Consider the following 72,089-nt stretch of genomic DNA (forward strand, 5'->3'; position numbering starts at 1 on the left):
CTCATTCAATTTGTACTAAATGCTTTAGCTAGATTCTTTACATCGACTGGGTCACAAGATGACAGCCTGGTTTGCTGGTTTATTGAAGTGCCTTACTGTAATAGATGTCCATTTAAAATGGGCAGAAAGAACATATTTCTCAGGCAATCATTTGCTAAGACTGTCTGGGAGTGATCTGGGTGAGGAGGGGAAAACAGAAAACTAGCTGTGATTGGCAGAGAGGTTTGGAACTCTTTTTGTTATTGGTCTATTAACCAATTTACTGCATAATTGAAAGCCGAAACTCCCGCCCATGCAAACCTGCTGATTTTAGAAGGTCCTGTGTATATTGTATTTTCAACCAGCAACTATCAGGAAATAACCCTGATTCAAATGTTTTCACTCTTTTACAGTGTTAGTTTCATCAGCTGTTGTACATTATGATATAAAATACATCTGTTGTAGACTATGATATAAAATACATCTGTTGTAGACTATGATATAAAATACATCTGTTGTACAATATGATATAAAATACATCTGTTGTACATTATGATATAAAACACTGAATTTTGACTGCACTGGGCCTTTAAACAACACGAATTTCAATTCATACAAATGTCAAACCTCCATATAGCAATCTAAATGTATAGTTAGCTAGTCAGCTTGTTAAATAGCGATTTTCGTAAATTAACTCTCACAAAAGAAGGGAGGGGGAGGGCTGGGGAGGGCAGGGGAGGGCTGGGGAGGGGGCTGGGGGGGGTAATTGAGAAAGAGGGAGGAAGAGCGATGGAGAGAAAGATGGCCCAGTCTAGACAGAGACTAAGTTCCATAGGCTTTTTCTTGATCGAGATATACTGAATTCATTTCCCAGACTTTTTTTTTTTTTTTATCTCTTAGGGGATAATAGTCATATTTAAGTGGCCCTATCTTAGACTTTCAGAGTGAAATAGAGGTCTTTCAGTGCTGGATGGGTTGAACATGGTTCAGGCTGGTTGGACGTGATCAGGCATTTGACTAGGACATAATGGGGTCATCCCAAATCATTCCGTTCCTCTAAACCATGAATAGGCATACTCATCCACAGATAAAAGCCCATTACGATCAGCTTTCATTTGTAATTAACCTTTTCCCAAATATCAATTAGGACTGTTTCAATGTCACTGAATTGGCACCAAGAGTCTGGAGGAGTTACAGAATGAACCTCTGTTGTTCTTCACTTTGTAATCCTCCACCAGCCTGTCTCTTCCCTCATTGGCTCTTCTGCCCGGAGTGGGAATAGGCCACCCTTATACAGTCACAGGCTCCGTCCCAAATGGCATCCTGTTCCCTATGAAGTGCACCACTTTCAAAAGTACTTTATAGGGAATGGGGTGTTATTTGGGACGGAGCCACACGCTCTCCTCTGCTTAAAAATGAGCCAAACTGAGCACAGTTGAGTTTATTTGAAATATACTCTGTGGTTTTTAATATTCATAGCTATTACAGCTGGCAGAGGTTTTTAATGAGTTGCAGGCCGGTAACAACTGCTTTGTTGGTTTTCTGGGGCTGCATGACTATTCAAACAGGCTAATTAACTTTGTATCACGCCGCTGTCCCAAATGGCACCCTATTCCCTACATAGTGCACTTCTTTTGAAGTAGTGCACTATAAATGGAATAGGCTACCATTTGAAGGGCCCTATGAAATCCTACGTTTTTTTTAGCCAGATGGCGTTTATTTTTATTAGTAAAAAAAAAAAAAGTGCCTTCTATTTCCTATTTACATTTTTACATTTTAGTCATTTAGCAGACGCTCTTATCCAGAGCCACTTACAGGATCAATTAGGGTTAAGTGCCTTGCTCAAGGGCACATCGGCAGATTCTTCACCTAGTCGGCTCGGGGGTTAGAACCAGCGACCTTTCGGTTAGTGGCACAACGCTCTTACCCACTAAGCTACCTGCCGCCCTAAGTGCACTACTTTTGACCAGATCCCTGTGGACCCTATGGGTCAAAAGTAGTGCACTATAATGGGAATAGGATCCCATTTGGGACACAGACACTGGCTGTGGGGGTGTTATACACTAGAGGTAGCCTGCTCCACACGTCAGCCAGCCACTAACGACACACAGTTAAGCTCTGTGACCTGGAGTGGTGTACAGGGTGGATCTGAGCACAGCTCAGTGAAGTGCTGTTAAGTGGTTGTCACAATGTTGTGCTTCTATAGTGGCACGGCAGATATGGAGAACAGTTATAACCAACATTCTACTTGATGATCCAATCCCATCAAAATTTGAACTGGAAGTTGAAATTGTCAAGGTATTTAAAAAAATATATAGTTTTACAACGGATCTCATTGGTTTGTTTCCCCACTCGCAAGCTTGTTCCCTGAGACCACTGACTCCAGACAAACTTGTTCCCTGAAACCAGGGTCGTAACTATCGCTGGGGATGGGGGGGGACATGTCGGAAATTGCATTTTTGTCCCCCAGTTTTATCATTGGAATGTGATACAAAACGAGGCGACGGTGTGCTTTAGGACCATACGGACGCCTCCGAGCGGTTGGGTAGGCTGTTTGGAGTGATTATCTGACTGGATAACATTTTTTAATAATAATAATTAAGTCCCCCCCCCCCCCACTTCTAAAAGCAAAGTTGCGCCCCTGCCTGAAACCATTGACTCTTGGAGCTTCTCTTCCAGACTAGTCTCATGATGAGTCCCTGATACAGACACTCTGAGGCTTTAATGAACTTTCCTCCTCTGCTATTTCCTGTTATGCCTCTCTCGTCTCCCCCCAGGTCTACCGCTGATACCTCCCTCCTCCAGGTCAGCCCCCACAGCAGAGCTATGTCCCAGTCCTTTGAGAACCTGCTAGATGATGCCACCTTCGGACTTATTACGGTACAACCTGCACACCCTAGTCTACACCTGCCTCACACGGTAACTACACCTGTCTCACACGGTAACTACACCTGTCTCACACGGTAACTACACCTGTCTCACACGGTAACTACACCTGTCTCACACGGTAACTACACCTGTCTCACATGGTAACTACACCTGTCTCACACGGTAACTACACCTGTCTCACACGGTAACTACACCTGTCTCACACGGTAACTACACCTGCCTCACACGGTAACTACACCTGCCTCACACGGTAACTACACCTGTCTCACACGGTAACTACACCTGTCTCACACGGTAACTACACCTGTCTCACACGGTAACTACACCTGCCTCACACGGTAACTACACCTGCCTCACACGGTAACTACACCTGTCTCACACGGTAACTACACCTGTCTCACACGGTAACTACACCTGTCTCACACGGTAACTACACCTGTCTCACACACACCCACTGCTGCCCCTATCTCACTCAATACAGTCCATGCCTGCTTCACGCACTAGCAATGCTCTCTAATGTAGTCCATGCCTTCACCCCTCCACCTCCCAGCCTCTATATGGTCTCCTCCCAGCCTCTATACGTTCTCCTCCCAGCCTCTATACGGTCTCCTCCCAGCCTCTATACGGTCTCCTCCCAGCCTCTATACGTTCTCCTCCCAGACTCTATACGGTCTCCTCCCAGCCTCTATACGTTCTCCTCCCAGCCTCTATACGGTCTCCTCCCAGCCTCTATACGTTCTCCTCCCAGCCTCTATACGGTCTCCTCCCAGCCTCTATACGGTCTCCTCCCAGCCTCTATACGGGCTCCTCCCAGCCTCTATACGGTCTCCTCCCAGCCTCTATACGTTCTCCTCCCAGCCTCTATACCGTCTCCTCCCAGCCTCTATACGTTCTCCTCCCAGCCTCTATACCGTCTCCTCCCAGCCTCTATACGGTCTCCTCCCAGCCTCTATACCGTCTCCTCCCAGCCTCTATACGTTCTCCTCCCAGCCTCTATACGGTCTCCTCCCAGCCTCTATACGGTCTCCTCCCAGCCTCTATACCGTCTCCTCCCAGCCTCTATACGTTCTCCTCCCAGCCTCTATACCGTCTCCTCCCAGCCTCTAAACTGTCTCCTCCCAGCCTCTAGACTGCATCCTCCCAGTCTCTCTTCCCAGTCTCTAAACTGTCTCCTCCCAGCCTCTAGACTGCATTCTCCCAGCCTCTCCTCCCAGCCTCTATACCGTCTCCTCCCAGCCTCTATACCGTCTCCTCCCAGCCTCTATACCGTCTCCTCCCAGCCTCTAGACTTGCTCCTCCCAGCCTCTAGACTTGCTCCTCCCAGCCTCTAGACTTGCTCCTCCCAGCCTCTAGACTGCATCCTCCCAGCCTCTCTTCCCAGACTCTAAACTGTCTCCTCCCAGCCTCTAGACTGCATTCTCGCAGCCTCTCCTCCCAGCCTCTATACCGTCTCCTCCCAGCCTCTATACGTTCTCCTCCCAGCCTCTATAAGACTCCTCCCAGCCTCTATACGTTCTCCTCCCAGCCTCTATACGTTCTCCTCCCAGCCTCTATACGGTCTCCTCCCAGCCTCTATACCGTCTCCTCCCAGCCTCTATACGTTCTCCTCCCAGCCTCTATACTGTCTCCTCCCAGCCTCTATACCGTCTCCTCCCAGGCTGTCCTCCCAGCCTCTATACTTGCTCCTCCCAGTCTCTAGACTGCTTTCTCCCAGACTCTAGACTGCTTCCTCCCAGACTCTCCTCCAAGCCTCTAGACCATCTCCTCCCAGACTCTAAACTTCTCCTCCCAGCCTCTAGACTGCTTCCTCCCAGACTCTAAACTACTCCTCCCAGCCTCTAGACCGTCTCCTCCCAGGCTCTAAACTGTCTCCTCCCAGCCTCTAGACCGACTCCTCCCAGGCTCTAGACTGCATCCTCCCAGCCTCTAGACTGCTTCCTCCCAGACTCTCCTCCCAGCCTCTAGACCGTCTCCTCCCAGGCTCTAAACTGTCTCCTCCCAGCCTCTAGACCGTCTCCTCCCAGGCTCTAAACTGTCTCCTCCCAGCCTCTAGACTGCATCCTCCCAGACTCTACTCCCAGCCTCTAGACTGCTTCCTCCCAGACTCTCCTCCCAGACTCTAAACTGTCTCCTCCCAGGCTCTAAACTGTCTCCTCCCAGCCTCTAGACTGCTTCCTCCCAGACTCTCCTCCCAGCCTCTAGACCGTCTCCTCCCAGGCTCTAAACTGTCTCCTCCCAGCCTCTAGACTGCATCCTCCCAGACTCTCCTCCCAGCCTCTAGACTGCATCCTCCCAGACTCTCCTCCCAGCCTCTAGACTGCTTCCTCCCAGACTCTCCTCCCAGCATCTAGACCGTCTCCTCCCAGGCTCTAAACTGTCTCCTCCCAGCCTCTAGACCGTCTCCTCCCAGGCTCTAAACTGTCTCCTCCCAGCCTCTAGACTGCATCCTCCCAGACTCTACTCCCAGCCTCTAGACTGCTTCCTCCCAGACTCTCCTCCCAGACTCTAAACTGTCTCCTCCCAGGCTCTAAACTGTCTCCTCCCAGCCTCTAGACTGCTTCCTCCCAGCCTCTAAACTGTCTCCTCCCAGCCTCTAGACTGCATCCTCCCAGACTCTACTCCCAGCCTCTAGACTGCTTCCTCCCAGACTCTCCTCCCAGACTCTAAACTGTCTCCTCCCAGACTCTAAACTGTCTCCTCCCAGACTCTAAACTGTCTCCTCCCAGGCTCTAAACTGTCTCCTCCCAGCCTCTAGACTGCTTCCTCCCAGCCTCTAGACTGCATCCTCCCAGACTCTCCTCCCAGCCTCTAGACTGCTTCCTCCCAGACTCTCCTCCCAGCCTCTAGACTGCTTCCTCCCAGACTCTCCTCCCAGGCTCTAGACCGTCTCCTCCCAGGCTCTAAACTGTCTCCTCCCAGCCTCTAGACTGCTTCCTCCCAGCCTCTAGACTGCATCCTCCCAGACTCTCCTCCCAGCCTCTAGACCGTCTCCTCCCAGACTCTAAACTTCTCCACCCAGCCTCTAGACCGTCTCCTCCCAGCCTCTAGACTGCTTCCTCCCAGACTCTCCTCCCAGGCTCTATACTCTGTCTCTTCCCAGACTCTCCTCCCAGCCTCTAGACTGCTTCCTCCCAGACTCTCCTCCCAGCCTCTAGACTGCTTCCTCCCAGACTCTCCTCCCAGGCTCTATACTCTGTCTCTTCCCAGTCTCTCCTCCCAGGCTCTATACTGTCCTCTCATCCTCTATACTGTCTCAGGGTTCACAGAACAACTCAATGGTGTTATTTTAATGAGTTTATTCTGAACGGGGCAGTGACTTAATAAGAGCAGCACATTTTGTTAGTTTGTTTTATGAGGCCTCTCTGAAGGCCTTGGTAGGAGAAATGGCCTGTCCCCCAAATGGCACCCTATTCCCTTTATAGTCCATAGGGCTCTGGTCAAAAGTAGTGCACTATGTAGGGAATAGGGTGCCATTTGGGACTCTTGGATAGGGGAGCGCTGGATAATACAGGATGGAGGTATGGGGGTTACAGGGGGGAGGGTACATGCTCTGGGTAGGGGATCACTGGATAATACAGGATGGGGGTTACAGGGGGGAGGGTACATGCTCTGGGTAGGGGAGCATGAGCTAATAAACTTTGTACGCCATCAGCACCAGGCTACATTGGCTAGCTGGCAGAGGGAATAGTTCGCGGGAGTTTTTTAGGTCGGCTCAGGGACTTTTAATTGCATATCATTTATCTATTGTCCATCTCGTTGACATTTTGTAATAAAAGGCTTTTTTTGCTTCAAATAGAACCTCCGTCAGCGCAGGTCTTAGTGTTATGCTTTATAGTTAAAAGGGGTCCGTCCCTCTGCTCTCTCCAAACCAATGGGCACGTTTTTTAACGGCGTCTGGTAATGCATTGTGGGTGGATAATAGGTCTAACTGTATTGTCACTTTGTTTTAGATCCCGGCTGCATTATGGAATAGCAACGATATCTCATAGACATTAGCCTGGCTGCGAGGCTGCCTGGCTGCGTGAGAGTGCTGTCTCATTATCGTTAAGCTTCAGGGTGCCTTCCTCCCGCCCTCCCGCCCCAGCTCTCCTCTCCTACCGTATTACAGTATTACAGGAGCCATTTAGTAAAGCAGGGATTGTGGAGGGGAGGCTAATGAGCCTTGACTTGCTAATAACATTGGGTGGCCTCTCTTCACAAAGGGGTTAACGCTGCTGGAATATTGTTTTCTAATGTGACTCAAAAAAAAATCCAATTGCAAAGATGAATGACCAGCGTCTCAGCCTGCCGGTAACCAACGCCAGGAGAAATAGATTGGCCCCTTTTTGTAACGGCTTTGATTCTCATGGTTCTTCTGTAGAGAGTAAAACAGGAGGCCTTGAAAAGCATTAGCTTTCTGGGTGATGTGATATTGTAGGCTTTTACTTCTTCATAGTGAGAGTACTCAGTCTGGAGAGTTGAAGGTGTTTCAGGCGGGGGCCGGGGGATGGGACTTGGTTGTGAATCTGAGACGATGACCGAAGCTGTTGTGCTCTTGAGATACTTTCCCCATTTGCTTCTGATGAAAATCTAAAGTAAAAACGTGTTGTAGACTATATAAAGTTGAGACATGTTTGGTGCAGTAAGTCATCTTGCTGTGGGCACTTCCAAAGGTAACATTTCACACCTACGATTAGGTGAAAATAGCAGAGCGAAAATAAGCTCATCACTTCCTGGGCTTGCCATCTTTAAAGTCTTAATAGTGAGACTACAGTTAAACTAAATTTCTGGTGCCACACCGTTACCAATGACTTCTTTCATGACCCGTATCTTTCCTGTCTTCCCAACCCTCTCTGCCTTTTCCCTCTCCTCTCCACCCTCTCTCCCCATCTCCCCCCCCTCTCTCCCCCACCTCCCCAACAGAGGTTTACTCAGGACCCAGTCACCGCTACGCTGGGTGGTTTCTCCAAGGTGACCAACTACCTGTTTGATGCGTTCCGGGGTCCAGACACGGAGCTACTGCAGCAGAGGCCTGTCGGGGAGGTGGCTGACCCCCTGAATGAGGTCATACCTGGGCTGGACATCAACCAGCAGGAGGAACCTGGCTTTGAGGTCATCACCAGGGTGAGTCAGAGTGGACACACACACACACACACACACACCTGTCTTGGCGATAAAGACCAGGGTAAGTCAGGCAGGCCTAGGAAACACACACAGGTGAACAGATCTAACACTGTTTAAGGTCTCCAGAACCACATCAATGTGATCTACTGTAGCAATCTTCTGAGATGTGAAGCATGGCTGCTTACTGCCTAGTGCCGACCTGTCTCACTGGCTAGATCAGACTCTCAGCCAGGACCGGTGCAGACTGGCTAGATGGGACTCTCAGCCAGGACCAATGCAGACTGGCTAGATGGGACTCTCAGCCAGGACCAGTGCGGACTGGCTAGATGGGACTCTCAGCCAGGACCAGTGCGGACTGGCTAGATGGGACTCTCAGCCAGGACCAGTACAGACTGTCTAGATGGGACTCTCAGCCAGGACCCGTGCAGACTGTCTAGATGGGACTCAGCCAGGACCAATGCAGACTGGCTAGATGGGACTCTCAGCCAGGACCGGTGCAGACTGGCTAGATGGGGCTCTCAGCCAGGACCGGTGCAGACTGGCTAGATGGGGCTCTCAGCCAGGACCGGTGCAGACTGGCTAGATGGGACTCTCAGCCAGGACCAGTGCAGACTGGCTAGATGGGGCTCTCAGCCAGGACCAGTGCAGACTGGTTAGATGGGACTCTCAGCCAGGACCAATGCAGACTGGCTAGATGGGACTCTCAGCCAGGACCGGTGCAGACTGGCTAGATGGGACTCTCAGCCAGGACCAGTGCAGACTGGCTAGATGGGGCTCTCAGCCAGGACCAGTGCAGACTGGTTAGATGGGACTCTCAGCCAGGACCAATGCAGACTGGCTAGATGGGACTCTCAGCCAGGACCGGTGCAGACTGGCTAGATGGGACTCTCAGCCAGGACCAGTGCAGACTGGCTAGATGGGGCTCTCAGCCAGGACCAGTGCAGACTGGTTAGATGGGGCTCTCAGCCAGGACCAGTGCAGACTGGTTAGATGGGGCTCTCAGCCAGGACCAGTGCAGACTGGTTAGATGGGGCTCTCAGCCAGGACCAATGCAGACTGGCTAGATGGGACTCTCAGCCAGGACCAGTGCATACTGGCTAGATGGGACTCTCAGCCAGGACCAGTACAGACTGTCTAGATGGGACTCTCAGCCAGGACCCGTGCAGACTGGCTAGATGGGACTCTCAGCCAGGACCAGTGCATACTGGCTAGATGGGACTCTCAGCCAGGACCAGTACAGACTGTCTAGATGGGACTCTCAGCCAGGACCCGTGCAGACTGGTTAGATGGGACTCTCAGCCAGGACCAATGCAGACTGGCTAGATGGGACTCTCAGCCAGGACCGGTGCAGACTGGCTAGATGGGACTCTCAGCCAGGACCAGTGCAGACTGGCTAGATGGGGCTCTCAGCCAGGACCAGTGCAGACTGGTTAGATGGGACTCTCAGCCAGGACCAATGCAGACTGGCTAGATGGGACTCTCAGCCAGGACCGGTGCAGACTGGCTAGATGGGGCTCTCAGCCAGGACCGGTGCAGACTGGCTAGATGGGGCTCTCAGCCAGGACCGGTGCAGACTGGCTAGATGGGACTCTCAGCCAGGACCAGTGCAGACTGGCTAGATGGGGCTCTCAGCCAGGACCAGTGCAGACTGGTTAGATGGGACTCTCAGCCAGGACCAATGCAGACTGGCTAGATGAGACCGGTGCAGACTGGCTAGATGGGACTCTCAGCCAGGACCAGTGCAGACTGGCTAGATGGGGCTCTCAGCCAGGACCAGTGCAGACTGGTTAGATGGGACTCTCAGCCAGGACCAATGCAGACTGGCTAGATGGGACTCTCAGCCAGGACCGGTGCAGACTGGCTAGATGGGACTCTCAGCCAGGACCAGTGCAGACTGGCTAGATGGGGCTCTCAGCCAGGACCAGTGCAGACTGGTTAGATGGGGCTCTCAGCCAGGACCAGTGCAGACTGGTTAGATGGGACTCTCAGCCAGGACCAATGCAGACTGGCTAGATGGGACTCTCAGCCAGGACCAGTACAGACTGGTTAGATGGGACTCTCAGCCAGGACCAATGCAGACTGCCTAGATGGGACTCTCAGCCAGGACCAGTGCATACTGGCTAGATGGGACTCTCAGCCAGGACCGGTGCAGACTGGCTAGATGGGACTCTCAGCCAGGACCAGTGCAGACTGGTTAGATGGGACTCTCAGCCAGGACCAATGCAGACTGGCTAGATGGGACTCTCAGCCAGGACCAATGCAGACTGGCTAGATGGGACTCTCAGCCAGGACCAGTGCAGACCGGTTAGATGGGACTCTCAGCCAGGACCAGTGCAGACTGGTTAGATGGGACTCTCAGCCAGAAGTTCCCTTTTTCCCCACACACCCCTCTCCCGTCCCGCTCCAGTGCACCAGGAGGTTGTGGTAACAGCCACCCAGGTCCTCTCTAATTGCCTCTCTGTTTTAATTAGAAGTGACCCTCTGCTCTCAGCGTTGCCAAGGCAACCTGCGCTGCTAGCTAGCCTCCTCTCCTCTCCACAGGGGTGGTTGAGTGTGATGATGGATGACGTGTTTGGCTAAACATAGAAATCGTTACCACACACAACCCACACAGTGGAACAACCCACACAATGGAACAACCCACACAGTGTAATGGCACACAGAGTGGAACGGTAAAATGTCACACTTGCTGTGCTTCTCAGAAACTACTGGGAATGAGAAATCCACTTAAACATGTTGTTTGAACTCTATAGTCCAGAGTGGGGACATCAGTAGGTCTATAGTCCAGAGTGGGGACATCAGTGGGTCTATAGTCCAGAGTGGGGACATCAGTAGGTCTTTAGTCCAGAGTGGGGACATCAGTGGGTCTATAGTCCAGAGTGGGGACATCAGTGGGTCTATAGTCCAGAGTGGGGACATCAGTGGGTCTATAGTCCAGAGTGGGGACATCAGTAGGTCTTTAGTCCAGAGTGGGGACATCAGTGGGTCTATAGTCCAGAGTGGGGACATCAGTAGGTCTATAGTCCAGAGTGGGGACATCAGTGGGTCTATAGTCCAGAGTGGGGACATCAGTAGGTCTATAGTCCAGAGTGGGGACATCAGTAGGTCTATAGTCCAGAGTGGGGACATCAGTAGGTCTATAGTCCAGAGTGGGGACATCAGTGGGTCTATAGTCCAGAGTGGGGACATTGTTTCTAGACACCAGCCATATGCCTCCATTACCTCCTCCTGGTTCTAATAACTATCTTCACTACAGTGCACCATCACCTCCTCCTGGTTCTAATAACTATCTTCACTACAGTGCACCATCACCTCCTCCTGGTTCTAATAACTATCTTCACTACAGTACACCATCACCACCTCCTGGTTCTAATAACTATCTTCACTACAGTGCACCATCAACTCCTCCTGGTTCTAATAACTATCTTCACTACAGTGCACCATCACCTCCTCCTGGTTCTAATAACTATTTTCACTACAGCGCTCCATCACCTCCTCCTGGTTCTAATAACTATCTTCACTACAGTGCACCATCACCTCCTCCTGGTTCTAATAACTATCTTCACTACAGTGCTCCATCACCTCCTCCTGGTTCTAATAACTATCTTCACTACAGTGCACCATCACCTCCTCCTGGTTCTAATAACTATCTTCACTACAGTACACCATCACCACCTCCTGGTTCTAATAACTATCTTCACTACAGTGCTCCATCACCTCCTCCTGGTTCTAATAACTAGCTTCACTACAGTACACCATCACCACCTCCTGGTTCTAATAACTATCTTCACTACAGTGCACCATCACCTCCTCCTGGTTCTAATAACTATCTTCACTACAGTGCACCATCACCACCTCCTGGTTCTAATAACTATCTTCACTACAGTGCACCATCACCTCCTCCTGGTTCTAATAACTATCTTCACTACAGCGCTCCATCACCTCCTCCTGGTTCTAATAACTATCTTCACTACAGTGCACCATCACCTCCTCCTGGTTCTAATAACTATCTTCACTACAGTGCACCATCACCACCTCCTGGTTCTAATAACTATCTTCACTACAGTGCACCATCACCTCCTCCTGGTTCTAATCTTCCATCTAAATAAAGATAACAATTCACTGTCTTGGTCGGGCTGTTATAATATTTAATAAGAACAATAATAATATATGCCGTGAGGCGGCAGGTAGCCTAGCGGTTAAGAGCATTGGGCCAGTAACCGAAAGGTCGCTGGTTCGAATCCCAGAGCTGGCAAGATGGACATATCTGCTGTTCTGCCTTTGAGCAAGGCAGTTAACCCCCAACAACAACTGCTCCCAGGGCGCCGATGACGTGGACGTTGATTAAGGCAGCCCCCCGCACCTCTCTGATTCAGAGGGGTTGGGTTAAACGAGGAAGACACATTTTGGTTGAATGCATTCATTTGTGCTAGCTGACTAGGTCTCCCCTTTCAACACCAGGACTGTTTTCCTCAGCTGACTAGGTATGCCCTTTCCCATTTAGCAGATGCTTTTATCCAAACAGACTTAGTCATGTGTGCATACATTTTAACGTTTGGGAGGCTCCAGTGAAAATCGAACCCACGACCCTTGGCGTTGTAAGCACCATGTGTTCTCAATCTACCTGGTTAAATAAAGGTTGATCAATTATTTAAATATGTCTGTGGTGAGTAAATAAATTGGACCTCTCTCTCTCTCACACACACACACACACACACACACACAGTTCGATTGGCTGATGATGCAGAGTGTAACCTCTGAGTCGAGGAGGAATGCAACGCACGCCAGATTTTAATTAGATTTTGATTACATGAACCTCCTGTCTGGTCACTTTATTACCATGTGGAAATCATTAGAAAAGAGAGAGAAAAGATCAATAGTGTAAATATGCTACTTTACCTTTTAAAACAACCTCTGTATATAGAGCAACCCTATACAAAGTTGGTCAGATATTTGAGTCTTTTCAATGTGAGGTTAATCAATGTGTCTGTCTTTCTAGTGGATAGTACACCTTCGCTTTTTCCACATTTTGTTATGTTACAGCCTTATTCTAAAATGGATTAAATACAAAATGTTCCTCATCAATCTACACACAAAAGCCCATAATGACAAAGCGAAAACAGGTTTTTAGAAATTTTTGCAAATGTATTAAAAAAACAGAAATACTTTATTTACATAAGTATTCAGACCCTTTGCTATGAGACTCGAAATTGAGCTCAGGTGCATCCTGTTTCCATTGATCATCCTTGAGATGTTTCTACAACTTGATTGGAGTCCACCTGTGGTAAATTCAATTGATTGGACATGATTTGGAAAGGCACACACACCTGTCTATGTAAGGTCCCATAGTTGACAGTGCATGTCAGAGCAAAAACCAGCCCGCTTGGAGTTTGCCAAAAGGCACCTAAAGGACTCTCAGACCATGAGAAACAAGATTCTCTGGTCTGATGAAATCAAGCTTGAACTCTTTGGCCTGAATGCCAAGCGTCTGAAGGAAACCTGGCACCATCCCTACGGTGAAGCATGGTGGTGGCAGCATCATGTTGTGGGGATGTTTTTCAGCGGCAGGGACTGGGATGCTAGCCAAGATTGAGAGAAAGATGAACGGAGCAAAGTACAGAGAGATCCTTGATGGAAAACCTGCTCCAGATCGCTCAGGACCTCAGATTGGGGCAAAGATTCACCTTCCAACAGGACAAAGACACTATGCACACAGCCAAGACAATGCAGGAGTGGCTTCGGGACAAGTCTCTGAATGTCCTTGAGTGGCCCAGCCAGAGCCCGGACTTGAACCTGATCGAACATCTCTGGATAGACCTGAAAATAGCTTTGCAGTGATGCTCCCCATCCAACCAGACAGAGCTTAAGAGGAACTGCAGAGAAGAATGGGAGAATCTCCCCAAATACAGGTGTGCCAAGCTTGTAGCGTCATACCAAAGAAGACTCGAGGCTGTAATCGCTGCCAAAGGTGCTTCAACAAAGTACTGAGTAAAGGGTCTGAATACTTATGTAAATGTGATATTTCTAAAAACCTGTTTTTGCTTTGTCATTATGGGGTATTGTGTGTTGATTGATGAGGGACATTTTTTACAATTTTAAATCAATTTTATAATAAGGCTGTAACGTAACAAAATGTGGAAAAAGTCAATGGGTCTGAATACTTTCCAAAGGCACTGTGTATATAGAAGCTTTGTGGGCTCTTGTTCTGTTTATACAACCCACACCTTCAGCCAAATATTTTCACTGCCATGAGAAAAGTTATTCCTAAGTCTCTGCCTAGTTATTTACACAATGGAGGTGTAGCAAAAGAGGCCATCTTGTGTGTTGGCTGGCTGGATGTTGGCTAGTTATGGTGCTGGGAAGGCGCACACACACATGCACACACACACACACACACAAACTTCACTGCTTATCACAAAGCTCATGAATTATTGACTCCTATTCCTCCCCCCTTATCAGCCCGGTCCCCATGGAAACAGCCCCCCCCCCCCTTCTTAGCTTAGGATTTAGTTAGTCTTGTCTTTCTCCCTGGCTGAACCCACTTCTTCTATCTCTCTCTACCTCTCTGAGCAGAACTGTTCAATTGGCTAACCAAGTTGAAAAAAAAACCAGGTTGATGATGGCCTGGAGAACAGAACGTCACACAGCTGTCAACTGGATGTTTGTGTAGGCCTGGCTGCATACTGTACGGGACACATAGTTTATATATGAAACGCATATTCACATACACACATACATTTGAAATAGCGATTTTAAAATGATTTACATTTAAACGGCCACCACGTAATGAGCGTTCCAGCCAGAGCTTGGGGTTTTATTGGATTTCCACGGGGTCGTGACCCTCATGAGTTACACGATGGATTTGACCCCCCCTTACTCTAACCCTGACACCCATGACCCTAACCCTGCTTCTCCCCATGTCTCTGTCACTCTCTCTCTCTCTCTCTCTCTCTCAATTCAATAAATGCTTTATTGACATGAATGGGTGGTTGCCACTGTTGCCAAAGCAATGTATGTGAAGCATTACAAATGAACAATATGTTTGAGCAACAATAATAAATATAAACAAATACAATTATATGTGGAGAATAATTCACCACAAAGAAACAAACAACAATTAAGAAAGTAAATCTAGAAGGGCTCTAATATTATGACAGGTCAGGACATAATCTGCAGCTAGATCTATTGTCTCTAATATTATGACAGGTCAGGACATAATCTGTAACTAGATCTATTGTCTCTAATATTATGACAGGTCAGGACATAATCTGCAGCTAGATCTATTGTCTCTAATATTATGACAGGTCAGGACATAATCTGCAGCTAGATCTATTGTCTCTAATATTATGACAGGTCAGGACATAATCTGCAGCTAGATCTATTGTCTCTAATATTCTGACAGGTCAGGACATAATCTGCAGCTAGATCTATTGTCTCTAATATTATGACAGGTCAGGACATAATCTGTAACTAGATCTATTGTCTCTAATATTATGACAGGTCAGGACATAATCTGTAGCTAGATCTATTGTCTCTAATATTATGACAGGTCAGGACATAATCTGTAGCTAGATCTATTGTCTCTAATATTATGACAGGTCAGGACATAATCTGCAGCTAGATCTATTGTCTCTAATATTATGACAGGTCAGGACATAATCTGCAGCTAGATCTATTGTCTACGTTTTTATCCTAACAAAATTGAGATTTTCTCCTCAACAGGCAGTTCAAGAAATCCTGCAATTCATTCTTTACATTCCAGGAGGATAATACCTCTGAGTCATATATGCAGCAGTGGAGTAGGAAGGGCTGGTCCTCCTGTACGTCACCTGACTCACAGTGCTGACATAGTCTTTCTTCTCTGACCTTCCATGTTTTTCTATGGCGTCCTGTCTTTGTGGCCAGGCTATGGTCACAGAGTCTGTACATTGTTAATGTCTTCCTTTGTTTGAATTCTTTGATTTTGACAAGGTGTTGTGCTAATTTGATATCTCTTTTTAGAATTTGGTAACATATTTGTTAGAATTTCTCTCTCACTCCCCTCCCTCCCTGCCTCTCTCTATAGTGTGTTATTGACGTAGCAGTAGCATGCGTCGTTAATGCAGTATTTCCATACTCTCCCTATCTGTCCTCTCCTGGTAGATTGATCTTGGCGTGCGGCCAGCGGTCCGGCGTAGGGAGCCTGTTGGGGCGGAGGAGTGGAACACCAACATGGACCCTGAGGGACGCATGAGGAACGTCTCACACCTCAAACAGACCATATTCAAAGGGGTAAGGAACCAACTAAATACAGCATGGTAACATACTGAAACACCAGGAACCAACTAAATACAGCATGGTAACATACTGAAACACCAGGAACCAACTAAATACAGCATGGTAACATACTGAAACACCAGGAACCAACTAAATATAGCATGGTAATATACTGAAACACCAGGAACCAACTAAATACAGCATGGTAACATACTGAAACACCAGGAACCAACTAAATACAGCATGGTAACATACTGAAACACCAGGAACCAACTAAATACAGAATGGTAACATACTGAAACACCAGGAACCAACTAAATACAGCATGGTAACATACTGAAACACCAGGAACCAACTAAATACAGCATGGTAACATACTGAAACACCAGGAACCAACTAAATACAGCATGGTAACATACTGAAACACCAGGAACCAACTAAATACAGCATGATAACATACTGAAACACCAGGAACCAACTAAATACAGCATGGTAACATACTGAAACACCAGGAACCAACTAAATACAGCATGGTAACATACTGAAACACCAGGAACCAACTAAATACAGCATCATAACATACTGAAACACCAGGAACCAACTAAATACAGCATGGTAACATACTGAAACACCAGGAACCAACTAAATACAGCATGGTAACATACTGAAACACCAGGAACCAACTAAATACAGCATGGTAACATACTGAAACACCAGGAACCAACTAAATACAGCATGGTAACATACTGAAACACCAGGAACCAACTAAATACAGCATGGTAACATACTGAAACACCAGGAACCAACTAAATACAGCATGATATAACATAATGAAACACCAGGAACCAACTAAATACAGCATGGTAACATACTGAAACACCAGGAACCAACTAAATACAGCATGGTAACATACTGAAACACCAGGAACCAACTAAATACAGCATGGTAACATAATGAAACACCAGGAACCAACTAAATACAGCATGGTAACATAATGAAACACCAGGAACCAACTAAATACAACATGATAACATACTGAAACACCAGGAACCAACTAAATACAACATGATATAACATACTGAAACACCAGGAACCAACTAAATACAACATGATATAACATACTGAAACACCAGGAACCAACTAAATACAGCATGGTAACATACTGAAACACCAGGAACCAACTAAATACAGCATGATATAACATACTGAAACACCAGGAACCAACTAAATATAGCATGATATAACATACTGAAACACTAGGAACCAACTAAATACAGCATGATAACACAATGAAACACCAGGAACCAACTAAATACAGCATGATATAACATAATGAAACACTAGGAACCAACTAAATACAGCATGATAACATACTGAAACACCAGGAACCAACTAAATACAGCATGGTAACATACTGAAACACCAGGAACCAACTAAATACAGCATGGTAACATACTGAAACACCAGGAACCAACTAAATACAGCATGGTAACATACTGAAACACCAGGAACCAACTAAATACAGCATGGTAACATACTGAAACACCAGGAACCAACTAAATACGGCATGGTAACATACTGAAACACCAGGAACCAACTAAATACAGCATGGTAACATACTGAAACACAAGGAACCAACTAAATACCGCATGGTAACATACTGAAACACCAGGAACCAACTAAATACAGCATGGTAACATACTGAAACACCAGGAACCAACTAAATACAGCATAGTAACATACTGAAACACCAGGAACCAACTAAATACCGCATGGTAACATACTGAAACACCAGGAACCAACTAAATACAGCATGGTAACATACTGAAACACCAGGAACCAACTAAATACAGCATGGTAACATACTGAAACACCAGGAACCAACTAAATACAGCATGGTAACATACTGAAACACCAGGAACCAACTAAATACAACATGATATAACATACTGAAACACCAGGAACCAACTAAATACAACATGATAACATACTGAAACACCAGGAACCAACTAAATACAGCATGGTAACATACTGAAACACCAGGAACCAACTAAATACAGCATGGTAACATAGTGAAACACCAGGAACCAACTAAATACAGGATGGTAACATACTGAAACACCAGGAACCAACTAAATACAACATGATATAACATACTGAAACACCAGGAACCAACTAAATACAGCATGATAACATACTGAAACACCAGGAACCAACTAAATACAGCATGGTAACATACTGAAACACCAGGAACCAACTAAATACAACATGATAACATTCTGAAACACCAGGAACCAACTAAATACAACATGATATAACATACTGAAACACCAGGAACCAACTAAATACAACATGGTAACATACTGAAACACCAGGAACCAACTAAATACAGCATGGTAACATACTGAAACACCAGGAACCAACTAAATACAACATGATATAACATACTGAAACACCAGGAACCAACTAAATACAACATGGTAACATACTGAAACACCAGGAACCAACTAAATACAACATGATAACATACTGAAACACCAGGAACCAACTAAATACAGCATGGTAACATACTGAAACACCAGGAACCAACTAAATACAGCATGGTAACATACTGAAACACCAGGAACCAACTAAATACAGCATGGTAACATACTGAAACACCAGGAACCAACTAAATACAACATGGTAACATACTGAAACACCAGGAACCAACTAAATACAGCATGGTAACATACTGAAACACCAGGAACCAACTAAATACAACATGGTAACATACTGAAACACCAGGAACCAACTAAATACAACATGGTAACATACTGAAACACCAGGAACCAACTAAATACAACATGGTAACATACTGAAACACCAGGAACCAACTAAATACAACATGGTAACATACTGAAACACCAGGAACCAACTAAATACAGCATGGTAACATACTGAAACACCAGGAACCAACTAAATACAACATGGTAACATACTGAAACACCAGGAACCAACTAAATACAACATGGTAACATACTGAAACACCAGGAACCAACTAAATACAACATGATATAACATACTGAAACACCAGGAACCAACTAAATACAACATGGTAACATACTGAAACACCAGGAACCAACTAAATACAGCATGGTAACATACTGAAACACCAGGAACCAACTAAATACAGCATTTTAACATACTGAAACACCAGGAACCAACTAAATACAACATGATAACATACTGAAACACCAGGAACCAACTAAATACAGCATGGTAACATACTGAAACACCAGGAACCAACTAAATACAGCATGGTAACATACTGAAACACCAGGAACCAACTAAATACAGCATGGTAACATACTGAAACACCAGGAACCAACTAAATACAGCATGATAACATACTGAAACACCAGGAACCAACTAAATACAGCATGGTAACATACTGAAACACCAGGAACCAACTAAATACAGCATGGTAACATACTGAAACACCAGGAACCAACTAAATACAGCATGGTAACATACTGAAACACCAGGAACCAACTAAATACAGCATGATATAACATACTGAAACACCAGGAACCAACTAAATACAGCATGGTAACATACTGAAACACCAGGAACCAACTAAATACAGCATGATATAACATACTGAAACACCAGGAATCAACTAAATACAGCATGGTAACATAATGAAACACCAGGAACCAACTAAATACAGCATGATATAACATACTGAAACACCAGGAACCAACTAAATACAGCATGGTAACATACTGAAACACCAGGAACCAACTAAATACAGCATGGTAACATACTGAAACACCAGGAACCAACTAAATACAGCATGATAACATACTGAAACACCAGGAACCAACTAAATACAGCATGGTAACATACTGAAACACCAGGAACCAACTAAATACAGCATGATAACATACTGAAACACCAGGAACCAACTAAATACCGCATGGTAACATACTGAAACACCAGGAACCAACTAAATACAGCATGGTAACATACTGAAACACCAGGAACCAACTAAATACAGCATGGTAACATACTGAAACACCAGGAACCAACTAAATACAGCATGGTAACATACTGAAACACCAGGAACCAACTAAATACAGCATGATATAACATACTGAAACACCAGGAACCAACTAAATACAGCATGGTAACATACTGAAACACCAGGAACCAACTAAATACAGCATGATATAACATACTGAAACACCAGGAATCAACTAAATACAGCATGGTAACATAATGAAACACCAGGAACCAACTAAATACAGCATGATATAACATACTGAAACACCAGGAACCAACTAAATACAGCATGGTAACATACTGAAACACCAGGAACCAACTAAATACAGCATGGTAACATACTGAAACACCAGGAACCAACTAAATACAGCATGATAACATACTGAAACACCAGGAACCAACTAAATACAACATGATATAACATACTGAAACACCAGGAACCAACTAAATACAGCATGGTAACATACTGAAACACCAGGAACCAACTAAATACAGCATGGTAACATACTGAAACACCAGGAACCAACTAAATACAGCATGGTAACATACTGAAACACCAGGAACCAACTAAATACAGCATTTTAACATACTGAAACACCAGGAACCAACTAAATACAGCATGGTAACATACTGAAACACCAGGAACCAACTAAATACAGCATGATAACGTACTGAAACACCAGGAACCAACTAAATACAGCATGGTAACATACTGAAACACCAGGAACCAACTAAATACAGCATGGTAACATACTGAAACACCAGGAACCAACTAAATACAACATGATAACATACTGAAACACCAGGAACCAACTAAATACAGCATGGTAACATACTGAAACACCAGGAACCAACTAAATACAGCATGGTAACATACTGAAACACCAGGAACCAACTAAATACAGCATTTTAACATACTGAAACACCAGGAACCAACTAAATACAGCATGGTAACATACTGAAACACCAGGAACCAACTAAATACAGCATGATAACGTACTGAAACACCAGGAACCAACTAAATACAGCATGGTAACATACTGAAACACCAGGAACCAACTAAATACAGCATGGTAACATACTGAAACACCAGGAACCAACTAAATACAGCATGATAACATACTGAAACACCAGGAACCAACTAAATACCGCATGGTAACATACTGAAACACCAGGAACCAACTAAATACAGCATGGTAACATACTGAAACACCAGGAACCAACTAAATACAGCATGGTAACATACTGAAACACCAGGAACCAACTAAATACAGCATGGTAACATACTGAAACACCAGGAACCAACTAAATACAGCATGATATAACATACTGAAACACCAGGAACCAACTAAATACAGCATGGTAACATACTGAAACACCAGGAACCAACTAAATACAGCATGATATAACATACTGAAACACCAGGAATCAACTAAATACAGCATGGTAACATACTGAAACACCAGGAACCAACTAAATACAGCATGGTAACATAATGAAACACCAGGAACCAACTAAATACAGCATGATATAACATACTGAAACACCAGGAACCAACTAAATACAGCATGGTAACATACTGAAACACCAGGAACCAACTAAATACAGCATGGTAACATACTGAAACACCAGGAACCAACTAAATACAGCATGATAACATACTGAAACACCAGGAACCAACTAAATACAACATGATATAACATACTGAAACACCAGGAACCAACTAAATACAGCATGGTAACATACTGAAACACCAGGAACCAACTAAATACAGCATGGTAACATACTGAAACACCAGGAACCAACTAAATACAGCATGGTAACATACTGAAACACCAGGAACCAACTAAATACAGCATTTTAACATACTGAAACACCAGGAACCAACTAAATACAGCATGGTAACATACTGAAACACCAGGAACCAACTAAATACAGCATGATAACGTACTGAAACACCAGGAACCAACTAAATACAGCATGGTAACATACTGAAACACCAGGAACCAACTAAATACAGCATGGTAACATACTGAAACACCAGGAACCAACTAAATACAGCATGGTAACATACTGAAACACCAGGAACCAACTAAATACAGCATGGTAACATACTGAAACACCAGGAACCAACTAAATACAGCATGGTAACATACTGAAACACCAGGAACCAACTAAATACAACATGATAACATACTGAAACACCAGGAACCAACTAAATACAGCATGGTAACATACTGAAACACCAGGAACCAACTAAATACAACATGATAACATACTGAAACACCAGGAACCAACTAAATACAACATGATAACATACTGAAACACCAGGAACCAACTAAAAACAGCATGGTAACATACTGAAACACCAGGAACCAACTAAATACAGCATGATAACATACTGAAACACCGGGAACCAACTAAATACAGCATGGTAACATACTGAAACACCAGGAATCAACTAAATACAGCATGATAACATTCTGAAACACCAGGAACCAACTAAATACAGCATGGTAACATACTGAAACACCAGGAACCAACTAAATACAGCATTTTAACATACTGAAACACCAGGAACCAACTAAATACAACATGATATAACATACTGAAACACCAGGAACCAACTAAATACAACATGATATAACATACTGAAACACCAGGAGCCAACTAAATACAGCATGATAACATACTGAAACACCAGGAACCAACTAACTACAGCATTTTAACATACTGAAACACCAGGAACCAACTAAATACAACATGATATAACATACTGAAATACATTATCAAACGGGTCAGTCTCTGTATCTCAACTGAAATATCCTGGCAACGGATTTTGCAATGTTTGCATATTGTGGAATTACACTTTTCCCCCAACAAATAGGAAACACATCCCTTTGAATAACACAGGTAAATGGTCACTCTCTCCGCCTGTCACTTTGTGTAATGCTGCCTGCTATAACAACACTGCCCTGAATAGATGAATAAGTTGAAAAACATCAAAACAAAAGAGTATATTTAGTAAATGGTGCTGCTATTGTAATTTATCTACTGTTCTGTAAGAATATGATTTTTATTGTAGTGTCTGTTTTAACCAGTAGGATCTGTATTGTAGAGTGTCTGTTTTAACCAATAGGATCTGTATTGTAGAGTGTCTGTTTTAACCAATAGGATCTGTATTGTAGAGTGTCTGTTTTAACCAGTAGGATCTGTATTGTAGAGTGTCTGTTTTAACCAATAGATCTGTATTGTAGAGTGTCTGTTTTAACCAATAGGATCTGTATTGTAGAGTGTCTGTTTTAACCAGTAGGATCTGTATTGTAGAGTGTCTGTTTTAACCAGACATGAATAGGATCTGTATTGTAGTGTCTGTTTTAACCAGTAGGATCTGTATTGTAGAGTGTCTGTTTTAACCAATAGGATCTGTATTGTAGAGTGTCTGTTTTAACCAGACATGAATAGGATCTGTATTGTAGAGTGTCTGTTTTAACCAATAGATCTGTATTGTAGAGTGTCTGTTTTAACCAGACATGAATAGGATCTGTATTGTAGAGTGTCTGTTTTAACCAATAGATCTGTATTGTAGAGTGTCTGTTTTAACCAATAGGATCTGTATTGTAGAGTGTCTGTTTTAACCAATAGATCTGTATTGTAGAGTGTCTGTTTTAACCAATAGGATCTGTATTGTAGAGTGTCTGTTTTAACCAATAGGATCTGTATTGTAGTGTCTGCTTTAACCAGTAGGATCTGTATTGTAGAGTGTCTGTTTTAACCAATAGGATCTGTATTGTAGTGTCTGTTTTAACCAATAGGATCTGTATTGTAGTGTCTGTTTTAACCAGTAGGATCTGTATTGTAGAGTGTCTGTTTTAACCAATAGGATCTGTATTGTAGTGTCTGTTTTAACCAATATGATCTGTATTGTAGAGTGTCTGTTTTAACCAATAGGATCTGTATTGTAGAGTGTCTGTTTTAACCAATAGGATCTGTATTGTAGAGTGTCTGTTTTAACCAGACATGAATAGGGTCTGTATTGTAGAGTGTCTGTTTTAACCAGACATGAATAGGATCTGTATTGTAGAGTGTCTGTTTTAACCAATAGATCTGTATTGTAGAGTGTCTGTTTTAACCAATAGGATCTGTATTGTAGAGTGTCTGTTTTAACCAATAGGATCTGTATTGTAGAGTGTCTGTTTTAGCCAGTAGGATCTGTATTGTAGTGTCTGTTTAACCAATAGGATCTGTATTGTAGAGTGTCTGTTTTAACCAATAGATCTGTATTGTAGAGTGTCTGTTTTAACGAGACATGCATAGGATCTGTATTGTAGTCTGTTTTAACCAGTAGGATCTGTATTGTAGAGTGTCTGTTTTAACCATTAGGATCTGTATTGTAGAGTGTCTGTTTTAACCAGACATGAATAGGATCTGTATTGTAGTCTGTTTTAACCAATATGATCTGTATTGTAGTCTGTTTTAACCAGTAGGATCTGTATTGTAGAGTGTCTGTTTTAACCAGTAGGATCTGTATTGTAGAGTGTCTATTTTAACCAATAGGATCTGTATTGTAGAGTGTCTGTTTTAACCAATAGGATCTGTATTGTAGAGTGTCTGTTTTAACCAATATATCTGTATTGTAGAGTGTCTGTTTTAGCCAGTAGGATCTGTATTGTAGAATGTCTGTTTAACCAATAGGATCTGTATTGTAGAGTGTCTGTTTTAACCAATAGGATCTGTATTGTAGAGTGTCTGTTTTAACCAATAGATCTGTATTGTAGAGTGTCTGTTTTAACCAGACATGAATAGGATCTGTATTGTAGTCTGTTTTAACCAGTAGGATCTGTATTGTAGAGTGTCTGTTTTAACCATTAGGATCTGTATTGTAGAGTGTCTGTTTTAACCAGACATGAATAGGATCTGTATTGTAGTCTGTTTTAACCAGTAGGATCTGTATTGTAGAGTGTCTGTTTTAACCAGTAGGATCTGTATTGTAGTGTCTGTTTTAACCAATAGGATCTGTATTGTAGAGTGTCTGTTTTAACCAGTAGGATCTGTATTGTAGAGTGTCTGTTTTAACCAATAGGATCTGTATTGTAGAGTGTCTGTTTTAACCAATAGGATCTGTATTGTAGAGTGTCTGTTTTAACCAGTAGGATCTGTATTGTAGAGTGTCTGTTTTAACCAATATATCTGTATTGTAGAGTGTCTGTTTTAACCAATAGGATCTGTATTGTAGAGTGTCTGTTTTAACCAGTAGGATCTGTATTGTAGAGTGTCTGTTTTAACCAGACATGAATAGGATCTGTATTGTAGAGTGTCTGTTTTAACCAATATATCTGTATTGTAGAGTGTCTGTTTTAACCAGACATGAATAGGATCTGTATTGTAGAGTGTCTGTTTTAACCAATAGATCTGTATTGTAGAGTGTCTGTTTTAACCAATAGGATCTGTATTGTAGAGTGTCTGTTTTAACCAATAGATCTGTATTGTAGAGTGTCTGTTTTAACCAATAGGATCTGTATTGTAGAGTGTCTGTTTTAACCAATAGGATCTGTATTGTAGTGTCTGTTTTAACCAGTAGGATCTGTATTGTAGAGTGTCTGTTTTAACCAATAGGATCTGTATTGTAGAGTGTCTGTTTTAACCAGACATGAATAGGATCTGTATTGTAGAGTGTCTGTTTTAACCAATAGATCTGTATTGTAGAGTGTCTGTTTTAACCAGACATGAATAGGATCTGTATTGTAGAGTGTCTGTTTTAACCAATAGATCTGTATTGTAGAGTGTCTGTTTTAACCAATAGGATCTGTATTGTAGAGTGTCTGTTTTAACCAATAGATCTGTATTGTAGAGTGTCTGTTTTAACCAATAGGATCTGTATTGTAGAGTGTCTGTTTTAACCAATAGGATCTGTATTGTAGTGTCTGCTTTAACCAGTAGGATCTGTATTGTAGAGTGTCTGTTTTAACCAATAGGATCTGTATTGTAGTGTCTGTTTTAACCAATATGATCTGTATTGTAGAGTGTCTGTTTTAACCAATAGGATCTGTATTGTAGAGTGTCTGTTTTAACCAGACATGAATAGGATCTGTATTGTAGAGTGTCTGTTTTAACCAGACATGAATAGGGTCTGTATTGTAGAGTGTCTGTTTTAACCAATAGGATCTGTATTGTAGAGTGTCTGTTTTAACCAATATATCTGTATTGTAGAGTGTCTGTTTTAACCAATAGGATCTGTATTGTAGAGTGTCTGTTTTAACCAATAGGATCTGTATTGTAGAGTGTCTGTTTTAACCAATAGATCTGTATTGTAGAGTGTCTGTTTTAACCAATAGGATCTGTATTGTAGAGTGTCTGTTTTAACCAGTAGGATCTGTATTGTAGAGTGTCTGTTTTAACCAGACATGAATAGGATCTGTATTGTAGAGTGTCTGTTTTAACCAATAGATCTGTATTGTAGAGTGTCTGTTTTAAACAATAGGATCTGTATTGTAGAGTGTCTGTTTTAACCAATAGGATCTGTATTGTAGAGTGTCTGTTTTAACCAATAGATCTGTATTGTAGAGTGTCTGTTTTAACCAATAGGATCTGTATTGTAGAGTGTCTGTTTTAACCAGTAGGATCTGTATTGTAGAGTGTCTGTTTTAACCAGACATGAATAGGATCTGTATTGTAGAGTGTCTGTTTTAACCAATAGATCTGTATTGTAGAGTGTCTGTTTTAACCAATAGGATCTGTATTGTAGAGTGTCTGTTTTAACCAATAGGATCTGTATTGTAGAGTGTCTGTTTTAACCAATATATCTGTATTGTAGAGTGTCTGTTTTAGCCAGTAGGATCTGTATTGTAGTGTATGTTTAACCAATAGGATCTGTATTGTAGAGTGTCTGTTTTAACCAATAGGATCTGTATTGTAGAGTGTCTGTTTTAACCAATAGATCTGTATTGTAGAGTGTCTGTTTTAACCAGACATGCATAGGATCTGTATTGTAGTCTGTTTTAACCAGTAGGATCTGTATTGTAGAGTGTCTGTTTTAACCATTAGGATCTGTATTGTAGAGTGTCTGTTTTAACCAGACATGAATAGGATCTGTATTGTAGTCTGTTTTAACCAATAGGATCTGTATTGTAGTCTGTTTTAACCAGTAGGATCTGTATTGTAGAGTGTCTGTTTTAACCAGTAGGATCTGTATTGTAGAGTGTCTATTTTAACCAATAGGATCTGTATTGTAGAGTGTCTGTTTTAACCAATAGGATCTGTATTGTAGAGTGTCTGTTTTAACCAATATATCTGTATTGTAGAGTGTCTGTTTTAGCCAGTAGGATCTGTATTGTAGAGTGTCTGTTTAACCAATAGGATCTGTATTGTAGAGTGTCTGTTTTAACCAATAGGATCTGTATTGTAGAGTGTCTGTTTTAACCAATAGATCTGTATTGTAGAGTGTCTGTTTTAACCAGACATGAATAGGATCTGTATTGTAGTCTGTTTTAACCAGTAGGATCTGTATTGTAGAGTGTCTGTTTTAACCATTAGGATCTGTATTGTAGAGTGTCTGTTTTAACCAGACATGAATAGGATCTGTATTGTAGTCTGTTTTAACCAGTAGGATCTGTATTGTAGAGTGTCTGTTTTAACCAGTAGGATCTGTATTGTAGTGTCTGTTTTAACCAATAGGATCTGTATTGTAGAGTGTCTGTTTTAACCAGACATGAATAGGATCTGTATTGTAGTCTGTTTTAACCAGTAGGATCTGTATTGTAGAGTGTCTGTTTTAACCAGACATGAATAGGATCTGTATTGTAGTCTGTTTTAACCAGTAGGATCTGTATTGTAGAGTGTCTGTTTTAACCAGTAGGATCTGTATTGTAGTGTCTGTTTTAACCAGTAGGATCTGTATTGTAGAGTGTCTGTTTTAACCAGACATGAATAGGATCTGTATTGTAGAGTGTTTGTTTTAACCAATAGGATCTGTATTGTAGAGTGTCTGTTTTAACCAGACATGAATAGGATCTGTATTGTAGTCTGTTTTAACCAGTAGGATCTGTATTGTAGAGTGTCTGTTTTAACCAGACATGAATAGGATCTGTATTGTAGTCTGTTTTAACCAGTAGGATCTGTATTGTAGAGTGTCTGTTTTAACCAGTAGGATCTGTATTGTAGTGTCTGTTTTAACCAGTAGGATCTGTATTGTAGAGTGTCTGTTTTAACCAGACATGAATAGGATCTGTATTGTAGAGTGTTTGTTTTAACCAATAGGATCTGTATTGTAGAGTGTCTGTTTTAACCAGACATGAATAGGATCTGTATTGTAGTCTGTTTTAACCAGTAGGATCTGTATTGTAGTGTCTGTTTCACACTTGAGTCACCACATCCTGAGATTTGTATCCCCTATAGCCACAGAGGTAGCCCTAGACACACACACACACACACACACACACGCACACACACGCACACACACACACACACACACACACACACACACACCCTCTGCTGTTAATTAAGAGAGCAGCAACAGCACAAATCCAGCACTGCTTTTAATGCTGTTCCTACATATACTGTTCATCCTTCACAGAGCTAGCTACAGTATCTCCTCAATACTGTTCATCCTTCACAGAGCTAGCTACAGTAGCTCCTCAACACTGTTCATCCTTCACAGAGCTAGCTACAGTATCTCCTCAATACTGTCCATCCTTCACAGAGCTAGCTAAAGTATCTCCTCAATACTGTCCATCCTTCACAGAGCTAGCTACAGTATCTCCTCAATACTGTCCATCCTTCACAGAGCTAGCTACAGTATCTCCTCAATACTGTTCATCCTTCACAGAGCTAGCTACAGTATCTCCTCAACACTGTTCATCCTTCACAGAGCTAGCTACAGTATCTCCTCAATACTGTCCATCCTTCACAGAGCTAGCTACAGTAACTCCTCAATACTGTTCATCCTTCACAGAGCTAGCTACAGTATCTCCTCAATACTGTCCATCCTTCACAGAGCTAGCTACAGTAACTCCTCAATACTGTTCATCCTTCACAGAGCTAGCTACAGTATCTCCTCAATACTGTCCATCCTTCACAGAGCTAGCTACAGTATCTCCTCAATACTGTTCATCCTTCACAGAGCTAGCTACAGTATCTCCTCAATACTGTCCATCCTTCACAGAGCTAGCTACAGTATCTCCTCAATACTGTTCATCCTTCACAGAGCTAATTACAGTATCTCCTCAATATTGTATTGTGAGTCGGTCTGCCTGTGGCCTTGAGCAGTGAGGCAGAACACTCATTAAAGGCAGTATCTGATGCCTCTCTCTAGTCTCTCTACGTGGTGGATATAAAAATAGGGGTCAGCCTCTTCTCAGAGATCGTTTTGTCTCCCGTCTTCTTTCTCTCTGAAGCAACAGCTGGAAGTAAATGTCTGAGTTTGAACTGGAGTAGCTCTGTTAGGCCTGTTTGTTAATGTTACTTACTGTAGGGCTGTGGGAATAAAAGCTGTCTGTCTCTCCTCTCTTATTTTCTCCGTCTCTCTCTGTCTCTCTCTCTCTCTGTCTCTCTCTCTCTCTGTCTCTCTCTGTCTCTCTCTCTCTCTCTCTGTCTCTCTCTGTCTCTCTCTCTCTCTGTCTCTCTCTCTGTCTCTCTCTGTCTCTCTCTCTCTCTCTGTCTCTCTCTCTGTCTCTGTCTCTCTCTCTCTCTCTCTCTGTCTCTCTCTCTCTCTCTCTCTCTCTGTCTCTCTCTCTCTCTCTCTCTGTCCCTCTCTCTCTCTCTGTCCCTCTCTCTCTCTCTCTCTCTCTCTCTCTCTCTCTCTCTCTCTCTCTCTCTCTCTCTCTCTCTCCCTCTCCCCCATCCCTCTTTCTGTCTCTCCTTCCCTCCTAGGGTCTGTGTCATGTGTTGAGGAAGGAGGGATGGAAGTTTCTGCTGGGCTACTTCCCCTGGGAGAGCACCTCGGAGGAGAGGAGGAGTCTGACCAGGAGGAAAACGTGAGAGAGCCACTCCTACTCATTAGGAGACTGGGAGCCCTGCCATGGTTGACACATTATCTCTGTCAGATCTGCATCATAACAGCACTGTTGATGAAATACTAGGATAGGAAACCCCACAACTCTCACGTCATGTTGTCTTTATGGTTGTAGAGAGATTTTCACAAAGTTTATGAATCGGTAAGCTTTACATTTACAAGTAAATATGACTTTGTATTTCAGAATGGCTAATAAGTTTGTGTGAAAACAAACGGTGCTGTTCAGATGGCGTTATGAGCACGGTGTATGAAGAGAATACTAGTTCTCATAGCACAGCACCAGGTTATGTTGTAAACCAGTTTAAGGAAAGTAAAGTGGCCCCTACTATCCTGTTTATTTTTTTATTTTTTATTTTATTTCACCTTTATTTAACCAGGTAAGCCAGTTGAGAACAAGTTCTCATTTACAACTGCGACCTGGCCAAGATAAAGCAAAGCAGTGCTATAAAAACAACAACACAGAGTTACATATGGGGTAAAACAAAACATAAAGTCAAAAATACAACAGAAATACATATATATACAGTGTGTGCAAATATAGTAAGTTATGGAGGTAAGGCAATAAATAGGCCATAGTGCAAAATAATTACAATTAGTATTAACACTGGAATGATAGATGTGCAAGAGATGATGTGCAAATAGAGATACTGGGGTACAAATGAACAAAATAAATAACAATATAGGGATGAGGTAGTTGGGTGGGCTAATTTCAGATGGGCTGTGTACAGGTGCAGTGATCGGTAAGGTGCTCTGACAACTGATGCTTAAAGTTAGTGAGGGAGATAAGAGTCTCCAGCTTCAGAGATTATTATACATCACACAGTAAACACACCCCTAAATGAGGTTAGGGCATTAGGGCTGGGAATTGTCAGGGACCTCACGATACGATATTATCACGATACGTATGTGCCGACTCTATATGTATTACGATACGATATTATCACGATACGTATGTGCCGACTCTATATGTATTACGATACGATATTATCACGATACGTATGTGCCGACTCTATATGTATTACGATTCGATATTGCGATTTGATGTTCCAAACATATTGCTCACTAACTGTCTGCTGCAGAGAGACCGTGAGAAAATAAGTTTTGATCAGTCATGGAAATAAGTGCTGATAACATGTTGGGTCACTATTAAAAGGTCCAATGCGGCCATTTTTTTATCTGAATATCAAATAATTTCTGGGAAACAATTAAGTACCTTCCTGTGATTTGTTTTTTAATTAAAAGGGTCAAAAAGAAACAAAAATAGTTTATTCTCAAGCAAGGATTTAGCAAGGGCTCTCTGGGAGTGGTCTGAGTGGGGAGGGGAACACTAGCTGTGATTGGCAGAGAGGTTTGGAACGCTCTTTCTTATTGGTCTGTTAACTAATTTACTGCCTGGTGATGTCACCAAGCAGGACAAAACTCCATCCCACCAAAACAGACAGAAATTTCAGGCGGTCTTTTCAAACAACTCTTACACTAAAATGGCATTATAATTTTCACAATATTATTTCAACCTTATAGTGTGGAAATGTATTTAAAAGACAGGAAAATCACGATTTTGACTGCACTGGGCCTTTAAAAATAAGATGCTATAGGACGGAAAATACTGGCGTTTTGCCGCAGATAGTCGACTAGCACTAGCTAACACTATCTAGCAAAATATGAAAATATACATTTTTTTAATATTTTTTTTTACTTTGAGTCAAAGTATCTATAATATAGTCCAAAATAATATTGTGATATGTAACTATCAATTTTTTCCCCGCGTCGTCTCTCTCCTTTACTTTTCTCATTCATTTACATTTTAGTCATTTAGCAGACGCTCTTATCCAGAGCCACTTACAGTTAGTGAGTGCATACATTATTATTATTTTTTTTAATCTTTCCTCAACGATGACTACTTATTGCCTCTTCTCATCCTCTCTTCCTCTCTTTCCTCAGGGATGAGTACTTCCGTATGAAGCTCCAGTGGAAGTCAGTGAGTGAGGAGCAAGAGAAACGCAACAGCAGGTTAAGAGACCACAGGAGTCTTATAGGTAATCACCACCATCATCATCATCATCACTTCTAACAGAATGTTAGTCAGGAGTCTTATAGGTAATCACCACCATCATCATCATCTTCTAACAGAATGTTAGTCAGGAGTCTTATAGGTAATCACCACCATCATCTTCTTCTAACAGAATGTTAGTCACCAGATAACGTGTATTGGCAGTATCCTAGAGGTTAGACCAGCAGCCGGAAGGCTTTCATCCCATGTAACATATCCTGCCATTGTGCCCTTGAGCAAGGCACTTAACCCCCACAATTGCTGCTGCTGACCCTGTGCCGCTCAACGTGTGTTTGTGTATCTGGGGGTGTTGGGGAAGCCAGAAGACAAACGTCCATTCAAACTGAAGGACAATAGTTGTATTCTATTTGATTCTGTTGGTCTGACAGTAGGATGGGGAAGTGGTTTGTACAATGGGCACTGTGGCCAACAGATAGGAGACCTTTCCAATATGCTAATGAGTCAGGCTCCTTGTTCCAGGATCCTGTCAGCAATTTAACTTCCCCAGCCAGTGAAGAACAAAACTTGGCCACATTCTGTCTGGGTTTCACCCCAAACTGCTCAGCAAAGCCATCGAAAACAAAGTGTGACACCACTCCTGGTTTAGCAGCTTGAAGACTGAGCTGGGCCTGGAACCAATCTGGCTCCCGTCGGATCAACCCCATGTTTTATTCAATATTCCATCAGCGTCGTCAGCCTGTAGAACAGAGCCCCGTGGTTGCGTCACAAATGGCACCCTATAGAGTGCACTACTTTTGACCAGAGCCCCTGTGTGCACTAAATAGGGAATAGGTGGCCATTTGGGACGTAGCCCGTGTCAGCCAGGTAATGGGGTCTCATCTCCTGATTGTAGAGGAATGATCCATACTGCATCTGGCTGGCACCTCAATGGACTTGGCATTTCTATTCTCTCTCTCTCTCTCTCTCTCTCTCTCTCTCTCTCTCTCTCTCTCTCTCTCTGTCTCTCTGTCTCTGTCTCTGTCTCTGTCTCTGTCTCTGTCTCTGTCTCTGTCTCTCTGTCTCTGTCTCTGTCTCTGTCTCTCTCTCTGTCTCTCTCTCTCTCTGTCTCGCTCTCTCTCTCGCTCTCTCTCTCTCTCTCTGTCTCTCTCTCTGAGTCTCGCCCCTCTCTATTCAAAGGAGAGAAATTAGGCTCCGGTTGTAACAGGGTTAGGGTTGTGTGCTCTCTGTAAATGTCAACCTGAAATGAATATGGAAATTAGCGGCGGCTGGCACGGAGCAATTCAACTCCTGGGAGTAAACTTTTGTCTAAGGACAATCAGGCGAGTTTGTGTGGTGAAGTCAGGGCCTGTATTCATAAAGCCTCTCAGAGTAGAAGTGCTGATCCAGGATCAGGTTCCTTCTGTCCATGTCATCTGATTCATTATGTTCTAATAGATCAGTACTCCTCCTACTCTGACTCTTTATGAATACTGGCCCTGGTGGCTGTTAGTTCCCTTTACAGAGAAAGACCCTCCTACTCTTTATGAATACTGGCCCTGGTGGCTGTTAGTTCCCTCTACAGAGAAAGACCCTCCTACTCTTTATGAATACTGGCCCTGGTGGCTGTTAGTTCCCTTTACAGAGAAAGACCCTCCTACTCTTTATGAATACTGGCCCTGGTGGCTGTTAGTTCCCTCTACAGAGAAAGACCCTCCTACTCTTTATGAATACTGGCCCTGGTGGCTGTTAGTTCCCTCTACAGAGAAAGACCCTCCTACTCTTTATGAATACTGGCCCTGGTGGCTGTTAGTTCCCTCTACAGAGAAAGAAGTAAACAGGACAGATAAACGGAGTCTAAAGACAGTCCGTCCGTCAGTCCGTCCGCACGTCCGTCAGTCCGTAAGGATGGATTGTGTAAATTCTGCATCTATATATTTTGTCTGTATTTTCTGTCTATTGTCTGTATGTAATTGTCTGTCTGTCTAACTCCATAGCAGCACCGTTTCACTGAGTCAAATCCTGGACACGCAAAAATGTATTTGGTGAATAAAGATGATTCTGATCCTAAGGTCCCTGACTGCGTTGATTTCCTCCACAGAGAAAGACGTGAACAGGACAGATAGGACCAACACGTTCTATGAAGGACCAGACAGCCCAGGACTGATTCTGCTGCGCGACGTCCTCATGACCTACTGCATGTATGACTTTGACCTGGGTAAGACTAAGCTTGTCATACTGCATGTATGACTTTGACCTGGGTAAGACAAAGCTTGACCTACTGCATGTATGACTTTGACCTGGGTAAGACTAAGCTTGACCTACTGCATGTATGACTTTGACCTGGGTAAGACTAAGCTTGACCTACTGCATGTATGACTTTGACCTGGGTAAGACTAAGCTTGTCATACTGTATGACTTTGACCTGGGTAAGACTAAGCTTGTCATACTGAATGACTTTGACCTGGGTAAGACTAAGCTTGTCATACTGCATGACTTTGACCTGGGTAAGACTAAGCTTGTCATACTGCATGTATGACTTTGACCTGGGTAAGACAAAGCCTGTCATACTGCATGTATGACTTTGACCTGGGTAAGACAAAGCCTGTCATACTGCATGTATGACTTTGACCTGGGTAAGACAAAGCCTGTCATACTGCATGTATGACTTTGACCTGGGTAAGACAAAGCTTGTCATACTGCATGTATGACTTTGACCTGGGTAAGACATAGCTTGTCATACTGCATGTATGACTTTGACCTGGGTAAGACAAAGCTTGTCATACTGCATGTATGACTTTGACCTGGGTAAGACAAAGCTTGTCATACTGCATGTATGACTTTGACCTGGGTAAGACAAAGCTTGTCATACTGAATGACTTTGACCTGGGTAAGACGAAGCTTGTCATACTGAATGACTTTGACCTGGGTAAGACGAAGCTTGTCATACTGAATGACTTTGACCTGGGTAAGACGAAGCTTGTCATACTGAATGACTTTGACCTGGGTAAGACGAAGCTTGTCATACTGAATGACTTTGACCTGGGTAAGACGAAGCTTGTCATACTGAATGACTTTGACCTGGGTAAGACGAAGCTTGTCATACTGAATGACTTTGACCTGGGTAAGACGAAGCTTGTCATACTGAATGACTTTGACCTGGGTAAGACGAAGCTTGACATACTGAATGACTTTGACCTGGGTAAGACGATAAGACGGTAAGATTCCGCTCCAGACATTACCACGAGCCTGTCCTCCCCAATTAAGGTGCCACCAACCTCCTGTGGTCAAGACTTTGTTGTATGAAAGCTCTCCAGAACTGTTTCAAATCCTCTCTCTCTCTGTCATCACCAGGCTTTGATTGATTGATTGACTGACTAAACCGGGTTGTTTTTGCTCCGTCACCAGGCTATGTCCAGGGTATGAGTGACCTGCTGTCTCCTATTCTCTATGTGATGGAGAACGAGGTGGACGCCTTCTGGTGCTTTGTCTGCTTCATGGACCAGATGGTGAGACTGACAACATAGAACTAGATATACTAGAACATACATAATATAGAAATATAATTACTAGAATGGACAAAGCCCCTCAGACCAAAGCAAATTAAATGAGGCTGTCCGTTCTAGTAATTCCATGTCTAAGAAGGCACAGTTCTCCCTGTTTATCAAGAGAGAGGCCAACTAGGTCAGTGTTGGTAGAGTGTGACCTGATTACCTGACCACGCTGGGTTCCCATGGTGCATTTCACAAATGATGCATCCATGACCACTCCCCCATAGCCTCCACCAGTGGCTGAGCAGAGCTTCATGGTTCCACCAATGGCTTACCAGTGTCTATCAGCTGAGAAGGTGTGGCTGTCTTCTGACCAATCATTTCCACTCCACTGAGGTTACCGATCACCCTCATGCTTTTTGATGTCACTCCCTGCCCTATGATTTGTGTTCTATTTTCCTTAGTAGTATTATCCAACCTTATGACACCTTTATGACATCACTACAGCTCTATGATTTGTGTTCTGAATTAGTTTATTTTTCTATCTTATTATCCAACCTGTTATAACACCATCCAGCTTCCTGTCTGTTCTGTTACAACACCATCCAGCTTCCTGTCTGTTCTGTTACAACACCATCCAGCTTCCTGTCTGTTCTGTTACAACACCATCCAGCTTCCTGTCTCTTCTCTGTTACAACACCATCCAGCTTCCTGTCTGTTCTGTTACGACACCATCCAGCTTCCTGTCTGTTCTGTTACAACACCATCCAGCTTCCTGTCTGTTCTGTTACAACACCATCCAGCTTCCTGTCTGTTCTGTTACAACACCATCCAGCTTCCTGTCTGTTCTGTTACAACACCATCCAGCTTCCTGTCTGTTCTGTTATAACACCATCCAGCTTCCTGTCTGTTCTGTTACAGCACCATCCAGCTTCCTGTCTGTTCTGTTACAACACCATCCAGCTTCCTGTCTGTTCTGTTACAACACCATCCAGCTTCCTGTCTGTTCTGTTACAACACCATCCAGCTTCCTGTCTGTTCTGTTACAACACCATCCAGCTTCCTGTCTGTTCTGTTACAACACCATACAGATTCCTGTTTGTTCTGTTACAACACCATACAGATTCCTGTTTGTTCTGTTACAACACCATCCAGCTTCCTGTCTGTTCTGTTACAACACCATCCAGCTTCCTGTCTGTTCTGTTACTACACCATCCAGCTTCCTGTCTACTTTCTGTTACAACACCATACAGATTCCTGTTTGTTCTGTTACAACACCATCCAGCTTCCTGTCTGTTCTGTTACAACACCATCCAGCTTCCTGTCTGCTTTCTGTTACAACACCTTCCAGCTTCCTGTCTGTTGTCTGTTACAGCACCATCCATCTTCCTGTCTGTTACAACACCATCCAGCTTCCTGTCTGTTCTGTTACAAAACCATCCAGCTTCCTGTCTGCTTTCTGTTACAACACCATCCAGCTTCCTGTCTGTTGTCTGTTACAGCACCATCCAGCTTCCTGTCTGTTACAACACCATCCAGCTTCCTGTCTGTTCTGTTACAACACCATCCAGCTTCCTGTCTGTTCTCTGTTACAACACCATCCAGCTTCCTGTCTGCTGTCTGTTTACAACACCATCCAGCTTCCTGTCTGTTGTCTGTTACAACACCATCCAGCTTCCTGTCTGCTCTCTGTTACAACACCATCCAGCTTCCTGTCTGTTCTCTGTTACAACACCATCCAGCTTCCTCTGTTACAGCACCATCCAGCTTCCTGTCTGTTCTGTTACAGCACCATCCAGCTTCCTGTCTGTTACAACACCATCCAGCTTCCTGTCTGTTCTCTGTTACAACACCATCCAGCTTCCTGTCTGTTCTGTTACAACACCATCCAGCTTCCTGTCTGCTTTCTGTTACAACACCATCCAGCTTCCTGTCTGTTACAACACCATCCAGCTTCCTGTCTGTTACAACACCATACAGCTTCCTGTCTGTTACATCACCATCCAGCTTCCTGTCTGTTCTGTTACAACACCATCCATCTTCCTGTCTGTTCTGTTACAACACCATCCAGCTTCCTGTCTGTTCTGTTACAACACCATCCAGCTTCCTGTCGGTTCTCTGTTACAACACCACCCAGCTTCCTGTCTGTTCTCTGTTACAACACCACCCAGCTTCCTGTCTGTTCTGTTACAACACCATCCAGCTTCCTGTCTGTTCTGTTATAACACCATCCAGCTTCCTGTCTGTTCTGTTACAACACCATCCAGCTTCCTGTCTGTTCTGTTACAACACCATCCAGCTTCCTGTCTGTTCTGTTACAACACCATACAGATTCCTGTTTGTTCTGTTACAACACCATCCAGCTTCCTGTCTGTTCTGTTACAACACCATCCAGCTTCCTGTCTACTTTCTGTTACAACACCATACAGATTCCTGTTTGTTCTGTTACAACACCATCCAGCTTCCTGTTTGTTCTGTTACAACACCATCCAGCTTCCTGTCTGTTCTGTTACAGCACCATCCAGCTTCCTGTCTACTTTCTGTTACAACACCATACAGATTCATGTTTGTTCTGTTACAACACCATCCAGCTTCCTGTCTGTTCTGTTACAACACCATCCAGCTTCCTGTCTGTTCTGTTACAACACCATACAGATTCCTGTTTGTTCTGTTACAACACCATCCAGCTTCCTGTCTGTTCTGTTACAACACCATCCAGCTTCCTGTCTACTTTCTGTTACAACACCATACAGATTCCTGTTTGTTCTGTTACAACACCATCCAGCTTCCTGTTTGTTCTGTTACAACACCATCCAGCTTCCTGTCTGTTCTGTTACAACACCATCCAGCTTCCTGTCTCTTCTCTGTTACAACACCATCCAGCTTCCTGTCTGTTCTGTTACGACACCATCCAGCTTCCTGTCTGTTCTGTTACAACACCATCCAGCTTCCTGTCTGTTCTGTTACAACACCATCCAGCTTCCTGTCTGTTCTGTTACAACACCATCCAGCTTCCTGTCTGTTCTGTTACAACACCATCCAGCTTCCTGTCTGTTCTGTTATAACACCATCCAGCTTCCTGTCTGTTCTGTTACAGCACCATCCAGCTTCCTGTCTGTTCTGTTACAACACCATCCAGCTTCCTGTCTGTTCTGTTACAACACCATCCAGCTTCCTGTCTGTTCTGTTACAACACCATCCAGCTTCCTGTCTGTTCTGTTACAACACCATCCAGCTTCCTGTCTGTTCTGTTACAACACCATACAGATTCCTGTTTGTTCTGTTACAACACCATACAGATTCCTGTTTGTTCTGTTACAACACCATCCAGCTTCCTGTCTGTTCTGTTACAACACCATCCAGCTTCCTGTCTGTTCTGTTACTACACCATCCAGCTTCCTGTCTACTTTCTGTTACAACACCATACAGATTCCTGTTTGTTCTGTTACAACACCATCCAGCTTCCTGTCTGTTCTGTTACAACACCATCCAGCTTCCTGTCTGCTTTCTGTTACAACACCTTCCAGCTTCCTGTCTGTTGTCTGTTACAGCACCATCCATCTTCCTGTCTGTTACAACACCATCCAGCTTCCTGTCTGTTCTGTTACAAAACCATCCAGCTTCCTGTCTGCTTTCTGTTACAACACCATCCAGCTTCCTGTCTGTTGTCTGTTACAGCACCATCCAGCTTCCTGTCTGTTACAACACCATCCAGCTTCCTGTCTGTTCTGTTACAACACCATCCAGCTTCCTGTCTGTTCTCTGTTACAACACCATCCAGCTTCCTGTCTGCTGTCTGTTTACAACACCATCCAGCTTCCTGTCTGTTGTCTGTTACAACACCATCCAGCTTCCTGTCTGCTCTCTGTTACAACACCATCCAGCTTCCTGTCTGTTCTCTGTTACAACACCATCCAGCTTCCTCTGTTACAGCACCATCCAGCTTCCTGTCTGTTCTGTTACAGCACCATCCAGCTTCCTGTCTGTTACAACACCATCCAGCTTCCTGTCTGTTCTCTGTTACAACACCATCCAGCTTCCTGTCTGTTCTGTTACAACACCATCCAGCTTCCTGTCTGCTTTCTGTTACAACACCATCCAGCTTCCTGTCTGTTACAACACCATCCAGCTTCCTGTCTGTTACAACACCATACAGCTTCCTGTCTGTTACATCACCATCCAGCTTCCTGTCTGTTCTGTTACAACACCATCCATCTTCCTGTCTGTTCTGTTACAACACCATCCAGCTTCCTGTCTGTTCTGTTACAACACCATCCAGCTTCCTGTCGGTTCTCTGTTACAACACCACCCAGCTTCCTGTCTGTTCTCTGTTACAACACCACCCAGCTTCCTGTCTGTTCTGTTACAACACCATCCAGCTTCCTGTCTGTTCTGTTATAACACCATCCAGCTTCCTGTCTGTTCTGTTACAACACCATCCAGCTTCCTGTCTGTTCTGTTACAACACCATCCAGCTTCCTGTCTGTTCTGTTACAACACCATACAGATTCCTGTTTGTTCTGTTACAACACCATCCAGCTTCCTGTCTGTTCTGTTACAACACCATCCAGCTTCCTGTCTACTTTCTGTTACAACACCATACAGATTCCTGTTTGTTCTGTTACAACACCATCCAGCTTCCTGTTTGTTCTGTTACAACACCATCCAGCTTCCTGTCTGTTCTGTTACAGCACCATCCAGCTTCCTGTCTACTTTCTGTTACAACACCATACAGATTCATGTTTGTTCTGTTACAACACCATCCAGCTTCCTGTCTGTTCTGTTACAACACCTTCCAGCTTCCTGTCTGTTGTCTGTTACAGCACCATCCAGCTTCCTGTCTGTTACAACACCATCCAGCTTCCTGTCTGTTCTGTTACAAAACCATCCAGCTTCCTCTCTGCTTTCTGTTACAACACCATCCAGCTTCCTGTCTGTTGTCTGTTACAGCACCATCCAGCTTCCTGTCTGTTACAACACCATCCAGCTTCCTGTCTGTTCTCTGTTACAACACCATCCAGCTTCCTGTCTGTTGTCTGTTACAACACCATCCAGCTTCCTGTCTGCTCTCTGTTACAACACCATCCAGCTTCCTGTCTGTTCTCTGTTACAACACCATCCAGCTTCCTCTGTTACAGCACCATCCAGCTTCCTGTCTGTTCTGTTACAACACCTTCCAGCTTCCTGTCTGTTGTCTGTTACAGCACCATCCAGCTTCCTGTCTGTTACAACACCATCCAGCTTCCTGTCTGTTCTGTTACAAAACCATCCAGCTTCCTGTCTGCTTTCTGTTACAACACCATCCAGCTTCCTGTCTGTTGTCTGTTACAGCACCATCCAGCTTCCTGTCTGTTACAACACCATCCAGCTTCCTGTCTGTTCTCTGTTACAACACCATCCAGCTTCCTGTCTGTTGTCTGTTACAACACCATCCAGCTTCCTGTCTGCTCTCTGTTACAACACCATCCAGCTTCCTGTCTGTTCTCTGTTACAACACCATCCAGCTTCCTCTGTTACAACACCATCCAGCTTCCTGTCTGTTCTCTGTTACAACACCATCCAGCTTCCTCTGTTACAACACCATCCAGCTTCCTGTCTGTTACAACACCATCCAGCTTCCTGTCTGCTGTCTGTTACAACACCATCCAGCTTCCTGTCTGTTCTCTGTTACAACACCATCCAGCTTCCTGTCTGTTCTCTGTTACAACACCATCCAGCTTCCTGTCTGCTTTCTGTTACAACACCATCCAGCTTCCTGTCTGTTACAACACCATACAGCTTCCTGTCTGTTACATCACCATCCAGCTTCCTGTCTGTTCTGTTACAACACCATCCAGCTTCCTGTCTGTTCTGTTACAACACCATCCAGCTTCCTGTCTGTTCTGTTACAACACCATACAGATTCCTGTTTGTATTGTTACAACACCATCCAGCTTCCTGTCTGTTCTGTTACAACACCATCCAGCTTCCTGTCTACTTTCTGTTACAACACCATACAGATTCCTGTTTGTTCTGTTACAACACCATCCAGCTTCCTGTTTGTTCTGTTACAACACCATCCAGCTTCCTGTCTGTTCTGTTACAGCACCATCCAGCTTCCTGTCTACTTTCTGTTACAACACCATACAGATTCATGTTTGTTCTGTTACAACACCATCCAGCTTCCTGTCTGTTCTGTTACAACACCTTCCAGCTTCCTGTCTGTTGTCTGTTACAGCACCATCCAGCTTCCTGTCTGTTACAACACCATCCAGCTTCCTGTCTGTTCTGTTACAAAACCATCCAGCTTCCTGTCTGCTTTCTGTTACAACACCATCCAGCTTCCTGTCTGTTGTCTGTTACAGCACCATCCAGCTTCCTGTCTGTTACAACACCATCCAGCTTCCTGTCTGTTCTCTGTTACAACACCATCCAGCTTCCTGTCTGTTGTCTGTTACAACACCATCCAGCTTCCTGTCTGCTCTCTGTTACAACACCATCCAGCTTCCTGTCTGTTCTCTGTTACAACACCATCCAGCTTCCTCTGTTACAGCACCATCCAGCTTCCTGTCTGTTCTGTTACAACACCTTCCAGCTTCCTGTCTGTTGTCTGTTACAGCACCATCCAGCTTCCTGTCTGTTACAACACCATCCAGCTTCCTGTCTGTTCTGTTACAAAACCATCCAGCTTCCTGTCTGCTTTCTGTTACAACACCATCCAGCTTCCTGTCTGTTGTCTGTTACAGCACCATCCAGCTTCCTGTCTGTTACAACACCATCCAGCTTCCTGTCTGTTCTCTGTTACAACACCATCCAGCTTCCTGTCTGTTGTCTGTTACAACACCATCCAGCTTCCTGTCTGCTCTCTGTTACAACACCATCCAGCTTCCTGTCTGTTCTCTGTTACAACACCATCCAGCTTCCTCTGTTACAACACCATCCAGCTTCCTGTCTGTTCTCTGTTACAACACCATCCAGCTTCCTCTGTTACAACACCATCCAGCTTCCTGTCTGTTACAACACCATCCAGCTTCCTGTCTGCTGTCTGTTACAACACCATCCAGCTTCCTGTCTGTTCTCTGTTACAACACCATCCAGCTTCCTGTCTGTTCTCTGTTACAACACCATCCAGCTTCCTGTCTGCTTTCTGTTACAACACCATCCAGCTTCCTGTCTGTTACAACACCATACAGCTTCCTGTCTGTTACATCACCATCCAGCTTCCTGTCTGTTCTGTTACAACACCATCCAGCTTCCTGTCTGTTCTGTTACAACACCATCCAGCTTACTGTCTGTTCTGTTACAACACCATCCAGCTTCCTGTCTGTTCTGTTACAACACCATCCAGCTTCCTGTCTGTTCTCTGTTACAACACCACCCAGCTTCCTGTCTGTTCTCTGTTACAACACCACCCAGCTTCCTGTCTGTTCTGTTACAACACCATCCAGCTTCCTGTCTGTTCTGTTATAACACCATCCAGCTTCCTGTCTGTTCTGTTACAACACCATCCAGCTTCCTGTCTGTTCTCTGTTACAACACCACCCAGCTTCCTGTCTGTTCTCTGTTACAACACCACCCAGCTTCCTGTCTGTTACGACACCATCCAGCTTCCTGTCTGTTACCTCTATTCTGTCTTCCACATGGCTACTGAAGTCATCTAAAGGGGATTTCGTGTTCATGAACCATTCCTAGCTTTATAGATACTGTAGCCCAGGGCTGGTCTAGGGCTGGTCTTCCCTGGTAAACAGCTATACACACACTCACAGGTTAGGATAAACAGCAATCATGTTAATATTACTCGGCTGAGTGGTCTTGTACCTGACAGGCCCTCATTATTCAAAGGAAACCCAAAGACCATGTCATCTCCAGTGCTCTGACTGTCATCCCACCCATTAATACATCAAACATGGCTACATCAGGGTTTATTGGTATAAACACCTGCCAGCTAGCAACTTGTTAGTGGGGAAGGTAAAAGGAGTAGAGAGCATCAATATGGTGTGATGTGTTATGTGACTGGCCGACAGACTGGCTGGCCGACAGACTGGCTGGCCGACAGACTGACTGGCCGACAGACTGACTGGCCGACTGGCTGGCTGGCCGACTGACTGGCTGGCCGACAGACTGACTGGCCGACAGACTGACTGGCCGACAGACTGGCTGGCCGACAGACTGGCTGGCCGACAGACTGGCTGGCCGACTGACTGGCTGGCCGACAGACTGACTGGCCGACAGACTGGCTGGCCGACAGACTGGCTGGCCGACAGACTGGCTGGCCGACAGACTGGCTGGCCGACAGACTGGCTGGCCGACAGACTGGCTGGCCGACAGACTGACTGGCCGACAGACTGGCTGGCCGACAGACTGGCTGGCCGACAGACTGGCTGGCTGGCCGACTGACTGGCTGGCCGACTGACTGACTGGCTGGCCGGCTGACTGACTGGCTGGCCGACCGGCCTACTAGCTGACTAGCTGGCCGACTGACTGACTGGACACCCTTTCAAATTAGTGGATTCAGCTATTTCAGCCACACCCGTTGCTGACAGGTGTATAACATCGAGCACACAGCCATGCAATCTCCATAGACAAACAGTGGCAGTAGAATGGCCTTACTGAAGAGCTCAGTGACTTTCAACGTGGCACCGTCATAGGATGCCACCTTTCCAACAAGTCAGTTCGTCAAATTTCTGCCCTGCTAGAGCTGCCCCGGTCAACTGTAAGTGCTGTTATTGTGAAGTGGAAACGTCTAGGAGTAACAATGGCTCAGCCGCGAAGTGGTAGGCCACACAAGCCAACAGAACTGTACCGCCGAGTGCTGAAGCGTGTAAAGATCATTAGTCCTCGTTTGCAACACTCACTTCCGAGTTCCAAACTGCCTCTGGAAGCAACGTCAGCACAAGAACTGTTCGTTGGGAGCTTCATGAAATGGGTTTCCATGGCCGAGCAGCCACACATAAGCCTAAGATCACCATGCGCAATGCCAAGCGTCAGCTGGAGTGGTGTAAAGCTCGCCGCCATTGGACTCTGGAGCAGTGGAAACGCGTTTTATGGAGTGATGAATCATGCTTTACCATCTGGCAGTCCGACGGACGGATCTGGGTTTGGTGGATGCCAGGAGAACGCTACCTGCCCAAGTGCATAGTGGCAACTGTAAAGTGAGGAGGAGGAGGAATAATGGTCTGGGGCTGTTTTTCATGTTTCGGGCTAGACCCTTTAGTTCCAGTGAATGTAAATCTTAACGCTACAGCATACAATGATATTCTAGACGATTCTGTGCTTCCAACTTTGTGGCAACAGTTTGGGGAAGGCCCTTTCCTGTTTCAGCATGACAATGCCCCCGTGCACAAAGCGAGGTCCATACAGAAATGGTTTGTCGAGATCGGTGAGGAAGAACTTGACTGTCCTGCACGGAGCCCTGACCTCAACCCCATCGAACACCTTTTGGGATGAATTGGAACGCCGACTGCGAGCCCAGGCCTAATCGCCCAACATCAGTGCCCGACCTCACTAATGCTCTTGCGGCTGAATGGAAGCAAGTCCCCGCAGCAAAGGGGGGGACCAACTCCATATTAAAGCCCATGATTTTGGAATGAGATGTTCGACGAGCAGGTGTCCACATACTGTTGGTCATGTAGTGTATCTGTCTATATAGTGTTAATGTATTGCTATGTTGTCTAAATTCTCAGCACCAGAACTTTGAGGAGCAGATGCAGGGTATGAAGACTCAGCTGATCCAGCTCAGCACTCTGCTACGACTACTGGACCTGTCTTTCTGGAACTACCTGGGTGAGGGGAAAACACACACACACACACACCACACACACACACACACCGCACACACCACACACCACACCACACACACGCGCGCACACACACACCACACACCACACACACACACACACACACACACACACACACACACACCACACACCACACACACACACACACACACAGGGCATGCTTAAAAAAGTTTTCCTTCCTGAAGTCCCGGTTGTCCAGTCCCTCCCTGTTTCAATCCATTTTCTTCCGTTCGGTGCCTAATGAATAACACCCATTACTACCATTTAGAATCCACAGAATGGAACATTCACCGTGACAACGGAACACGCGTTCATCCCCATCATAAGGGTACTAGATAATCATCTTGATAGAGCCAATGAAATATTACCCCTGTGTGTTCTCTCTCTCTCTCAAGTGACGACACCACATTTGTCTTCGTAGAAAAACAAGAGGTTATCCAAGTTGAACTAAGACTTCCTAATGAGATAAATATGTGTGTTCCGTTCGGAGAGTCTTTCCTATTTGCTAGAGGTTGTAGGGTTCAGCTGCATCCCTAAACAGTCCCTGATAAGTTGTGGTGAATTAGGCTGTTTTAAATACGGCTAGCGCCACGGTGCGATCTGATTGGCACGATGTTGATTTATCACCGCATACTTTATATAATCATTCATTTTCTTGATTAATTTGGGCTCGCTCAGCCAGCCTACTAAAACTGCTCTGCTGTTCGTTACCTCCCAGGATAACAACATCCGCTCCTTTGGAATTTAGAGAGCTTCCAAGAACAATAAACCAAGTACATTCAATAATATGTAAATGAGTTGTTGTTATTTATCGCTTTAATTTGAGCAGGGAAGAGGAGGATGAGGAGGACGACGATGATTGGGGGGGTGAAGAAGAGATGGAGGGGTGGGAAGGAAAAAGAGGCTTAAGGTCCTGTCTCTATGATTGGTTGACTTAATTTACGAGCCTCCACCACCTCCTCAACCCTCTTTCACCTCCTCACTATTGACCTTCCTTCGTCTCCTTGATCAGACATACTCACAACTCTGACAACTTGGGAGTGGATTTAACCCTCTCAGCGATGGTTGGGTCTAAGCCAATGGCTTTTCAGCTCATGGTGTCTGAAGACAATACCTGAGATGTTGGGTTCCCTTCATTCTAACCTTCTTATGATGTACTTCTGCTAACGTGTGTGTGTGTGTGTGTGTGTGTGTGTGTGTGTGTGTGTGTGTGTGTGTGTGTGTGTGTGTGTGTGTGTGTGTGTGTGTGTGTGTGTGTGTGTGTGTGTGCGTGTGCGTGTGCGCGTGCGTGTCCAACCTACAGGGGCCCAGGACTCCGGTCACCTGTATTTCTGCTTCCGCTGGCTCCTGATTCGCTTCAAGAGAGAACTGAGTTACCCTGACGTCATGCGTCTATGGGAAGTGAGTCACACACCTTCACCACGTTCAAGGCGTTGACTGTTAATCAATCGGCTGTTCCTCTAGTGAATCGGTCAGCCCACACAGTCAATTCAGCCAATCAATCAGAGACCAATCAGTCTGTACAGTGAGCACTTGACCAATCAGTGGGCTCTCTGGTCCTGCTGCTCCTCAGGCTCTCCTCCTCCTTCAAACTCCCCAGAGATGAATCAGTAACCTGATTTAAATGGCCCGTAGTTTGGTTTTAATTTCATCATCTCTCCATTGGTCCAGAGGCATCGTGAGGAAACACAAGCCAATTTAAGATTCATTTAATGATGTTTCACAGAATCACAACAATTTGTTTGGTATATGAGAAATAATGATGCAGATATTGTATAACACACATACTGACTCTGATTGTCTCTGGGTTGGCTTCAGGTCATGTGGACTGGACTGCCGTGCCAGAACTTCCACCTGCTGGTGTGCTGTGCCATCCTGGACTCAGAGAAGCACAAGATCATGGAGGAACAATACGGCTTCAATGAGATCCTCAAGGTGCGCGTGTGTTTTCTTACGTGTGTGTGTGTGTGTGTGTGTGTGTGTGTGTGTGTGTGTGTGTGTGTGTGTGTGTGTGTGTGTGTGTGTGTGTGTGTGTGTGTGTGTGTGTGTGTGTGTGTGTGTGTGTGTGTGTGTGTGTGTGTGTGTGTGTGTGTGTGTGTGTGTGTGCGCGCGCGTGCGTGCGTGCGGTCGGTCGTTCGGGGAAACATTACACTAGATATTACCTCCTAAAATAAAAGGGTCCTTTTAGCTCCTATCAGATGAGTGGTGATGGCACCGCCTCTATTCCCTATGACACACTGATGTCTGACCCCCTCTATTCCCTATGACACACTGATGTCTGACCCCCTCTATTCCCTATGACACACTGATGTCTGACCCCCTCTATTCCCTATGACACACTGATGTCTGACCCCCTCTATTCCCTATGACACACTGATGTCTGACCCCCTCTATTCCCTATGACACACTGATGTCTGACCCCCTCTATTCCCTATGACACACTGATGTCTGACCCCCTCTATTCCCTATGACACACTGATGTCTGACCCCCTCTATTCCCTATGACACACTGATGTCTGACCCCCTCTATTCCCTATGACACACTGATGTCTGACCCCCTCTATTCCCTATGACACACTGATGTCTGACCCCCTCTATTCCCTATGACACACTGATGTCTGACCCCCTCTGTTCCCTATGACACACTGATGTCTGACCCCCTCTGTTCCCTATGACACACTGATGTCTGACCCCCTCTATTCCCTATGACACACTGATGTCTGACCCCCTCTATTCCCTATGACACACTGATGTCTGACCCCCTCTATTCCCTATGACACACTGATGTCTGACCCCCTCTATTCCCTATGACACACTGATGTCTGACCCCCTCTGTCTTTTAGTGGTGCTCAACCACTCCCTGTTAAAAGTCTCTTCCATCCAAATGTAGGCCCGACAGAATTTAACATCCTCCTCCATCTCAATGTACTGATGATGGCAAGTGAAAACCATAGAACTAGTTAAAATGTTTAGAATTTTTGTGTCGTGAAAATTAATAATGACAACAGTCTGGTAATCTCTCTAGAAATATAGGCTGATGTAATCTGGAGTTACCTTGGCTGAGTGATATACACTACCGGTCCAAAGTTTTACTACACCTACTCATTCAAAGGTTTTTCTTGATTTGTTTTACTATTTTCTACATTGTAGAATAATAGTGAAGACATCAAAACTATGAAGTAACACATATGGAATCATGTAGTAACCAAAAAAGTGTTAAACTAATCAAAATATATTTGAGATTCTTCAAAGTAGCCACCCTTTGCCTTGATGACAGCTTTGCACACTCTTGGCATTCCCTCAACCAGCTTCACCTGGAATACTTTTCCAACAGTCTTGAAGGAGTTCCCACATATGCTGAGCACTTGTTGGCTGCTTTTCCTTCACTCTGCGATCCGACTCATCCCAAACCATCTCAATTTGGTTGTGGTCGAGGGATTGTGGAGGCCAGGTCACCTGACACAGCCTGGAGGTGTGTTGGGTCATTGTCCTGTTGAAAAACAATGATAGTCCCACTAAGCCCACACCAGATGGGATGGCGTATCGCTGCAGAATGCTGTGGTAGCCATGCTGGTTAAGTGTGCCATGAATTCTAAATATTCTAAATGTTTCTTGGCCCAAGCAAGTCTCTTCTTATTATTGGTGTCCTTTAGTAGTGGTTTTCTTTGCAGCAATTCGATCATGAAACATGAGCAATGGACATTAGACCGGTGGAAATGTGTCCTTTGGTCTGGAGTCCAAATTGGAGATTTTTGGTTCCAACCGCTGTGTCTTTGTGAGATGCGATGTGGGTGAATGGATGATCTCCGCTTGTGTAGTTCCCACCGTAAAGCATGGAGGGGGGAGGTGTTTTTCAACAGGACAATGACCCAACACACCTCCAGGCTGTGTAAGGGCTATTTTACCAAGAAGGAGAGTGATGGAGTGCTGCATCAGATGACCTGGCCTCCACAATCACCCGACCTCAACCCAATTGAGATGGTTTAGGATGAGTTGGACCGCAGAGTGAAGGAAAAGCAGCCAACAAGTGCTCAGCATATGTGGGAACTCCTTCAAGACTGTTGGAAAAGCATTCCAGGTGAATCTGGTTGAGAGAATGCCAAGAGTGTGCAAAGCTGTCATCAAGGCAAAGGGTGGCTATTTGAAGAATCTCAAATATAAAATATATTTAGATTTGTTTAACACTTCTTTGGTTACTACATGATTCCATATGTGTTATTTCATAGTTTTGATGTCTTCACTATTATTCTACAATGTAGAAAATAGTAAAAAAATAAAGAAAACCCCTTGAATGAGTAGGTGTTCTAGAACTTTTGACCGGTAGTGTACAGGATAGCCTATAAGAACGCATAGAACCATTAAATCATTCAACATTCTACCTGAGGTTACTTCCTGATGTGATCACAGCTGCTCTCTCTGCAGTTGGTCGACAGCTAGTAGACGGTAACCATGGAGACCTTGCAGGCTCTATCTATCTGTACAGTAGCTACAACACCTGGTGAGAGAGAAAGGACAAACACCGTTGGAAATACAACCCATATTTATCTTTATTTTCCCTTTTGTACTTGAACTATTTGCATATCGTTAAAACACTGTATAATGACATATTATTACATTTTTAAATGGTTTTATTATTTTGGAACTTTTGTGAGTGTAATATTTACTGTTCATTTATTGTTTATTTCACTTTTGTTTATTATCTTTCACTTGCTTTGGCAATGTTAACATACGTTTCCCATGCCAATAAAACCCTTAGAATTGAAAGGGAGCGAAAGAGGGGGAGAAAGTGAGTGGGGAGAGCGAGGGGGGGGGGGGGACGGTTAGTGAGGGAGGGAGAGAGAGAAAGAAAGTATGGAGAGTGAGGGGAAAGAGCGCGGGGAAAGAGGAACACGAAGAGAGAATAGGCTTCACACTGTGTTTTATCATGACTGAAGGAAGCAGTTAATTATCACCTAGCAGGAGCATGTGGTCTTCTAACCAACAGGCTCTCACTGCCTAGTCTCATTACAACACACTCTTATATCCACACAGAATACACTTTCTGTTATGTGTTAAATGAGTGAACTGAAAATGGCATTCGGTGTTGGAAGCGTTATCCCTGTCATCACTTTAGCACAGGGATGGGCAACTTTGATGGGGTGGGGGCCACAAAAAAAATCTGAACTCATGGGTCTGCTTACCCACATCCATACCCACTCATGCAGTCAGAGCCAGCTCTAGCCTTTTGGGGGCCCTAAACAGAGCGCCCCCCCCCCCCCTCTTGAAAGTGGAGAGAACGTTTTCGAGTTCATTTCCTGAAATGTTACACATTTTTCCATGGGGCATAGAGAAAATGTTGCAGTTTTTAAAGCAAGTTTGCTGCAATTCTACACATTTTGCCATGGGGTGGAGAGAAATGTTTGCAGTTATTAATATATTTGAGTGAGAGTGACTAACAAAAGTCAATGGGGGCCCCCGGTTGGTAAATCGACCATTACTTCAAGTTAAGATGGCTGGCCTCTAGACTCATTTACCAATCAAACCAGCTGACTTTGAAAATGTTTTTGATAAAGTACGACTGGAATTTATATATAAATGCCTGGTGTATTTACATTTTGGAGAGTCTTATACAATGGGTTAAAGTTATGTATAGTAACCCTGGCTGTAAAATAGTCAATAATGGCTACTTCTCAGAAGGTTTTAAACTGTCAAGAGGAGTAAAACAAGGTTGTCCACTATCAGCATATCTATTTATTATGGCCATCGAAATGTTAGCTATTAAAATCAGATCCAACAATAATAAATCCAGGGCTTAAAAACAAAGGTGTCATTGTACACTGATGATTCATGTTTTCTTTTAAATCCACAATTTGGATCCCTCTACAGCCTCAAGAGGATCTAGATAATTTTTCTAACCTCTCTGGATTACAATCTAATTATGATAAGTGTGCCATACGTATTGGCTCACTACAAAAATACTTTTATATTACCGTGTACCAATAAAATGGTCTGACAGTGAAGTGGACATACTAGGTATTCACATCCCGAAGGAAAAAAATGATCCCACCACAATACATTTTAATCGAAAGTTAGCCAAATTAGATACGATTTTGCTACCATGGAAAGGACAACATCCCAGTTTACCTATTTGCTTATGGCCCTGCCTACACCTAACAACTTGTTTGTTAAATTATTTGAGTAAAGAATATTCAATTTCATTTGGAATTGCAAGCCAGACAAAAGTAAACAGTCCTATTTATATAATGAATATGAATTGGGAGGGCAGAAATGATTAAATATGAAAGCATTAGACCTCTCACTAAAGGCTTCAGTCATACAAAAACTATACAAATCCCAACTGGTTCTCTAGCAGATTAAGGAGAGAATGGCTCACCCCGTGGTCCTCTGTAGCTCAGCTGGTAGAGCACGGCGTTTGTAACGCCAAGGTAGTGGGTTCGATCCCCGGGACCACCCATACACAAAAATGTATGCACGCATGACTGTAAGTCGCTTTGGATAAAAGCATCTGCTAAATGGCATATTATTATTATGTTCAGGAATGGCCTTTTTCCCTTTATTCAGATTACAACCTCTCACTTTCGGTTATTTAAAAATGAAATAATCTCCAAAATATCACTTTCTAAAACAAGCAATAGAAAGTTTGTTGCTAGTTCAGTTTAATCCACCGGAAAAGACAGAACAAATATTACGGCAAATATTACTGTTAAAGTCAAATATACTAATTGATAAAAATACACATGCGGAGATCATCCGTTCACCCACACCGCGTCTCACAAAGACACGGCGGTTGGAACCAAAAATCTCAAATTTGGACTCCAGACAAATTTCCACCGGTCTAATGTCCATTGCTCGTGTTTCTTGGCCCAAGCAAGTCTTCTTCTTATTGGTGTCCTTTAGTAGTGGTTTCTTTGCAGGAATTTTACCATGAAGGCCTGATTCACACAGTCTCCTCTGAACAGTTGATGTTGAGATGTGTCTGTTACTTGAACTCTGTGAAGCATGTATTTGCTCTGCAATTTCTGAGGCTGGTAAGTCTAATGAACTTATCCTCTGCAACAGAGGTAACTCTGGGTCTTCCATTCCTGTGGCGGTCCTCATGAGAGCCAGTTTCATCATAGCGCTTGATGGTTTTTGCGACTGCACTTGAAGAAATTTTCCGTATTTACTGACCTTCATGTCTGAAAGTAACGATGGACTGTCATTTCTCTTTGCTTATTTGAGCTGTTCTTGCCATAATATGGACTTGGTCTTTGACCAAACAGGGCTATCTTCTCTATACCAACCCTACCTTGTCACAACACAACTGATTGGCTCAAATGCATTAAGAATTAAAGAAATTCCACAAATTAACTTTTAAGAAGGCACACCTGTTAATTGAAATGCATTCCAGGGGACTACCTTATTCTACAATGTAGAAAATAGTTTTAAAAAATAAAGAAAAGCCCTTGCATGAGTAGGTGTTCTAGAACTTTTGACTGGTACTGTATGTTATTTTTTTCAAATTGATCCGTGCATGCGGCCCGCGGGCCGTCAGTTGCCCATCCCTGCTTTAGCAAGTCACTGATCTGAGAATGTTCTCCTCCCTTCTTTCCAGCACATAAATGAACTGCCGATGAAACTGGACATCGGGGCCATCCTCAAGAAAGCTGAAGCTATATGCCTACAGCTGAAGAGTTGTAAGGTATGTATCCATAGATGGATGTCGTATCTTCAGAACGTTTGTCCTTACAGTATATTCTGAAATACATACATGGGTTTGCTGAGTGCTGAAAGGGAAAGGAGTTGAGATAGGATTGGTTTGCACAGTTGCCAGTAGAAGGGTGTGTATTGGGTTCAAAGGGGGTTTTCAACACAACCCTCGTTAACTCTTTATAGGATTTTCCCAACTCAGTGGTAGAAATACACAGGGGGTGTGAGTAAATGCATTTGAAACTAACCCTCATTAAAATGTGTCTGTGACATACGTTTTAAATAGTTTTCTTCTGATGATATCCTGATTTGTGTCCGACTCCATCGCAGAACATTAGATACCTTCAGAATGTTTGCGCCTGTATTCTGAAACACTTATTGAACTCCGCTATGAATATAGGTACAATCAAATCTAACACTCTTCAACACCTTGTTATTGACCTGCGGTTCTATCCGGATCTTTAATCTCATCATGTTATTGACCTGCGGTTCTATCCGGATCTTTAATCTCACCTTGTTATTGACCTACGGTTCTATCCGGATCTTTAATCTCATCATGTTTATTATCTGTGTAGGACTTGCCCGACTCAGTGGTTGAGATCCTTGGATTCAACAGCACAAAGACCGAGTCATCATCCCAGTCAGAGGACATGGAGAGAATGGACAGGGAAGACTCTCCAGAACCTTCTACACCGTCAGACCACCAGCAGGACTTAGTGTCTGACTACAGCCCCAGCGGCAGCAACAGACACTTACGGGACGAGGCGCGTGACGTTTACAAATTAGCCTACATATCGTAGCCAGCCTGGCTAACAAGTAGTCTCTCGTGCAGTGAGAGATTTGGTTCTGGTTGCTGAGATTGGGCTCACGGCCGAGTGAAAAAGGTGTGCTTCCTCTCTCCAACCTCACAGACAGAGGAGAGCTGGGAAACGGCTTCTCAGGGCGACATTATAATAGAGCCCAGGAGGTATTCATTCAAAGGACGTTTTTGCAAATCAAATAATGTTTGTAATGATTCTCATTCTTCTTGCTAGAGGTGGATCTTCGTGTTTTTAGGAGATTGCTCCTTATTGCTCCTGACTCCAAGGTATTGGGTTTGATTTTTTTTTTTCCTCATTGCTTTGTGTTAGTCGCTCCTGAATCGTGTGAATAGTCAAATGAACGCTTAAGTATTTGACGTGGTTTAAATAGAGGTGGAAGGCCTGAGGAATGGATAAGGTTTTATATAAACTGGGTTATTACATCTCACTGTAGTGTTCAGCTATTAGGAGCCCTAGGTGTAATTACATTATAACCACTTAATGAAGAAGTGGCTGTATTATCTCAGGGCAAGGCCACTCTCCTCTGCCAACTGAATATGATTATCTACCCTGCTGCCCAATGACATGGATTATACATAGTGTACAAAACACCTGCTCTTTCCATGACGTAGACTGGCCAGGTGAATCCAGGTGAAATCTATGATCCCTTATTGATCCACTTCAATCAGTGTAGATGAAGGGGAGGTGACAGGTTACAGAAGGATTTTTAAGCCTTGAGACAATTGAGACATGGATTGTGTATGTGTGCCATTCAGAGGGTGAATGGGCAAGACAAAATATTTAAGTGCCTTTGAACTGGGTATGGTAGTAGGTGCCAGGCGCATTGGTTTGAGTGTGTCACAAACTGCAACGCTGCTGGGTTTTTCAACAGTTTCCCGTGTGTATCAAGAATGGTCCCCCACCCAAAGGACATCCAGGCAACTTGACACAACTGTGGGAAGCATTGGAGTCAACATGGGCCAGCATCCCTGTGGAACGCTTTCGATACCTTGTAGAGTCCATGCCCCGTCAAATTGAGGCTGTTCTGAGGACAAAAGGGGGTGCAACCCAATGTTAAGGTGTTCCTAATGTTTTGGCCACTCAGTGTATATATATATATGCTGCTGCCTTGCTGACATCTGATTTTGGTAAGACTGAAAAATACATGATTTATATTGAATAATGTACTTTGTTTCTGAAACCATATTGTCAATCACACTAGAATGTGTGGGTTGACATCCTTTATGTACTTGTATTACCTTGCCTTAGACGTCTGGTCCTCTGGACTGGAGGTTCCCAGAAGTTGCTTTATCAAACACAGAACCTTACAGCAACATTTTAAATGATGTAGGGTCCATGCTAAGCCAACCACGAGGCCTTTGTCAACATATACAGACAGACTTACTTCCATGTACTCATTTATATCATCTGTTAGCCTACTCGCCTCCGAAAACGTACTGAATATTTTCTTGCCGTGTTTAACATTGATGATTCTTACTTCTGTGGGAAAGATTGTAAAGGAGTTGATGTAGTCATTGATTATGGTGCATGCTGAAACTACTTAGCCTTCCAAGTGAATTATCAGAAAGAGCAATGCTGGAAGACTGTTCATATGTGAATCTTCCTGTGTACAGATTTGTATATTCCAGCAGTTTGTACTGTATATATTTGATACCGTCTTTGACAACCAATTATGTTTGAAATCTTTTAAAGAACCTGAATTTCATGACTCATCTTTTTATTGCTTAATGTGATAGAAGTATCAGTATCTATCTCCCCTCTGTTCAGGAGTCTCTCCCAGTCCTGACAGCCATCTATGGGAGGATCTCAATTTGAATTTCCTTGATTTCTCGCATCCTCTCTCCTCGCCTCCTTCTCAACACCCATTGAGATGGTCAGAGGGGAGGGAACTCTTACCTTCTCATCCAATGGGATGCGAAGAATCAAGGAAAAAGCGATTTTGAGATTCTCCCCATGTCTCAACTGGCAAGCCAGTCTGTTCACAGTTCCAAATATCCTGAGGCTAGAAATATAACAAATGAACCATTATGTCCCTTATTTTTTTCTCTCCCTATTCTGCATTGACACAAATTAACAACTATGTACCTATTGTTTTCCAATACAATGAATGCCGCTCATTCAAAGGCTTGACGTAACAATGAGACAAAAGAACACTTTCAGGTTATTTACCGATGCATCAATGAATCTGTTCCCTCTCAGCTGATGTCTCTCTGGTCTCTTGCTGTGCAAGTGATTTGGAGACGTTCCTAGAAACAGAGGCTGTGTCCCAAATGGCTCCCTATGTAGTGAACTACTCTTGACCAGAGCCTAGGACTCTATATAGGGAATAGGGTAGTGTACTATATAGTGAATAGGGTGCCATTTTGGGAACACGCAGTGTCTGGGATTCAGTATCTGAATGAAACCGGATCGCTAGTCTGTTCAGTGTTCATAGCGTTTTTGTAACAAAAACCAGCGTGATGATTTTCATATCCTTGTCCCGTAGGAAAATGCCTCCGTTGCTATGGCACTTTCTAGGCTACGGCCTGAGGCCCAAAACTCTGCCTGCCTGCCCTCCTGTCACCCAGAAATGGGATTAAAACCAAAATACAAGGACTCCGTTGGCCTCGCCTTGAAGAGTAAACTGCGATCAGATATCAAAAACTTTTCTAGCATAGACTTGGATAAATACTTCATTTTTTTTCCTGGGTTAAGTTCTTCTTTGAAATGAGAGCTGTAGGTGTTATCGAGGTTTTGTAACAAACTACCTGTGAGTTATGGATCTATGTGCTGGTGAATTGGTTGCACATCTTAGAAAACCTACAAATTGTGAGGGAAAAATAGCACTTTACAAATGAGAAATAGAGTTTCACACATCTTGAGACCAGATGGTTCATAGCAAGTGCCAGTATCAGCTAAGACGACAGTTGTTGTAAGTCGTATGAAACAACGCATAGCTGAACACCGCAGCTCAATCAGGTGTAAGAACACTGACTACCCATTAGCAGTTCACTTTGTTGAAGCTAACCGTCCCATCTCCTCCCTCAAATGCACAGGCATTGAGCATGTTGCTCTACCAAGGAGAGGAGGAAACATGGAGATCCTACTACTACAGAGGAAGGCCTACTGGATATCCTGTCTAAAAACACTGACCCCTAGTGGTCTGAATATTGACCCCTAGTGGTCTGAATATTGACCCCTAGTGGTCTGAACATTGACCCCTAGTGGTCTGAACATTGACCCCTAGTGGTCTGAGCATTGACCTCTAGTGGTCTGAACATTGACCGCTAGTGGTCTGAACATTGACCCCTAGTGGTCTGAACATTGACCCCTAGTGGTCTGAACATTGACCCCTAGTGGTCTGAATATTGACTTTGATCTCAGGCCCTTCTTATGAATAATAATTTTTTATGAACAAGTCTTATAAATGAATATATTCTTTCTATAGCTTATCAGCGTACACCCAATATGTTCCCCCTGCTGCTGATGCTAATTATGCATTAGGGTTGAACCAAAAGATTACGTGTAAGAAAAATCTATGAAATTGGAAACAAATATATATGTGAAATTAAATTAAACAATAATGTAGGTTGATGCTAATATTATGTACAGTATCTAATTATGTTTCCATATGATAACAGCAGCCTAATATATTCAATATGCTGTAAACTATTGTCTTTTAACAGTTTCACTCAATTCATTGTAATCAACCATTATGACACACCCCTCCCTCACTATTGTCATTGGTTGCACTAATTGCACTGTTTGTTTACATAACCTGGTTCCAAGCGTTCATGATATCACCCTGAAGAAGGCACAGTGATGCCGAAACGTTGGGGTTTTATCCAATAATTACTGGCAGTTTATATATACAGTGCATTCAGAAAGTATTCAGACCCCTTGACTTTTTCCACATTTTGTTACGTTACAGCCTTATTCTAAAATGGATTAAACATGTATTTTTTTCTCATCAATCTACACACAATACCCCTTAAGTCTCTTCTTCTTATTGGTGTCCTTTAGTAGTGGTTTCTTTGCAGCAATTCGACCATGAAGGCCTGATTCACGCAGTCTCCTCTGAACAGTTGATGTTGAGATGTGTCTGTTACTTGAACTGTGAAGCATTTATTTGGGCTGCAATTTCTGAGGTGCAGTCAACTCTAATGAATTTATCCTCAGCAGGGGAGTTAACTCTGTGGCGGTCCTCATGAGTGCCAGTTTCATCATAGCGCTTGATGGGTTTTGCGACTGCACTTGAAGAACTTTCAAAGATCATGAAATGTTCAGGATTGACTGACCTTCATGTCTTAAAATAATGATGGACTGTTGTTTCTATTTGCTTATTTGAGCTGTTCTTGCCATAATATGGACTTGGTCTTTTACCAAATAGATCTTCTGTATACCACCCCTATCTTGTCACAACACAACTGATTGGCTCAAACGCATTAAGGAAAGATATTCCACAAATTAACTTTTAAGAAGGCACACCTGTTAATTGAAATGCATTCCAGGTGACTACCTCATGAAGCTGGTTGAGAGAATGCCAAGCGTGTGCAAAGCTGTCATCAAGGCAAAGGGTGGCTACTTTGAAGAATCTCAAATATAAAATATATTTTGATTTGTTTAACACTTTTTTGGTTACTACATGATTCCATATGTGTTATTTCATAGTTTTGATGTCTTCACTATTATTCTACAATGTAGAAAATAGTAAAAAAATAAAGAAAAACCCTTGAATGAGTAGGTGTGTCCAAACTTTTGACTGGTACTGTATATATATGACTCTATTTATTTCTTATAACTTGTAAGTTGTATGAAAAAAATAGTGTTGGTGCTTTGAGTTTTCTGCCAATTCCAGGAAAAGCTTCTGTATTCATAGTTGTGTAGGTGAGCAGATGGCTGTGTGATGTCTGTCTCAGTGAGTTCCCACAACACACCAGTAGCTCGTACATGTTAACTGATTGCTAGATAGTTTGACTGGAGAGTTTTCTTCCAAGCTTTATATAAGGGAATAGATGGACGCGTCATCTGTCAAGAGAGTGGCTACATCCCAAATGGCACCCTATCATCTATATAGTGCACTACTTTTGACCAGAGCGCTATGGGAATAGGGTGCCATTTGAGATTCAGACAATGACCTGTATACACCGCATGTATGGTTGGTAGGAAGTGTGACTTCAGACACAGAGAAGCAAAGCCAGTCCTTATCTCCCCCCCTCCAGACCGATGAGGGGGTCTTCAGGAGGCAGCAAGGCAGAGAACAGTGCACTGAGCTGGGGTAGCAGGCTCTGCATCGCCCCCCTGGGAGCACCAGTCCATGGAGAGTCTGAGACAGACGCTTCAGTGAGTAAGCACTGGGGCAGGGTTTAAGGGTAACTACCGTCCAATTTCCTATTTGCTATCTTGCCTTTCCAAACTTTCAGAATCCCTGGCCAACTCTCAGCTTTTAACTTTAACTCATTCTATTGTAAATGTCTACCAGTCTGGTTTTAGACCTGGGGCCTTATGTACAGTGCATTCGGAAAGTATTCAGACCCCTTGACTTTTTCCACATTTTGTTACGTTCCAGCCTTATTCTGAAATGTATTAAATTGTTTTTTTCCCCTCATCAATCAACAAACAATACCCCATAATGAAAATCCAAAAACAGGTTTTTAGAAATGTTTGCAAATGTATTCAAAATAAAAAACTGAAATATTACATTTACATAAGTATTCAGACCCTTTACTCAGTACTTTGTTGAAGCACCATTGGCAGCGATTACAGCCTCGAGACTTCTTGGGTATGATGCTACAAGCTTGGCCAGAGTTTCTCCCATTCTTCTCTATAGATCCTCTCAAGCTCTGTCAGGTTTGATGGGGAGTGTCGCTGCACAGCTATTTTCAGGTCTCTCCAGAGATGTTCGATCGGGTTCAAGTCCGGGCTCTGGCTGGGCCTCTCAAGGACATTCAGAGACTTGTCCCGAAGTCACTCCTGCGTTGTCTTGGCTGTGTGCTTAGGGTCATTGTCCTGTTGGAAGGTGAACCTTCGCCCCAGTCTGAGGTCCTGAGCTCTCTGGAGCAGGTTTTCATCAAGGATCTCGCTGTACTTTGCGCCGTTCATCTTTCTCTCGATCCTGACTTGTCTCCCAGTCCCTGCCGCTGAAAAACATACCCACAGCATGATGCTTCCACCACCATGCTTCACCATAAGGATGGTGCCAGGTCTCCTCCAGACATGACGCTTGGCATTCAGGCCAAAGAGTTCAATCTTGGTTTCTTCAGACCAGAGAATCTTGTTTCTCCTGGTTTGAGAGTCCTTTAGGTGCCTTTTGGCAAACTCCAAGCGGGCTGTTGTGGCTTTTACTGAGGAGTGGCTTCCGTCTGGCCACTCTACCATAAAGGCCTGATTGGTGGAGTGCTGCGGAGATGGTTGTCCTTCTGGAAGGTGTCGTGTATTGGGATTATGCCTTTGTTAAATGTTTTTAAGTGGAACTGAAAGAATGTTGATTTTAGTATCAAGAGGGAATGTTTTAGTGTAACGTCACATACAACAGACAGGAAGTGTGTTGTAGACAGGGGAGACTGGTGATTGGCCAGAATAGGGAGCATCTTTTTTCATTGTTTAAGTAGGGGCTAAACGAAGAAGAAAGGCAGAGCGGCCATTCTGAGGCGTCGCTCTCCGGGTGGGCATGTCACCTGTCACTTATGCTGAAGCTTGTGATATAAATAAACCTTATGATCCAAGTTCAGTATGAGCAGACTCCTTTGTTTATCAGCAATAATTGCCACCATTCACCCGATACGACAAAGGTTCTCCCATCTCCACAGAGGAACTCTGGAGCTCTGTCAGAGTGACCATCGGGTTCTTGGTCACGTCCCTGACCAAGGCCCTTCTCCCCCGATTGCTCAGTTTGGCCGTGCCGCCAGCTCTAGGAAGAGTCTTGGTGGTTCCAAACTTCTTCCATTTAAGAATGATGGAGGCCACTGTGTTCTTGGGAATCTTCAATACTGCAGACATTTTTTGTTACCGTTCCCGATGTATGTGCCTCGACAAAATCCTGTCTCGGAACTCTACAGACAATTTCTTCGACCTCATGGCTTGGTTTTTGCTCTGACTGGTACTGTCAACTGTGGGAACTTATATAGTCAGGTGTGTGCCTTTCCAAATCATGTCCAATTAATTGAATGTACCACAGGTGTACTCCAAGTTTTAGAAACATCTCAAGGATGATCAATGGAAACAGAATGCACCTGAGCTCAATTTCGAGTCTCATAGCAAAGGTTCTGAATACTAATGTAAATAAGATATTTCAGTTTTTAATTTTTAATAAATGTATAAAAAATGTGTTTAAAACCTGTTTTCGCTTTGTCATTATGGGGTATTGTGTGTAGATTGAGGATTTGTATTTATTTAATCCATTTTAGAATAAGGCTGTAACGTAACAAAAATGTTACTTTCCGAATGCACTGTATCAAGCGTCTTAGAGAAGGAGTGCTGATCCGGGATCTGGTCTTCCCTGTCCATGTAATCTGATTCAATATGATCAAACATGATCTTAAATCAGCACTCCTGCTCTGAGATGCTTGATACCGGAGTGCCAAGTCTAGTGCCAAGTCTAGGTCCAAAAGACTTCTCAACAGCTTCTACCCCCAAGCCATAAGACTCCTGAACAGCTAATCATGGCTACCCGGACTATTTGCACTGCCCCCCCACCCCATCCTTTTTACGCTGCTGCTACTCTGTTAAGTATTTATGCATAGTCACTTTAACTCTACCCACATGTACATAGTACCTCAACTACCTCAACTAGCCGGTGCCCCCGCACATTGACTCTGCAACGGTACCCCCCTGTATATATAGCCTCCCTACTGTCACTTTATTTTACTTCTGCTCTTTTTTTTTCTCAACACTTTTTTTTGTTGTTGTTTTATTTGTACTTTTTTTGTTTAAAATAAATGCACTGTTGGTTAAGGGCTGTAAGTAAGCATTTCACTGTAATGTCTGCACCTGTTGTATTCGGCGCATGTGACCAATACAATTTGATTTGATTTGATACATACAGCCCCCTGGACATACAGTGCCTACAGAGAGTATTCACACCCCTTAAGACTTTTTCCACATTTTGTTGTGTTACAACCTGAATTTAAAATTGATTAATTTGAGATTTATTGTCACTGGCCTACACACAATACCCCCATAATATCAAAGTGGAATTATGTTTTTATAAATTTTTACAAATTAATTAAAAATGAAAACCTGAAATGTCTTGAGTCAATAACTATTGAAACCCTTTGTTATGGCAAGCACAACTAAGTTCAGGAGTAAAAATGTGCATGGACTCAGTCACCCCTTTTTTCGTTGTGATATCCAATTGGTAGTTAGTCTTGTCCCATCGCTGCAACTCCCGTACGGACTCGGGAGAGGCGAAGGTTGAGAGCCATGCGCCCTCCGAAACACGACCCTGCCAAGGCGCACTGCTTCTTGACACACTGCTCGCTTAACCCGGAAGCCAGCCGCACCAATGTGTCGGAGGAAACACTGTACAACTGGCGACCATCGCGCTCTAGAAACTCCTGTGGCGGGCTGGGCACATGCACGCTGACACAGGAGTCGCTAGAGCGCGATGGGACAAGGACAATCACGGCCAAACCCTCCCCTAACCCGGACGATGCTGGGCCAATTGTGCGACGCCTCATGGGTCTCCCGGTCGCGGCCGGCTGCGACACAGCCCGGGATCGAGCCCGGATCTGTAGTGACGCCTCAAGCACTGCAGTGCCTTAGACCTCTGCGCCATCTCGGGAGGCTCGCAATAATAGTGTTTAAGATGATTTTTGAATGACTACCTAATCTCTCTACCCCACACATACAATTATCTATCTACAAGGTCCTTCAGTCGAGCAGTGAATTTCAAAAACAGATTCGACCACAAAGACCAGGGAGGTTTTTCAATGCCTCGCAAAGAAGGGCACCTATTGGTAAAAAAACAAAACAGACATGAAATATCCCTTTGAACATGGTGAAGTTATTAATTACACTTTGGATGGTATGTCAATACACCCAGTCACTACAAAGATGCAGGTGTCCTTCCTAACTCAGTTACCAGAGTGGAAGGAAACCGCTCAGGGATTTCACCATGAAAACAGTTAGAGTTTTTAACGGCTGTGATAGGAGAAAACTGAGGATGGATCAACAACATTGTAGTTACTCCACAATACTAACCTAAATGACAGAGTGAAAAGAAGGACGCCTGTACAGAATAAAAATATTCCAAAACATGCATCCTGTTTGCAACAAGGCACTAAAGTAATACTGCAAAAAATGTGGCAAAGCAAATAACTTTTTGTCCTGAATACAAAGTGTTATGTTTGGGGCAAATCCAATACAACACATCCAATACATTGCTGAGTTTCACTCTCCATATTTTCAAGCATAGTGGTGGCCGTAATATTTTATGGGTATGCTTGTAATCGTTAAGGACTTGGGATTGTTTCAGAATAAAAAAAGAAACGGAATGGAGCTAATAACAGGCAAAATCATGGAGGAAAACCTGGTTCAGTCTGCCTTCCACCAGACACTGGAAGGTGAATTCACCTTTCAGCAGGACAATAACCTAGACCACAAGGCTAAATCTACACTGGAGTTACTTACCAAGAAGACAGTGAATGTTGCTGAGTTACACGTTTGACTTGGAATCTACTTGAAAATCTATGGCAAGACCTGAAAATGGTTGTCTAGCAATGATTAAAAACCAATTTGACAGAGCTTGAAGAATTTTTAGAAGAATTATGGGCAAAATGTTACAAAATCCAGGTGTAGAAAGCTCTTAGAGACTTACCCAGAAAGACCCACAGCTGTAATCGCTTCCAAAGGTGCTTCTACAAAGTATTGACTCGGGTGTGAATCTAAAAACAGGTTTTCGCTTTGTTATTATGGGGTATTGTGTGTAGATGGGTGTGAAAAATTATATATTTAATCCATTTTGAATTCTGGCTGTAACAACACTGTGGAATAAGTCAAGGGGTATGAATCCATTCTGAAGGCACCGTAGCACCGTTTCAGCTGTTACACTTGTTCTAGATGATGTGTTTAAATTGTTCATCGTACAAACCATTGTGCTGCCTTATTTATAGACTTTTACACTGTTGACTAGTACACTCTCGTTCAAAGGCTGCTGACTGAAATAGGATCACGCTTCTTGCAAGTGGTTTTGAGAATAATGTCAGACAGGACACGTTGCGTGATTTCTGATGGTGTCAAGTCTACTTTCCTGGATATTACAAAATGTGTAGCGCAGGGGTCGGTATTGGGACCTGTTCTCTTTACTATTTATATAAATAATATTGGTCTATCGGTTAACTTGTAATATTCATCTGTATGCAGACGAGACTATGTATGCCCGTTGCCCCAACTGTTGAACAGGCTATATTAGAGCTGAAGGCTGACCTTGTTACCTAACAGAAAGCCCTGGTTGGTTTAAAACTACTTAATGTGGGCAAGACTAAATGTATGTTATTCTGTAATTCTCACCCAAAAAAAATTTCTGATGGACTACATATTTATTCATTGGATGGTTCTCCCATCGATCGGGTTCGCCCCTATAAATATCTGGGCATTTGGGTTGACAAAGATTTAATGTTAAAAAAAACATGCTAGTTTAAAAAGCAAAAATATAATGTTGTTCTTTTTTTTATTGATCTTGCCTCTTCCTAAACAGCAGGAAGCAGATTGTTCAGTCACCTTTCCTGCCCGTTCTTGACTACGGTGACTCCATTTACCAGAGTGCAGCAGCCGCTACTCTCACACCTGTGGATGCAGTCTACCATAGCGCCATTCGTTTTATCTCAGGTGACAGTTTTAATACTCATCACTGCATCCTGTATCAAAAGGTTGTCTGGTCCTCATTAAAGTCCCCTAGATCACTTCACTATTCCCTTTCTGTTAACAAAGCTCTTCTACACAAGCTTCTGACTTACCTAACTTGTTAAAGTATAAAAGCATGAGATACCAAACCCCGTTCACAAGGTTGGTTAACTCTTGAGGTTCCTCGGGTACCTGAACTAGGTAAATCCGCTTTTAGTTTTAAAGCACCTCATTGCTGGAACCAACTACAAAATACATTACAATTGGATGTTCTGGTGCCGCTCGGGCAATTTAGAATATTGATTGGGACCTTCTTATTGAGGAATGTAATTGTTTTTCTTGAGTGTTTTGTGTTGTGCTGTATTTTACTGGTTTTACAGTGGACTTGATTTTGTCTTATTAAATTGTATATATGCAGGACGCCCTGTGAAAGAGACCCTGGTCTCAATGATGACTCCCTGCTTAAATAAAGGTACAAACATTTTTAAAAGGGAGGGGAAGAAAGGACTGGCTAACAGCTAAGGCCAATAGGGAACTGCTGAAGGGACAGAGGACTGGCTAACAGCTAAGGCCAATAGAGAACTTCTGAAGGGGCAGAGGACTGGCTAACTGCTAAGGCCAATAGAGAACTTCTGAAGGGGCAGAGGACTGGCTAACTGCTAAGGCCAATAGAGAACTTCTGAAGGGGCAGAGGACTGGCTAACAGCTAAGGCCAATAGGGAACTTCTGAAGGGACAGAGGACTGGCTAACTGCTAAGGCCAATAGGGAACTTCTGAAGGGACAGAGGACTGGCTAACTGCTAAGGCCAATAGGGAACTTCTGAAGGGACAGAGGACTGGCTAACTGCTAAGGCCAATAGGGAACTTCTGAAGGGGCAGAGGACTGGCTAACTGCTAAGGCCAATAGGGAACTTTTGAAGGGACAGAGGACTGGCTAACTGCTAAGGCCAATAGGGAACTTCTGAAGGGGCAGAGGACTGGCTAACTGCTAAGGCCAATAGAGAACTTCTGAAGGGACAGAGGACTGGCTAACTGCTAAGGCCAATAGGGAACTTCTGAAGGGGCAGAGGACTGGCTAACTGCTAAGGCCAATAGGGAACTTCTGTAGGGGCAGAGGACTGGCTAACTGCTAAGGCCAATAGAGAACTTCTGAAGGGGCAGAGGACTGGCTAACTGCTAAGGCCAATAGGGAACTTCTGAAGGGACAGAGGACTGGCTAACTGCTAAGGCCAATAGGGAACTTCTGAAGGGACAGAGGACTGGCTAACTGCTAAGGCCAATAGGGAACTTCTGAAGGGGCAGAGGACTGGCTAACTGCTAAGGCCAATAGGGAACTTCTGAAGGGGCAGAGGACTGGCTAACTGCTAAGGCCGAAGCCAGAAGAAAGCAGGGACCAAAGCTTACCTCCGTAAAGCTGCTGTCTTGACCAGGTCTACCTCATCCATAGAGTCCTTAACTCTAGAGGCTGCCCACTACACTCTGTCCCACTCCCTACTGATGATGTCACTCTGTCCCACTCCCTACTGATGATGTCACTCTGTCCCACTCCCTACTGATGATGTCACTCTGTCCCACTCCCTACTGATGATGTCACTCTGTCCCACTCCCTACTGATGATGTCACTCTGTCCCACTCCCTACTGATGATGTCACTCTGCCCCACTCCCTACTGATGATGTCACTCTGTCCCACTCCCTACTGATGATGTCACTCTGCCCCACTCCCTACTGATGATGTCACTCTGTCCCACTCCCTACTGATGATGTCACTCTGCCCCACTCCCTACTGATGATGTCACTCTGTCCCACTCCCTACTGATGATGTCACTCTGTCCCATTCCCTACTGATGATGTCACTCTGTCCCACTCCCTACTGATGATGTCACTCTGTCCCACTCCCTACTGATGATGTCACTCTGCCCCACTCCCTACTGATGATGTCACTCTGCCCCACTCCCTACTGATGATGTCACTCTGCCCCACTCCCTACTGATGATGTCACAGGACTGTTGTTTCCATCTCTCCAAGGACCATGACAATATCTGTCTCAAACGACCATGAAAAAGACCACCACCTTACAGTCAGTGGCATGGGTCCCCAGATCCTCAAAAGGTTCTACAGCTGCACCATCGAGAGCATCCTGACCGGTTGCATCACCGCCTGGTATGGCAACTGCTCGGCATCCGACCTTAAGGCGCTACAGAGGGTAGTGCGTACGGCCCAGTACATCACTGTGTCCAAGCTTCCTGCCATCCAGGACCTACAGTGAGGGAAAAAAGTATTTGATCCCCTGCTGATTTTGTACGTTTGCCCACTGACAAAGAAATGATCAGTCTATAATTTTAATGGTAGGTTTATTTGAACAGTGAGAGACAGAATAACAACAACAAAATCCAGAAAAACGCATGTCAAAAATGTTATAAATTGATTTGCATTTTAATGAGGGAAATAAGTATTTGACCCCTCTGCAAAACATGACTTAGTACTTGGTGGCAAAGCCCTTGTTGGCAATCACAGAGGTCAGACGTTTCTTGTAGTTGGCCACCAGGTTTGCACACATCTCAGGAGGGATTTTGTCCCACTCCTCTTTGCAGATCTTCTCCAAGTCATTAAAGTTTCGAGGCTGACGTTTGGCAACTCGAACCTTCAGCTCCCTCCTCAGATTTTCTATGGGATTAAGGTCTGGAGACTGGCTAGGCCACTCCAGGACCTTAATGTGCTTCTTCTTGAGCCACTCCTTTGTTGCCTTGGCCATGTGTTTTGGGTCATTGTCATGCTGGAATACCCATCAACGACCATTTTCCAATGCCCTGGCTGAGGGAAGGAGGTTCTGTCCATCGTCCCTTTGATGCGGTGAAGTTGTCCTGTCCCCTTAGCAGAAAAACACCCCCAAAGCATAATGTTTCCACCTCCATGTTTGACGGTGGGGATGGTGTTCTTGGGATCATAGGCAGCATTCCTCCTCCTCCAAACACGGCGAGTTGAGTTGATGCCAAAGAGCTCGATTTTGGTCTCATCTGACCCCAACACTTTCACCCAGTTCTCCTCTGAATCATTCAGATGTTCATTGGCAAACTTCAGACGGGCATGTATATGTGTTTTCTTGAGCAGGGGGACCTTGTGGGCTCTGCAGGATTTCAGTCCTTCACGGCGTAGTGTGTTATCAATTGTTTTCTTGTTGACTATTGTCCCAGCTGCCTTGAGATCATTGACAAGATCCTCCCGTGTAGTTCTGGGCTGATTTCTCACCATTCTCATAATCATTGCAACTCCACGAGGTGAGATCTTGCATGGAGCCCCAGGCCGAGGGAGATTGACAGTCCTTTTGTGTTTCTTCCATTTGTGAATAATCGCACCAACTGTTGTCACCTTCTCACCAAGCTGCTTGGCGATGGTCTTGTAGCCCATTCCAGCCTTGTGTAGGTGTACAATCTTGTCCCTGACATCCTTGGAGAGCTCTTTGGTCTTGGCCATGGTGGAGAGTTTGGAATCTGATTGATTTGATTGCTTCTGTGGACAGGTGTCTTTTATACAGGTGACAAGCTGAGATTAGGAGTACTCCCTTTAAGAGTGTGCTCCTAATCTCAGCTCGTTACCTGTATAAAAGACACCTGGGAGACAGAAATCTTTCTGATTGAGAGGGGGTCAAATACTTATTTCCCTCATTAAAATGCAAATCAATTTATAACATGCGTTTTTCTGGATTTTTTTGTTGTTATTCTGTCTCTCACTGTTCAAATAAACCTACCATTAAAATTATAGACTGATCATTTCTTTGTCAGTGGGCAAACATACAAAATCAGCAGGGGATCAAATACTTTTTTCCCTCACTGTATATACTAGGCCAGGGTTCTTCAATTCCGGTCCTGGAGGGCCGAAACACTTCTGTTTTTTATTTCTACCTGGTAGTTAATTGCACTCACCTGATGTCCCAGGTCTGAATTAGCCCCTGATTAGAAGGAGAGGATGGAAAAACAGAGGTGTTTCGGCCCTCCAGGACCGGAATTGAAGAACCCTGTACTAGGCGGTGTCAGAGGAAGGCCCATAAAATTGTCAAAGACTCCAGTCACCCAAGTCATAGACTGTTCTCTCTGCTACTGCATGGCAAGCGGTATCAGAGCACCAAGTCTAGGTCCAAAAGGCTCCTTAACAGCTTCTATCCCCAAGCCATAAGACTGCTGAACAATTAATCAAATGGCCACCCAGACTATTTACATTGATGCCCCCCCCCCCCCCCCCCCCCCCACCCCGTCGCTGTTTATTATCTATGCATAGTCACTTTACTCCTACCTACATGTACATATTACCTCGACTAACCTGTACCCCCGCACATTGACTCGGTACTGGTACCCCCTGTATATAGCCTCATTATTGTTATTTTATTGTGTTACTTTTTATTAAATTTTTTACTTTAGTTTATTTAGTAAATATTTTCTTAACTCTATATCCTGAACTGCATTGTTGGTAAGTAAGCGTTTCACGGTAAGGTGTTGTATTCGGCGAATGTGACAAATAAAATGTGATTTGATCCTGAGTGATCTCAGAATGAGGTGCACCTTTTAGTTTGGAACAGAAGCACCTACTGGATCACTAAGGGTTTAGTTTCATCCAGTACAACACATTCATAAAATGGAAAAATGGAAAGCCGTCTCACACATTTCCATATAATCTGACCAGGAGGAGCTGTGTTTCCCCCATATAATGTGACCAGGAGGAGCTGTGTTTCCCCCATATAATCTGACCAGGAGGAGCTGTGTTTCCCCCATATAATCTGACCAGGAGGAGCTGTGTTTCCCCCATATAATCTGACCAGGAGGAGCTGTGTTTCCCCCATATAATCTGACCAGGAGGAGCTGTGTTTCCCCCATATAATCTGACCAGGAGGAGCTGTGTTTCCCCCATATAATGTGACCAGGAGGAGCTGTGTTTCCCCCATATAATCTGACCAGGAGGAGCTGTGTTTCCCCCATATAATCTGACCAGGAGGAGCTGTGTTTCCCCCATATAATCTGACCAGGAGGAGCTGTGTTTCCCCCATATAATCTGACCAGGAGGAGCTGTGTTTCCCCCATATAATCTGACCAGGAGGAGCTGTGTTTCCCCCATATAATCTGACCAGGAGGAGCTGTGTTTCCCCCATATAATCTGACCAGGAGGAGCTGTGTTTCCCCGTAGCTCTCCTCTCACAACCTGTTAGTGGATGAGGATATTTATAGAGCCCATGTCTGATAGTATTGCCTTAAAGTGGATGTAACTTGGCTGTACTTGTCTCTTTAAAGTGGATGTAACTTGGCTGTAACTTGTCTGTTAAAGTGGCTGTAACTTGGCTGTACTTGTCTCTTTAAAGTGGATGTACATGGCTGTACTTGTCTGTTAAAGTGGCTGTAACTTGGCTGTACTTGTCTCTTTAAAGTGGATGTACTTGGCTGTACTTGTCTCTTTAAAGTGGATGTACTTGTCTCTTAAAGATGGAGAGTGGCCAGTGTTCTAGTGTTACGCAATCCTTCATCACTTCTAAAGCATCCTCTGGAGGTTTTTCATGCTTTTACAAGATGGCTGAAGCTGATATAGCCTGCTGTGTCCTCAGTCTTGTCACAGACACAGTTATCTCTCTCTCTCTCTCTCTCTCTCTCTCTCTCTCTCTCTCTCTCTCTCTCTCTCTCTCTCCTCTCTCTCTCTCTCTCTCTCTCTCTCTCTCTCTCTCTCTCTCTCTCTCTCTCTCTCTCTCTCTCTCTCTCTCTCTCTCTCTCTCTCTCTCTCTCTCTCTCTCTCTCTCTCTTTCTCTTTTTTTTAGAGCAAGGTACCTAAGACAAGTGCTTCTCCTTCTAGCACAGCTTTGGGCAGTTTTTCCAGTTGAATGGCAGCACAAAGAAACAGAAAATATCAGGGACTCATATTAGTCATATTGAAGTAACTAATGGGAAGGTGTATTGGACCCTTCTTTGTACAGCATCAAGCCAGAGGGCACAGATATACTAATTAAATGTGCTGAAGCATTATGAAAAGAGCCAGTAGGCATAGTCTCTGTTATTATTACAGGTTGGAACGTATGATGTGTGTTGTTACCCTTCTGTTCCCTCTCCTGTTGCCCCTCCTGTTGCCCCTCCTGTTGCCCCTCCTGTTGCCCCTCCTGTTCCCCCTCCTGTTCCCCCTCCTGTTCCCCCTCCTGTTCCCCCTCCTGTTCCCCCTCCTGTTGCCCCTCCTGTTACCCCTCCTGTTACCCCTCCTGTTGCCCCTCCTGTTCCCCCTCCTGTTGCCCCTCCTGTTGCCCCTCCTGTTCCCCCTTCTGTTCCCCCTCCTGTTCCCCCTTCTGTTCCCCCTCCTGTTTCCCCTCCTGTTGCCTCTGAGATGCCATGTCTCTCTCTCTCTCTCTGAGATGCCATGTCTCTCTCTCTCTCTCTCTCTCTCTGAGATGCCATGTCTCTCGCTCTCTCTCTGAGATGCCATGTCTCTCTCTCTCTCTCTCTCTCTCTCTCTCTCTGAGATGCCATGTCTCTCTCTCTCTCTCTCTGAGATGCCATGTCTCTCGCTCTCTCTCTCTCTCTCTCTTGCTCTCTGAGATGCCATGTCTCTCTCTCTCTCTCTCTCTCTCTCTCTCTCTCTCTCTCTCTCTCTCTCTCTCTCTCTCTGAGATGCCATGTCTCTCCATTCTTCATCCTCTGCACTTAAATATAGTAATGTGTGGACCTTGGAGAGAGAGAGAGGTGATGAGGAACTGTAGCCCTGTGTTAAACTCTCAGGTGATGATGAACTGTAGCCCTGTGTTAAACTATCAGGTGATGAGGAACTGTAGCCCTGTGTTAAACTCTCAGGTGATGAGGAACTGTAGCCCTATGTTAAACTCTCAGGTGATGAGGAACTGTAGCCCTGTGTTAAACTCTCAGGTGATGAGGAACTGTAGCCCTGTGTTAAACTCTCAGGTGATGAGGAACTGTAGCCCTGTGTTAAACTCTCAGGTGATGAGGAACTGTAGCCCTGTGTTAAACTCTCAGGTGATGAGGAACTGTAGCCCTGTGTTAAACTCTCAGGTGATGAGGAACCGTAGCCCTGTGTTAAACTCTCAGGTGATGAGGAACTGTAGCCCTGTGTTAAACTCTCAGGTGATGAGGAACTGTAGCCCTGTGTTAAACTCTCAGGTGTTGAGGAACTGTAGCCCTGTGTTAAACTCTCAGGTGATGAGGAACTGTAGCCCTGTGTTAAACTCTCAGGTGATGAGGAACTGT

At 44.0% G+C, this 72,089-nt stretch overlaps 1 protein-coding gene across 1 annotated transcript; it reads left to right on the top strand.

Moving 5' to 3' along the window:
* Window positions 1-2,761: 2,761 nt before the first annotated feature.
* Window positions 2,762-55,752, top strand: LOC311114699 (TBC1 domain family member 15-like). Its single transcript, XM_084189938.1, has 12 exons — window positions 2,762-2,859; window positions 7,771-7,971; window positions 16,114-16,242; window positions 30,142-30,245; window positions 32,225-32,319; window positions 34,372-34,488; window positions 35,679-35,779; window positions 45,424-45,523; window positions 46,841-46,938; window positions 47,356-47,472; window positions 53,132-53,218; window positions 53,802-55,752. Exons 1-12 carry the CDS (start codon window positions 2,806-2,808, stop codon window positions 54,024-54,026), a joined length of 1,428 nt encoding a protein of 475 aa, XP_084046064.1. The 5' UTR covers window positions 2,762-2,805; the 3' UTR covers window positions 54,027-55,752.
* The last annotated feature ends 16,337 nt before the right edge of the window (window positions 55,753-72,089 follow it).

Source organism: Coregonus lavaretus (assembly GCF_964263955.1).
Source record: "Coregonus lavaretus genome assembly, contig: HAP1_SCAFFOLD_557, whole genome shotgun sequence".
NCBI classification, from domain to species: domain Eukaryota; kingdom Metazoa; phylum Chordata; class Actinopteri; order Salmoniformes; family Salmonidae; genus Coregonus; species Coregonus lavaretus.

What these genes read in the sequence shown, in the direction of transcription:
- LOC311114699 (XM_084189938.1), top strand. Translation starts at nt 2,806, where the DNA reads ATGTCCCAGTCCTTTGAGAACCTGCTAGATGATGCCACCTTCGGACTT. An exon ending in ACGTCATGCGTCTATGGGAA is followed by an intron (nt 46,939 to 47,355) that starts GTGAGTCACACA and finishes GGTTGGCTTCAG; the next exon opens with GTCATGTGGACTGGACTGCC. An exon ending in TACAGCTGAAGAGTTGTAAG is followed by an intron (nt 53,219 to 53,801) that starts GTATGTATCCAT and finishes TTATCTGTGTAG; the next exon opens with GACTTGCCCGACTCAGTGGT.